Here is a 72,089-nt window from a genome sequence, read left to right as displayed (position 1 = left end):
TTCGATGGCCCATCACAGACAATCAAGAACACATTCAAACCACTGCAGCTTTATTCAAAAGCCCTCACAGACATTGGACACATTTAAACTGCAACTTTATCCAAACCCATCCCAGACAAGTGGACAGTTTGGATCACTTTAGTTTTAGCCCAGAAACATCAATTCTGGGCAGGCCCCAAAAAAAGGGGTATAAAATATAGCTTCCCAGAAGCATCTCTCTCTTCTCTTTTACACTTTGGGCTGCAGGTGAGCAAGGCTTCTGACCCACTAGCAAGACAATCTAGTGAGAAGTAAAGGGGTGGTAATTTAAGGGAAATGTTGCTAAGATTGTAAAATTAACATTGTAGCCATTTATCCCTCATTTTTGCCATCTGCCTTCCCCTGTTAAGCAATTTTACCATGATTACTTTGATCGTGTGCTGTAGTTTCTTCAGTTTTAAATTAAATTTGACTTTCTTGCATCCATTTATCCGTTTTAATATATCATTAATTATAAGTTCCTCCAGTCAGAACTGGAAGGAGGTTTTAGCGATTCAAAACCGCTGATTGGAATTGGTCACAGTGCAGTGGCAAAGCTGCCTGACCAGGTAAATTAGCGTAAACCAGGTAAAGGATGCCCCCCTACAAATTGGCGACCACAAAGGGACTGGAGGCAGTTTTTCATATGATAAGTGATCTGGATCTGGAGAAAGCATCAGCTCTTGCTTTTCTTGCTTTCAGTCTGTGGGTAGCCCTGCAGAAGTTAGCGGCAGCATGTAAGCTGACCTATTATGGTATAGGTGGCTGGGTTAAGAAGGGTGAGATGAGGGTGTGGGAGGAGGTTACAGAGGCCAAGAATCGGGAGTCAGAGTTTGAAAAATGCCAGGCGGAGGTAGAACGCCTCATAAGAGATGTGAATGAGGCCAGAGATAGTGGGATGAGGGTGCGGGAAGAAAATGCCGCCTCACACTAGAGGTCACGAAATGCCAGGCAGATATAGAGCGCTTTGTGCAGGAAGTCACAGAGGCTAGGGACAGTGAGATGAGGCTACAGGAGGAAAATGCACACCTCACCCGAGAAGCTAGCGAGGGCAAAAGCCACGCGAGGCACAAGATAGAGTTCCTAAAGTGCCAAATTACAGAAGCAAAGAGTAACGAGATGAGACTGCGGGAAGAGAATGCCCGCCTCACCTCAGAAGTAACAGAGCAGGAGGAAATGTTTAGGGAGGTAAAGGCAGCTTATAAGCTGGCCTGCGACCAAAGGTTTAGTGGAGCAGATCATACCCCATGTAACAGAAAGATAGAGAATTTGGGTGTGGAGTTATTAAGGACTAAAGGGATGGTATGTCTCATAGGTCCGAAGGGAAGTCCGTTGGACAGTACCAGCAGGCCAAATCAAACCGCCCCACAGGCAGCACCCAGAACAGAGCTGGCTAGGGAACTAGAGATCCCAAGACCGCAGCCCACAGCTCCGAGTTTTGAGGAGCTCTGGCAGCAAGAAGGGGTGGACAATGGGGTGGTAGGAGAATGCCAGCAGGTCCTGCTAGGCAGGCGAGGACCAGGACCAGTGTACCCCCTCTGACAATGGAGGTACGGTCCACCCTTGAACAATAATGACCATGGGGCTGTTCAGCATACCTATCTGGTACCCTATGATACCCAACAGCTCAGAGGCCTGGTGAAACATATTTCCCTGCTCTCCGAAAAGGGAAACCCCTCAATGCACTTCCAAGAGATAGAACAGGCAGCCTGTGTTAACGGCTGTGATGACAAAGAGAAAGCCAAAATGTTGCTTTTCTCTGTAGATAGTAAGCTCTATCAGACCCTTTCAGATGAGGCTAAGAGAGGGCAGAAGTGTTTCGAGGACCTAAAGGAGGAAATACTGGAAGCCATGGGTGAGAACGATGGCAGTCCGTTCGATCGCATAGGGAAAACACTGCAGAAGGAAGGGGAGACCCCACAGGCATTTGGGGACAGGCTGTGGCCAGTCTACAACAGCACATGTACAGGGGGACAAGATAGGGCACACCTGAACCAGCGGCAGCGGACCCAATGGCTTCGTTGCCTGGTGTCCAATTGCCTGCCCCAGATAAAAGCAAAGGCTGATACTTAGTTTGACCACCGAGACCTCCTAGCAACCGAAGAGACTGTAATCCGGCAGCTCACGGTAGCATATAGGAATGGTAGGAATAGTGGGACCCCCCAGCAAAAGGGTAAGGTCCACGAGGTTAAACCTGCGGCTCAATATAAGAAAGAGTGGTGCCAGGAGGGGAGCCGTCCCTCCCAGAACAAGGTCACTTGTTACAGGTGCGGGGAGGATGGCCACTGGCGCAGGGATTGTAAAAAGCCTGGGAGAGACGATAAAGCCAGGACCCCCGCAGCCCCAACTCAGAAGGCAGAGACAGAAACTTCTCCCGATACAGTCGAGTCCATCATGGAGTCGATAAAATCTTTCCTCAGGGCCAATCAGGGAAAGATAGCAGCCATCAGTGGTGCTGCAGCCCCCTTGCCCACCTCTGCCTCCCCACAATGACTGGAGCCCGCGCAGCCTGTCCATCTGTGTAATCTCCGGTACGATGAATGGAAGAGGCCGCTCATACAGATGGAGGTAGAGAAGGTTACAGGGACTTATCTATTGGATATGGGGGCATCATGCACCGTGATCCATACGGATAATACCACCACCTCACCTCTGTCTAACGGGGTTCCATACATACTATCGGGATTCGCCGGTCAGGAGCAGGCGGGGGTATACTCCAGACCTCTCTCAGTCCGTCTGGGCATGCTCCAACCTAGGTGAACGTGCATCCTGGCAAAGTGGAATAAGGAGGAAGGAAAGGGGATCCTAGGGGCCGACTTCATGGTGGGCCACGGGATCCTCGTGGATCTCCGCAACCATTGCCTTTGGGGGGCTAGCACAGACAAGGAAGAAGTTGTAGTGGTCATCCCGACCAAGGAGGGTAAGGGGACCTTGTGTACTGTGAAGCCCAAAGAAGGTTACGACCTCGGGCTCATGGTAAATGGTGTCCCGGAGGCACTGCAGGCAGTCGTGCAGGCAAACCTCACATCGTTTGCCACCCATAAACACGACTGCGGGAGGATCACAGGGTTTGAGGTTAAAATAGAGGGGGACCCCATGGCCCGACCACAGAAGCAATACAATTTCCCCAAGGAGGCAGAACCCGACATGGAGGCAGCCATGTCCTCTTTGGTGCAGCAGGGAGTGTTGAGGCCCATAGCGACCCATGTTAACTCTCCGCTTTGGCCAGTCAGAAAACTGGATAATACGTGGAGAGCCACGATGGACTATCGGGTGCTTAACAGCAATATCCCAGCCTGTGCGCCCACGGTGGCAGCAGTTGCCGACCTGATAGGAAGTATTCCAGCATTTGCAACCATTTTCACAGTGCTGGATATTTCTAACGGGTTTTGGTCCATCCCTTTAAGGAGGGATCGTTCAGCACAAGTTTGCTTTTACCTTTAAGGGGCAACAGTACACGTGGAACTTCTTTCCACAAGGTTTTCATAACAGCCCCAGCAGCTTCCACCAGTGTATTGCAGATAGTTTAAAAGATTTCAGCCAGCCCACACAGTTGGTTCAATGCGTGGATGACCTGCTCCTGTTCTCTGATTCAGGAGAGGAGCATGGCCCACTATTAGCCGAACTGCTGGATATGCTTAGGAGAAAGGGGTTTAAAGTCAACCCCAAGAAGGCGCAGATCGGTCAGCAAGAAGTTAAATTCCTGGGTCTGACTGTCTACACAGGAGAGAGGGCCATAGATGGGCAGGCAGCAGACAGCATGGGGAAGCAGCATCGGAATAATCGGCTGCTGCTCGAGCCTAGCAAGAGCCACCAGTGGGAGATAGGAGACCTAGTGATGGTAAGAAACTATGCCCGGGTGGGAAGTTTAGAGCCACTCTACATGGGACCCTATAGTATAGTTGATAGGGCCAGCCCCATGGTCTATGCAGTAAAACTACCCTGGTGCACAAAGTGGTTCCACACCAACCAATGTAAATTGTATAAACCTGACCATACAAGTTCAAGTTCACAGGCTGTAAAGACAGGCGCTGTGGCTTGTTTCAAGGGAAATGTTGTCCGGCCCACCAATTGGGACACTTCTCCGCCCCAGTGGGACCTAAGTTTTGGCCAAAGTTTAAATTTGAACCAGTTATTTAGTCCAGAAACAGAGAAACCACAGCTTCAGAGTAGAAATCTACAGGCTGCTGCGAGTTCATTCACAGAAAATTGCTTGGGGGGCTCCAGGGAGGAGCCGCCTTTTGAAGAGACTGCCCGCGCAGGTGCAGTCGCCTGTTTGAATACAAAGGTTTCACAGCCTCTGCCATGGGACTCCGGGGAGGAGGTTTGCACAGGCGCGGTCGCCTGTTTAAAGGGACAAGCTTCCCAGCCCGCTTCTAGAATGGTTCCCCCTATGGTGTGGGACTCTGGGGAGGAAGGGATAGCAATTCCTCTTGCAGGGGACATATGGAAGGAGCCGGTGCCAGGTTTTGGACCTGGAGAGGAAGATTTTCAGCCACCAGCAGTGGGTGGAGGGGAGACCTGCCCCCAGTACAGGAGTGGGTAGGGAAAATGAGACAAACCCAGATTACTGGCAGGCTGCCAGGTATATTAAACTGTGCGGGCTGTTTGCATCAGGGGGAGAAGGTTCCCAGCCAGCTAGGGCTGTGACCCAGGCTCAGGGTTCGTCAGCCAAAGTTTTCCCCACAGAAACGCCCCTCAGAAGGTCTCAGCGGGTCCACAAGCCCAAGAGAAGATGGTCACCAGAGTACCCACCACAAAGAGCAATCTCCTGAGCCCGGGAGGAAACAGATCGCAGAGGTCCCCAACTAGCAGCCATAAGCCAGCAGGAACCAGAAGCAGGAGGATTTCCAGCTTCGCTGCAGGCAGCAGAAATCTGCAACAGTGACACCAGAGATTAACCTGGCCGACCGGAGACTTTGCATTTGTATTATAGCTTTGTGGTAAGTTACCAATGTTTATAGCTTGCTTTTAAGGTGTTTAAATTTTAAGTTTAGAATGTAACTAGTAGGTTTGAGATTAAGTTTAAAGTTTAAGTTTATAAGTGTGCTAAATGCTTGTATTTTGTTCCGAGGTCGAGGGACCCGACAATGTCTCCACCTAAGGCAGCAGGTCAGTGAGAGACCTGGCTGCATGTTCTTTCAAGTTCTTTTGCAGGAGAGTGGACAAAGGAGCAGCCCTGTTCACCCAGCCCGAGCTGGGCATCGAATGAAGATATACAAAATGTTGGGGAGCACCTCGCCACTGGACAAATCCAGGAGGAGGCCCCGCAGTGACCTTCGGGAGAAACCGGACAGGGTCCGGAGGAACCTGCCTACTCATCCTACGCGGAAGAGATGGCCCCAGCTGGGTGGGGCACGGCCCCAACCCAGCACTATCCTGATCGAATTTCACTTGCGGGAGACCTCGCTATTGTGGCATCATGGTGGGGAAGCGCGGGCGCCTGGTCAGATAGGGATGCATTCCCCGGGAGTGGGTGGTGATGGCCTGGTAAAGATTGTAAAGGAGAGGGGGAGACTCAAGAGTCACGTGGGTGCGTTCGGGGAAGGGAGGAACTCACCCGGGGCCCACGGGCAAAGTTGGAGTGTAAGTGTGGCTGGGAAGGATGAGTGGGTGGCCGGATCTGGAATCCAAGTTTGAGTGTGGGGCCAGTGAGAGCCGCCACACAGGCACCCATCATTTTCTGCAGCAAGTCGAGGGAAGACGGGAGGGGGAGGGACTGGGAGTCGTGATCCCATTCTCCCCGGTCTCGGTCTGTGAAACATGAGGGGTACCCCACCTCCACAAAGGGACAAGGGAACGGCTCGGGGCTGGTGGATCAGACTGTTCTGTAAAATCCATTCTGTATGTTTTAAAAGTTTAAGACCATTAAAGGGGGGATGGAAGGAACATTTACTTCCCGGGTGGGAGGAGCAATACCCACTCGAATTTCGCGACCCATCATTGGCACGTGATGGTAGGGGTTTATTTCAGCATTTTGTTTCAAATATTTCAGCACTTTGTTTCAAATGTTTAATGAAGATTTTTGTATTTTGTTTTACAGTTCCAAGTGGTGCAGAGGCGTAGGACACTCTCTGTGCTTGGGATCATTTTGATTACACTGTATAACCAAGATTGCAACATTTTGTAATATGTTATAATGTAACAAGTGGTGCAGGGGTATGAGGACCTATTGTAACATTTTGTAGTTGATGTATCTGTAGATGCCTACCGTACCACGGTTTATCACAGATTTGAGGGGAATAGACGGGTCGGAGGATCAGTGGTAGGTAGCTATAGGTAAATACAGGGGATAATTGTTTGTGGGGGGTCAGAACATTTTGCTCACTTCTTCAGGAGGATACTACAAGCAAGTTGGAAGTATCCAAGGGGGGAATGTAGGGGTCGCAAAATCCCCTCAGCCCCCGAAGATCGGGAAATATTAATCCACATCGTGGATGAAGACTTGTGTGATTTAAATTGTCTCTGGGTTGGACAATGTTTTAAAACATACGCAGAACTGCAAAAAGGTTGCGTTAAAAAGCTCGTAAGCTAGGCGGCACTTGGACACGGGAATCAAAGAACTTTGTGAAAATTGCACACTTTAAGATTGTACATTTTATTAAATGATGTACTCTTGAGTTTTGGACTGTTAAAAATGGCTGAACAGACCTCGTGGAAACAGAATTACAAAAGGGCAGACAGGCTGTTAGCATATGAATGGAGCCCGAGCTGTCAGTCACCCTGTGGTATTGGGCGGCTCCAGTAACCTACTAGCTGCTTGTTTGCACTGGGGAGTAGCCCGTTTGAATCTGCCAATCAAAGGCAGTTCGGGAAGGTAGGTAATCGATTTGTTTACAGAAACTGCTACTTTGTGTATACAAGGAAGTAACCACTTGAGACTGCAGTCTCAATTGACCACAGAACAATGACTTTCTGTTTACAATACCTTCAAGGCTATTTACTCAAGCAATCAAGGAAATAGCTTTATTCGATGACCCATCACAGACAATCAAGAACACATTCAAACCACTGCAGCTTTATTCGAAAGCCCTCACAGACAATGGACACATTTAAACTGCAACTTTATCCAAACCCATCCCAGACAAGTGGACAGTTTGGATCACTTCTGTTTTAGCCCAGAAACATCAGATCTGGGCGGACCCCAAATAAAGGGGTATAAAAGATAGCTTCCCAGAAGCATCTCTCTCTTCTCTTTGCTCTTTGGACTGCAGGTGAGCAAGGCTTCTGACCCACTAGCAAGACAATCCAATGAGAAGTAAAGGGGTGGTAATTTAAGGGAAATGTTGCTAAGATTGTAAAATTAACATTGTAGCCATTTATCCCTGGTTTTTGCCATCTGCCTTCCCCTGTTAAGCAATTTTACCGTGATTACTTTGATCGTGTGGTGTAGTTTCTTTAGTTTTAAATAAAATTTGACTTTCTTGCATCCAGACCAGTTGTCCGTTTTAACATATCATTAATTATAAGTTCCTCCAGTCAGAACTGGAAGGAGGGTTTAGCGATTCGAAACCGCTGATTGGAATTGGTCACAGTGCAGTGGCAAGGCTGCCTAACCAGGTAAATTACCATAAACCAGGTAAAGGATGCCCCTCTACACTGGGATAAAATTAGCACAGGGTTGATGCGGCGGCGGAGCGAGGATATAAAGAGGTGGCGAGGCGCAGGTAGGCCCCACAGCGGCGGCGGACCTGGTTGGAGCGACGGCGGCGTGAAGATATAAAGAGGTGGCCAGGCACAGGTAGGCCCCACAGAGGCGGCGGACCTGGTTGGAGCGGTGGTGGAGCGAGGATATAAAGAGGTGGCCAGGCACAGGTAGGCCCCACAGAGGCGGCGGACCTGGTTGGAGCGGTGGCGGAGCGAGGATATAAAGATGCGGCGAGGTGCAGGTAGGCCCCACAGCGGCGGCGCACCTAGTTGGAGCAGCGGCGGAGTGAGGATATAAAGAGGCGGCAGCAGCAGGTAGGCCCCACAGCAGCGGCGGACCTGGTTGGAGCGGCGGTGGAGCGAGGATATAAAGAGGCGGCAGCAGCAGGTAGACTTACCAATCTCTGAGCTCAGGACGGGAGGGAGAGAAGTAAAAAGTAATCGAAGTGTGACATCACCAGAAAGCAGGTAAGTGATTGGTCAGTGAGTACTTCTCTCTTTTTCCTTTTTTACAAATGTAAATTTTGTGGTTTATAGTTTATAGGGTGTCTGTGGTGTAGCGGGTCTGTTGGTAAACAAGGGCGCTTGAGTATATCATTTAATTATAGTGTAATTGGTGTTTTTGATTTGATTTAATTTAAAGTAAATAAAGGGTAAGTCATGGCAGGAAAGCCCGGCCCCATAGTGTGCTCCTCCTGCGCTATGTGGGAAATCAGGGACACTTCCTGTGTCCCTGATGACCATGTGTGCAGGAAGTGTATCCAGCTGCAGCTAATGGCAGGCTGCATTGTGGTGCTGGAGCTGCGAATGGATACATACTGGACCATTCGCGATGCTCAGGACGTGGTGCATATCACGTTTAATCAGTTGGTCACACCGCAGGTAAAGGCTGCACAGGCAGAAAGGGAATGGGTGACTGCCAGGCAGAGTAGTAGGCACAGGCAGGCAGTGCAGGGGTCCCCTGTGGCCATCCCCCTCTCAAACAGATATACCACTTTGGATACTGTTGGGGGGGATGGCTTATCAGGGGAAGGAAGGAGCAGCCAACTTTCTGGTACCAGGAGTGGTTCTGCTGCACAGGACGGGAGGAAAAAGAGGGGTAGAGCTATAGTAATAGGGGATTCTATTGTAAGGGGAATAGATAGGCATTTCTGCAGCAGCAAATGAGACTCCAGGATGGTATGTTGCCTCCCTGGTGCAACGGTCAAGGATGTCTCAGAGCGGCTGCAGAACATTTTGGAAGGGGAGGGTGAACAGCCAGTTGTCATGGTGCATATAGGTACCAACGATATAGGTAAAAAATGGGATGAGGTCCTAAAAGCTGAAAATAGGGAGTTAGGAGGTAAATTAAAAAATAGGACCTCAAAGGTAGTAATCTCAGGATTGCTACCAGTGCCACGTGCTAGTCAGAGTAGAAATAGATGGATATTTCAGATGAATATGTGGCTAGAGGAATGGTGCAAGTGGGAGGGATTCAAATTCCTGGGACATTGGAACCGGTTCTAGGGGAGGTGGGACCAGTACAAACCGAACAGTTTGCACCTGGGCAGGACCGGGATCTGGGGGATGGTTTAAACTAAAATGGCAGGGGGTTGGGAACCTGAGCATGGAGACAGAGGAAAGGGAAACAAGGATAGAAGCAAAAGACAGGAAGGAGAAAAATAAAGGTGGCAGTCAGAGAAATCAAGGGTTTAAATCAAACATGGCCACAGTAAATAATAATTCTAAAAGGTCTAAGAGCATTGAAAAAAACAAGCCTGAAGGCTTTGTGTCTTAATGCAAGGAGAATTCGTAATAAGGTGGATGAATTAGCTGCGCAAATAGAGTTAAACGAATATGATATGATTGGGATTACGGAAACATGGCTCCAGGGTGGCCAAGGCTGGGAACTCAACATCCAGGGTTATTTAATATTCAGGAAAGATAGGCAGAACGGAAAAGGAGGTGGGGTAGTGAAATAAAGAATAGATTTGCCTTCCAAAGTTAGGCTTTATTAACTTTAAAATCGGCAGCATATCTTTCTACATCCAGTCCCAACTAAAGCTAGAAAAGGACTGAATTTAAGGTAGCCACAACACATCATGTGATCATCAACTACCAATGAGATTACAACACATATCCCAAGGCAGTTAACATACAACGAATCACAATACTTTTACTAATCAAGGAATAATCACCACATTCACCCCTCCTTTAAAATATACTCTAACCTAATAACTTTTACAATTTACAATTAATTATTTACAACTAAACTATGCACGAGAATAAAACTATTTACATAACACAATACTAAATGAACAACAACAAATAATAACATTACGCATAAGTATTAAGTATCTCTCAACTAAAACAATATACTATAATATTTCAACAATTTTTAAAACATTACTATCAATTTAAAAGTCCATTTTCAATCGGTCGACCAGATATCTTGTTCGTGTCGACCTTCTTAACCTTGGTGAAATTCCTTGCCCTCCCACGCCAGAAGGCACAGAAGTATCTTCAACAGGAAGGCTATCCATATCCCGATTCTCAACGGTTTCCGGATTAGAAATCCCATCAGAAGATGCACTGGGACGGTCATAAACATCTATCAAAGGCTGACTAATAGAAGTATGATTATCTGCAATCGGATTGGAAATATTCGTAGTACCTGTAACAGCATCCACATTATCCGAATCATGACCATTATTATTATCCTCAGAAGAGGGCTGGCCCCCACAAGGAGCCAAGTCTTTAATTGAAACAGTACTTTCTTTCCCATCTTGGAATCGAATATGAGCATATTGTGAATTTGCCTCCAACAGCTCCACCTCCTCCACCAAGGGGTCATATTTTGACAATCTAACATGGCGTCGAAGGAACACAGGTCCCTGCATAGTAAGCCATGAAGGTACCGAATATCCCGTAGTAGATCTCCGCGGATAGTTAAAGAGCCTTTCATGGGGGGTCACATTAGTAGCCGTTGAAAGCAATGATCTAATGGAATGCAAGGCATCAGGCAGTACCATTTCCCATTGTGTATTCTTAAGGTTCCGGGATGTCAACGCCAACAAAACTGCCTTCCAGATCACCCCATTGTATCGTTCGCACTGTCCATTACCCTGGGGATTATACGGGGTAGTTCGACTAGTAGAAATTCCCCGACTCTGAAGGTATTCCTTCAACTGGGAAGACATAAAAGAACTTCCCTGATCCGAATGGATATACGCAGGCATCCCAAAGATGACAAAAAGTTGAGTCAAACATTTAATAACTGTAGCAGCTGATACATCTGCACAAGGAAAAGCAAAAGGGAACCTTGAAAACTCATCCACAACAGTAAATATATATCGGTTTTGAGTAGTTGAAGGAAGAGGTCCCTTAAAATCAACACTCAAACGTTCAAAAGGAGAAGTAGCCTTTATAAGATGAGCTCGTTGAGGCTTAAAGAAATTCGGTTTACACCGAGCACAGATAGAACATGATGAAGTCATCCGCTTGACGTCTTCAACTGAAAAAGGCAAGTTCTTACTGCGTACAAAGTGTATCATCCTCGTAACCCCAGGATGACATAAGGCATTGTGAAGATTAATAAGCGTATCTCCGTGAATCACCGAACAATAAGCCCTCGACAGTGCATCAGCAGCAACATTATCCTTCCCCGGACGATAAACTATGTCAAAATGGTAACATGCCAACTCAATCCTCCATCTCATTATTTTATCATTTTTAATCTTTCCAAAATGTTTAACATCAAACATAAAGGACACAGATTTTTGGTCAGTTACCAACGTGAAATGTCGCCCCGATAAATAATGTCTCCATTTACGCAATGCTTCTACTATTGCGTATGCCTCTTTTTCTATTGAGGAATGTCTTTTTTCACTATTATTCAAAGTACGTGAGAAGAAGGCCACAGGTCTTCCATTTTGGTTCAAAGTAGGCCCAATTGCAAAATCCGAAGCATCCGTCTTGATCACAAAGGGAACCTGCTCATCAATGGAATGCACAACTGCTCCTAAAATATCCTTTTTAAAATTCTCAAAACATGTCCTGGCCTCCCATGATAGAGGATATGTCATAACCCGAAAAAGAGGCCGGATCTTCCATGAAAAATTTGCAATCCAATTAGAATAATAAGAAAACAGTCCAACAACTCATTGCAAAGCCTTAGAATTAGTAGGACAAGGTAAATCGATCAATGGTCGCAGACGTTCTGGATCTGGTTTAATCTTATTTCCCGAAATAATATACCCCAATAGATTTACCTCAGTAGTCGAAAAGACACATTTCTCTTTGTTAAAAGTTAAACCAACTTTTTCCGCAGCTTGAAGGAATCTTTTTAAATTAGAATCATGCTCCACCCTTGATTTGCCACACACTGTGATGTCATCTAAGTATGAAAAGGTGTCAGAGAGGGAGTTATCACTTATAAAAGCATCCATTGCCCGTTGAAAACAAGCAACACCATTAGTAACACCAAATGGTATTCGGCAAAACTGATACAGCTTTCCACCAGCCTCAAAGGCCGTATATGGTCGATCCTTCTTAACAATAGGAATCTGATGATAAGCACTCTTTAAGTCAATAGTGCTAAAAACTTTATACTGAGATACTTTATTGATAAGCTCATCAATCTTAGGCAAAGGGTACGCATCTAATTGAGTATAACTATTAATAGTTTGGGAATAGTCTATCACCATTCGTTTCTTGTATCTCTCGTTAGTCGTGACAACTACCTGTGCTCGCCAAGGCAAACAACTAGGTTCAATGATTCCTTCCAATAAGAGACGTTGAACTTCAGAATTAATAAATTCTCTATCCTGACTGCTATACCTTCTTGACTTGGTAGCAATTGGCTTACAATCCGACATCAAATTGGAAAAAAGTGATAATGGAGGAATAGATAAAGAGGTTAATCCACAAATAGATAAAGGTGGCTTAGTCCCTCCAAATGAAAGACTAAGAGACTCGTGTAACTGAAGCACATCATGTCCAATCAAAATATCCGCACAGAGATTAGGCAAAACAGATAGGCATATATCAGTATACGTATTACCTAGAAGAACCATTTTCACAAAGCAACAACCAGCTATTTGTGAAGTAAGGGTCGTCTGAGCCATACACACCTGATACGTAACAGGCAAAATTTTCAAATGCTTCTCCTTCGCAAACTGAAGACTTATAAAACTCTCAGTACTGCCCGTATCTATAAGGGCCTTCACTTCCAACCCATTAACTTGAGCCGTCACTATAGCTTTGTTTAGGCCATGAGCAAATGCAGCAGAAATTGATGCAATAAACGCCCTATCTAAAGGCTGAATAGTCACAGAAGAGGTAGTGGAGGAAGACCCTCCCACACCAGGAGAAGGGAAGGTAATTGAACCTGATGATTTGCACACACGTGCATAATGACCTCTCTTGCCGCATTTACTACACACAGCCTCCCGAGCAGGACACTTCAGACGAGGGTGCCGGATATTCCCACAAAAATAACACTTCTGAATCCTAGAGGCAACGGCCGCTGAAGTAGAAACTGTTTCAAAATCTAGTAAACCACTCCCATTAAGTCCACATAATTCCTTTTCATCCGAAACTGCCGAAACCATAGTCGCAGGCCGATTAAAAAGAGCATAAGAATCCGAACTTCTCTGAGCCATATCCAATGTAGAAGTTTGCTCAAAAGCACTTTTAAGATCCAGAGTCTTATTTTCAAACAACCGCTGACGAATTGATCTAGACAGTAATCCATTAATAAAAGCATCCCGTACCGATTCGTCCTTATATTCTTCAGCCGTCACAGCCTTATAATTACAGTCAACACTAAGGCACCGAAGTGCTTGTAAATAAGTATCCAAAGATTCTCCCACCTGCTGCCTATGGGCAGATAGAAAGATATGCTGCCGATTTTAAAGTTAATAAATTGAAATAAAGAATAGATTTGCCTTCCAAAGTTAGGCTCTATTAACTTTAAAATCGGCAGCATATCTTTCTACATCCAGTCCCAACTAAAGCTAGAAAAGGAATGAATTTAAGGTAGCCACAACACATCATGTGATCATCAACTATCAATGAGATTACAACACATATCCCAAGGCAGTTAACAAACAACGAATCACAATACTTTTACTAATCAAGGAATAATCACCACAGGTAGCATTGCTGGTTAAAGAGGGGATTAATACAATTGTAAGGAAGGATATTAGCTCTGATGATGTGGAATCTGTATGGGAAGAACTGAGGAATACCAAGGGGCAGAAAACATTAGTGGGAGTAGTATATAGACCTCCCAACAGTAATGCGGAGGTTGGTGGTGGCATTAAAAGGGAAATTAGAGAAGCGTGCAATAAGGGCACAGCAGTTATAATGGGTGACTTTAATCTACATATAGATTGGGCTAACCACATCAGTAACAATACTGTGGAGGAGGAATTGCTGGAGTGTATACGGGATGGTTTCCTGGACCAATATGTCGAGGAACCAACTAGAGATCAGGCCATCTTAGACTGGGTATTATGTAATGAGAAAGGATTAATTAGCAATCTTGTTGTGCGAGGCCACTTGGGTCGGAGCGATCATAATATGATAGGATTCTTCATTAAGATGGAGAGTGAAGTCGTTGACTCAGAGACTTGGGTCATGAATTTAAATAAAGGAAACTATGATGGTATGAGGCGCGAGTTGGGTAGGATTGATTGGGGAATGTCACTCAAAGGGTTGACGGTGGATAAGCAATGGCAAACATTCAAAGATCGCATGGATGAACTACAGAATTTGTTCATCCCAGTTTGGCATAAAAATAAAAATAAAACAAATAAGGTGACTCAACCTTGGCTAACAAGGGAAATTAGGGATAGCATAAGAACAAGGAGAGGACGTATAAATTGGCCAGAAAAAGCAGTAAACCTGAGGATTGGGAGCTGTTTAGGATTCAACAAAGGAGGATAAAGGGATTAATTAAGAAGTGGAAAATAGAATATGAGAGTAAGCTTGCCGGGAACATAAAAACTGACTGTAAAACCTTTTATAGATATGTAAAGAGAAAAAGATGGTGAAGTCAAGCGTAGGTCCCTTGCAGTCAGAATCAGGGGAACTTATAATGGGGAACAAAGAAATGGCAGACCAAATTAATACATACTTTTGTTCTGTCTTCTCAAAGGAGGACACAAATAACCTCCCAGAGATGTTGGGGAACATAGGGTCTAATGAAAGGGAGGATATGAAAGAAATCAGTATTTGTCAGGAGATGGTGTTAGAGAAATTGACGGGATTGAAGGCCGATAATACCCCAGGGCCTGATAATCAACATCCTAGGGTACTTAAGGAAGAGGTCCTAGAAATAGTAGATGCATTGCTGCTCATCTTCCAAAATTCTAAATACTCTGGAACAGTACCCATGGATTGGAGGGTAGCTAATGTTACCCCACTATTCAAAAAAGGTGGTAGAGAGAAAACAGGGAATTATAGACCGATAAGCCTGACATCGGTAGTGGGGAAAATGCTAGAGTCCATTTTAAAAGATGTAATAGCAGAGCACTTGGAAAACAGTGATGGGATCGGACAAAGTCAACATGGATTTACAAAAGGTAAATCGTGCTTGACTAATCTACTGGAATTTTTTGAGGATGTAACTGGTAAAATAGATAAGGGAGAACCAATGGATGTGGTGTATTTGGACTTTCAGAAGTTTTTCGATAAGGTCCCGCAAAAGAGATTAGCGTGTAAAGTTAAGGCATACGGGATTGGGGGCAAGGTATTGACTTGGATGGAGAACTGGTTGGCAGACAGAAAGCAAAGAGTTGGAATAAATGGGTCTTTTTCCGAGTGGCAGCCAGTGACTATTGGGGTACTGCAGGGATCGGTCCTAGGACCCCAGCTATTCACAATATATATTAATGATCTAGACGAGGGAACTAGATGTAATATCTCCAAGTTTGTAGACGACACAAAGCTGGGTGGGCGTGTCTGCTGTGAGGAGGATACCGAGAAACTCTAGTATGATTTGGACAGGTTGGGTGATTGGGCAGAAGCATGGCAGATGCAATATAACGTGGATAAATGCGAGGTTATTACCTGAATGGCAATAGATTGGGAGAAGGGGAAGTGCAATGAGACCTGGGTGTCCTTGTGCAACAGTCGCTGAAGGTAAGCATGCAGGTGCAGCAGGCGGTTAAGAAGTCAAATGGTATGTTGGCCTTCGTAGCGAAAGGGTTTGAGTACAGGAGCAAGGATGTCTTGCTGCAGTTGTACACGGCCTTGGTGAGATCACATCTTGAATATTGTATGCAGTTTTGGTCGCCTTATCTGAGGATGGATGTTCTTGCCATGGGGGGAGTGCAGCGAAGATACACCAGACAGATACCTGTGATGGCAGGAATGATGTATGAGGAGAGATTGGGTCGATTGGGCTTATACTCGCTGGAGTTTAGAAGAATGAGAGGGGATCTCATTGAAATTTATAAAATTCTTACAGGACTAGACAAACTAAATGCAGGAAGGATGTTCCCGATGGCCAGGGAGTACAGAAACATGGGTCACAGTCTAAGGATAAGAGGTAAGCCATTTAGGACAGAGATGAGGAGGAATTTCTTCACCCAAAGAATGGTGAACCTGTGGAATTCTCTACCACAGAAGGCAGTGTAGGATTCGCAAATTTGGACTTTGTATTATAAAGGTTCAAATGGCACAAGAGGCCATGATTTTAAAGAATGTTTTAAAAGAAGACCAGAAAAAGGGGCATACAAAATGGCAACCATACCATTTGACCAGCTTATTGGGACACTTTAAAAAGGTTCCTGCGAAACCTCAGACAGCTTTGTGGATTCAACCTACAGCAAGTTCTGGAAGCCGTTTCTGAGAGAACGAAACCAGACCCACATGTATGTATATGGATTAGATGCAGAGCCAGTCAAGATCGGCCTGGAGACAGAGGCCTCAAAATATTGACCCAGACAAAAGGGGACAATTTCATATTCATGAGAACAGCACCCAGGACTAGATAACAAGATCAGCAGGACATTAAAAACAATGAAGGTAATTCCAGACCAGAGATGGGCCTTTACCAGCCATTTGAGACATTTAAAAATATAGTAACTACCCCGCTGTGCTCCCAGTCCGCCAAAAATAAAACAAAGACTAACCTGATTTTGGGCGGGAGCTGAAGCCTCTGAAGAAAAGGTATAACTGGAGTTACAGTTGGAGGGGGTTAGAGTTGGAGAGCTAGTTACAGTGTCAAGCTGGAACACAGTTGCAAGCTTGGAGACAGTTGCAGCTTGTGTCGAGCTTGAATCCGGACACTCAGAAGAAGAAGCAGGCACTCGCAGGTGGAAGAAGAAAGCCAACATCGAGAAGGCCGTCTCGAAGCCGGCATCCCGCCCCGGGGAAACACATCGGGAGATCATTGACCATCCCCGGGCCGTTGCCGGAACGAGAGGCCATCGACCCAACTTGGGAGAAGAGACAAAAAATAAAAACCCCAAGAGAAGAAACCTTCCAGCCACCCCGGCTTGGGAGAAGAGAGAATAGGAAACTGAAGAAGCGATGGGAGCCAGCCCAAGGCTCCTCTAACCAGGGTCGAGCCGACGATCCTTGACCCCGCCGACATCCAGGCCCGCCGGTGTCCAGCCGCCCCCGACCCCCACCTCAGGAGAGATGTGTGGCGCAGCTCGCAGGGGCTCCACGATCCACGTGGAGACGGGACGCCTGAAAGGACCAACCACAGACTCGATTTCAAAACTTTGCACTTCCTAGTGGGATTGGTGAGCATGTTTCTGGCCCTCCACAATCAGATCTAGATTGGTTTAATAAGGGGGTGGATTTTAAGGGTACAATTAACATGAGTTGTTGTCCCTCGATGTTCCGTGTGTTTCCTTATTTCATGATGATCTTTGTAGAGTATAAGATGCTTGTATTTGCTTTAGTTAGTACTGTGTCGTTATGATTTGTTTGTGTGTTTTTCCCTCCCATGTACTCCCTTATCTGCTTGCATTTGATTTGATATTTTTCCTCATGCAATAAAATTTCATTTTGTTTCATCAAACTTGGTCTACAAGAGTTTTCTCTACATTGTAGTTCCTGCACCTAAGTCCAGAGTATAGAATCTAAGGGGCGAGTGGGTCGAACCACTCAAGGTTTTACTGTGCAAGAGAGAGAGGCCTCTGGAGAGAGAAACCTCAAGGAAATCTCTCAAGGAAAACCCCTTACAGCAGTAGAGGTCAATTCAAGAAGGAGTTAGATATATTTCTTATGGAGAGAACGCAGGGACAGGGTACTAAATTTGGATGATCCACCATGATCTCATTGAATGGCGGAGCAGGCTCGAGGGGCCAAATGACCTACTCCTGCTCCTATCTTCTATGTTTCTATGTTTCTATGTAGTGTGAACGGTATAGAGTGTGCGGAATTCCTAAAATGCATCCAGGAGAACTTTTTTAGCCAGTATGTAGCAAGCCCAACAAGGGAGGGGGCGGTTCTGGACTTAGTTTTAGGGGATGAAGCAAGGCAAGTAGAAGGCATATCAGTAGGGGAGCATTTTGGTGCTAGTGACTATAATTCTGTTAGATTTAAAGTAGCTGTGGAAAAGGACAAGGATAGACCAGGAATAAAAATTCTAAATTGGGAAAAGCAAATTTTGCTAAGCTCAGAGGGGATTTAGCCATAGTGGACTGGATACAGCTACTTGAAGGTATATCAGTGTCAGAGCAGTGGGAGGCATTCAAGGAGGAGATCCGGAGGGTTCAGACCAAATATGTGCCCTTAAAGAAAAAAGGTGGGACTAACAAACCTAGAGCCTAGAGACATACAGGGTAGGATAAAGAAAAAACGGGTGGCGTATACAGACTCCGAGGGTTAAATACTCCAAAATCTTTAGAGGAGTACAGAAAGTGCAGGAGTGCAATTAAAAAGGTTATTAGGAAAGCAAAGAGAGAGCATGAAAAATTCTTGACAAGTAAAATCAAGGAGAACCCAAAGTTGTTTTATAAACATATTAAGAGTAAGAGGATAAATATAGAAATGGTAGGGCCTATTAGAGATCATGAGGGTAATGTGTGTGTGGAGGCGGGAGACGTCGGTAGGGTTCTTAATGAATACTTTGCGTCTGTTTTCACAAAGAAGAGGGGCGAAGCAGACATTGCTATCAGGGAGGAGGAGTGTAAAATATTAGATGAAATAAACATAGTGAGAAGGAAGTATTAAGGGGTATAGCAGCTTTAAAAGTGGATAAATCCCCAGGCCCGGATGAAATGTATCCCAGGCTGTTAAGCGAAGCAAAAGAGGAAATAGCAGAGGCCCTGACCATCATTTTTTAATCCTTTCAGGCTTCATGTATGGTGCCAGAGGACTGGAGGACTGCTAATATGGTACCCTTTTTTTAAAAAGGGAGAAAATGATAGACCGAGTAATTGCAGGCCAGTCAGCCTAACCTCGGTGGTGGGAAAATTATTGGAAAGAATTCTGAAGGACAGGATAAATCTTCATTTAGAAAGACACGGATTAATCAAGGATAGTCAGTGCGGATTTGTTAAGGCAAGGTCGTGTCTGACAAACTTGATTGCATTTTTTGAGGAGGTAACAAGGATGGTAGATAAGGGTAGTGCGTTTGATGTAGTGTATATGGACTTTAGCAAGGGTTTTGATAAGGTTCCACATGGCAGACTGGTCACGAAGTTAAAAGCCCATGGGATCCAGGGCAAAGTGGAGTGAAAACTGGCTCAGAGGCAGGAAGCAGGGGGTAATGGTTGATGGGTGTTTTTGTGACTGGAAGGCTGTATCCAGTGGGGTTCCACAGGGCTCAGTACTAGGTCCCTTGCTTTTTGTGGTATATATCAATGATCTAGACTTGAATATAGTGGGTATGATTAAGAAGTTTGCAGATAATACGAAAATCAGCTGTGTGGTTCATACTGAAGAAGGAAGCTGTAGACTGCAGGGAGATATCAATAAATTGGTTAGGTGGGCAGAACAGTGGCAAATGGAATTCAATCCGGAGAAGTATGAGGTAATGCATTTGGGGAAGGCTAACAAGGAAAGGGAATACACATTAAATGGTAGGACACTGAGTAGTGTAGAGGAACAAAGGGACCTTGGAGTGCATGTCCACAGATCCCTGAAGGTAGCAGGCCATGTAGATAAGGTGGTTAAGAAGGCATACAGAATGCTTGCCTTTATTAGCTGTGGCATAGAATACAAGAGCAGGGGGGTTATGCTTCAACTGTATAAAACACTAGTTGGGCCTCAGCTAGAGTACTGCATGCAGTTCTAGTCACCACATTACAGGAAATATATGATTGCACTAGAGAGGGTACAGAGGAGATGTACGAGGATGTTGCCAGGAGTAGAGAATCTTAGCTATGAGGAAAGACTGGATCGGCTGGGTCTGTTTTCCTTGGAAAAGAGGAGGCTGAGGGGAGACCTTATTGAGGTGTATAAAATTATGAGGGACATAGATACAGTGGATAGAAAGGACCTATTTCCCTTAGCAGAGGGATCAAAAACCAGGGGGCACAGATTTAATGTAATTGGTGGAAGGTTTAGAGGGGATTTGAGGGGACATTTCTTCACCCAGAGGGTTGTGGGGGCCTGGAACTCACTGCCTGAAAGGGTAGTAGAGGCAGGAACGCTAACCACATTTAAAAGGTATTTGGATGTGCACTTGGGATGCTCTAACTTGCAGGGCTACGGACAAAGCGCTGGGAAGTGGGTTTCGGCTGGATAGCTCTTTGTTGGCTGGCGCGGACACAATGGGCCAAAATGGCTTCCTTCGGTGCTGTAACTTTCTATGATTCTATGATTCTATGACTGTGATGTAGACTCTGGGCTCAAACCTCAAACCTTGGAGAGACAGACATCCAGCTTGGAGAGACAGACATCCACCTTGGAGAGACAGACATCCACCTTGGAGAGACAGTGGTCCCCAGCCCGCATTTCCTGTCATTTTGCACTGTTATTCCACCCAACTTTGGCTAGGATCGCGGAGGAGAAGTGATAAACATGTTCCTTGCCCCACGGAGACAAAGGAATATTGAAGGATTTTGAGGTGAAAGAATAAAAACACTTCTCTGATGCAATATTATCGGTCTCTTTGTTTGACAATAATACACTTTGTTACAAAAAATGTTCAATATGTTATTCCTTACAATGATAACTATGCATCAAGCAATTGACGGTTATTGGCCCGAAACATGTGGTCCTGATGACGGTGAAATGGCAGCATTCGCTGTCATTTCGCCTTTGAAACTGATCGCAACTTCAGGATTTAGCGCAGCCTAATGTGGTCTGTCATTCCCTACTCCTCCACAGGCTGCACTGTGGACCCCCCACCCCACAGAGATAACAATCAGTGAAATCACTAGTCTGATGAAAACTTCTCCTTTTCTGAACAAATATCGCTGTTAGAAACCCCATAAAAAGTTAGACCCATTCAAATGAAATGTAACTGGGTTTTCAACGGCAATCTGAGTAATAACTACTGATAAACAACCATTCTGGCCCTGAAAAACTAATTTTATATTGGTGGAATGTCAAAATTCACCATTAAGTTAAACATTATTAGATTTTAAAATTAATTTAAAAAAGTTATTTCAAATTTGTTTAAAAGTTTGTTCATGATATTTCTGTCTTTACCTTAAACCAGTGTGTAGGTAAAAACCTTTATTTCGCTCTCTGTAATTTTTTTTTAAAGTGATTGATTAATACTGTAGTGCTTTCTCTTTCCTGAAAATTCTGCAATGTGATTGGCTGCTTAGACAGCTTGTTGACGTCACAGCAGCTCACACTAAGGGATTCCCAGTATCTACATTGATTTCAGCTGCACGTTGGAAAAGTCAAACTTCTCGCCACATAGATCATAAGATCTTTGTGGGAAGCTTACTTTGGGGCCAGTGGCGAACGCCTTTGCTTCACTGCTGACTGCAAATTACGGGCCAATTACTTTTTACCAAATAGGATTTTGAGAAGTTCATAATCTAATATTTCATTGCTTGTAATGTTACTTTTCTTAATATAAGTCACCGTAGCAAAAGTTAGAAGGTCTGTGTAATCTGATACCACACAATTTGGGTTTGCCTAAAAAAACATAATTTACTATAGGAAGTAGCAAATTGCAGTAGTCCTGTATTAAAGACCGTACCAACATTTCCCCTGATTTCCCCATCAGGCACTCCTGATGACATGCACAGAGAAGACTGGTTGGAAATTGTGAATTCACAGCGGCTGGTTTTCTATCCACCAAAAATTAAGCCATAATGCCTGGGGCAACACTCCCTGTGGATGCCGGTCCTCACTGGGAATGTTCAGTCAGGGATGAGCCCTATTGTTACTAATAGTCCACATTGGATTTTGATAGCTTGAGGAAAATAAGCATACATTTTTGTCTTTAGCATTCATGGAGCACAGCTTTATATGTCAAGGGGGCTTATTGAAAATAGAGGCATGCACTCCCTTTGGTTTTCCAGCTATTATGCACTCGAGGAGAGTGAAGCTGTGTGTTGGGAGTGCACATTCATAAAATCATCCTTGACTTCAATAGCTGTATTCAATTAAGTTCTAATTACATCTTTGCATCACATGATAGGGTCCAACTGACAACACCTAAGTGATGTTTTCTGGTAGTGTCTTATCAACATGAAAGAAATCTGCTCGGAACAATGCATGGTGGGGAATATATGGAAGAACCCACTGCATTATCAGAAAGAAATGTGCATCACAGTACTGTGCCACAGAATGACAGTGCTGTCACAGTGCCAGTTAATATTGCATTGACATAATGTGGTACATCTTCTGACATGTTACCTCAGTTAGACCTTGCCAAAGCTCGCTTGCTTGATTTGTCAGTCCTTTTTGGTTATTAGAGATTCCAGATGTAGACTAGTTATTGATTTATTTGAGCTACCTTAATATTGTAGTCACAAGTGGTGGTGATTTTTGTTTATATTTTCCTGCTATAATTATTAATAATTACAATAATAATAGTAAAATCCTTGCATTATAATAAAATCTAATTTATTTCTAAAAAGATCTAAGCACAAAGATCAGTTTCAAAATTTTCACATTAGCATGGCGTAGATGAAAGGTCTCTGACTGTTATTGTTTTTATTTATATGCAAATCAACAAAGCTGCCAAGACTTGAGCTCAGCTACATGAACATTAATGTTATTTATTTTTGCTTTTCTTTGTTGCTGTGTGCTCAGACTTTTCTTTTCTATCATTCCCTATGGTAATCTGCATTTTTGAACATATTCTCATCCCCAGTTTCTCAATGCCTCCAATTTAAAATTGTCACCCTTCTGTTTAAAATCCTTCATGCCTTTGCCCCTCCCTATCTCTGCAACCTTCTCCAGCCCTACAACTCTCTGGGAACTCTACATTCCTCCAACTCTTGCTTCTTCTGCATTCACAACTCCTGTCGCCCACCATTAATGGCCATGCCTTCAGCCAGCTAGGCTCTACACTCTGGAAATCCCTCCCTAAAACTTGCCGCCTCTCCACTTCCCTCTCTTCCTTTAAGACCCTCCTTAATCCCACCTCTTTACAAAGCTTTTAGTTAGCCTAATACAGGCTAATATTGGCTCGGCATCAATTTTTGCCTAATTACACTACTGTGCAGCACCTTGAGATATTTTTCTATTACAAAGGTGCTATATAAATGCAGACAGTTATTGTTGTTTTCATAAACAACAGTAATCAGATCGTAGTTGTTTTTGTTCAAATTGAATAAAATGCTGGCTTTAGAGTTTCCATAAAATCAGTTACACCACTGCTGCCCAATTAGAGAGGTCCTGATATGATCTGTGCTGCCTTTATATTCTTTGGAGGTGTTGCGGGGGGGGGGGATAATACCTGGTGGGCTACATACTCCTTGAATGGTGCCTGACTCTCCTTAGTTATCTATAGAAATACATAAAAAGTACAGCACAGAAACAGGCTATTCGGCCCAACTAGCCCATACCGGTGTTTATTCTCCACATGAGACTCCTCCCATCCCTCTTCATCTAACCTTATCAGCATAACCTTCTATTCCCTTATCCCTCATGTATTTATCTAGCTTCTCCATAAATGCATCTATACTATTCGCCTCAACTATTCCTTGTGGTAGTGAGTTCCACATTCTAACTACTCTCTGGGTAGCAAAGTTTCTCCCGAATTTCTTATTGGATTTATGGTGACTATAATATATTTATGCCCCCTAGTTTTGGTCTCCCCACAAGTGGAAAAATGTTCTCTATGTCTACCCTATCAAAACCTTTCAGAATCTTAAAGACCTCTATCAGGTCACCCCTCAAGAGAAAAGAGCCCTAGCCTGTTCAATTTTTCCTGATAGGTATAACCTCACGAGATCTCTATGGGCAGCTTTCTTCGGGGCCAGCAGCGAATAGCTTTGCTTCGCTGCTGACTGCAAATTACGGGCCAATAGCTGTCCGCCAGTCCCCTGGCACTATTAACATTTCTAATGATTTTTTACATACATGCAATAGTGCCTCTCCTATCTCTTCCCTAACTTCTTTTAATGTACGTTGATGCAATCCATCCAGACCAGGGGTGATTAGTTTATCAATTACCTCTCCCCTTTCTATCTTAAGTGTCTTTAGATCTATTTTTGATCTCGTCTTCTAATGTCATTTCCACCTCATTAGTCTCACTGGCAAATACTGCGGCAGATTAACTGTTCAATAGTCCAGCCATTTTGCTGTCAATACATATGAGTTTATGTTGTGCATCCCTTCATGGCCCTGTCCCTATCCTGATGTTTCTTTCATTATTTATGTATCAGAAGATTAATTTACTATTTCTTTATATGTAACATGATAATTTAATTTTGTAGTTTTTTCCTGTGCTGTTCCTTCTCCTCCATGATACTGGTGTAACTACTGCTGAGATGTCCTGGCTAAAGGTGTGGGGTTGCTGGGGGGTAGGGTGGTCAGAATATTTTCCAGTGGGCTGACCCTGTGAGTGGTAGTCAGAATGAAGTTCAGTTCTTTGCAGAGAAAATGGGGGGGGGGGCAGGGGGCAAGGGTTCAAAAACCTTTTTTCCAAACTGCAGATGTCACTGTAGAAAGTCGTCAAACTCAGGTATTCCATGGGCTGCATTTTACCAACCTTGGCAGGTCCGTGGTGGGTGACGTTGGTGATGGGTCCCGGCCTCACTGCCAGTTCCAACCCACTGTCCAAAATGATTTTACCCTGATTGGGCTTGTTAAGCCCACCCAATGTGTTTCCCACCCAATTGAAGGAAGCGGGTCTGATGATGTCATTTGATGAAGCATCATCAACCAGTTTTCTTAAAGGGACCATGCGCAAATTGATTTTGACTGTTGTGCTGTCAGTGTTCTACACCATTGAGGTGCTGCAAACACTGACAATCACTGCACAAAGACACAGTGCTGCACCCAGGCTCTCCCATGACAAGGAGGTTCCTCCCCAGGAGACCAATGCAGCTTGGTAGCACATTGCACAGGAGGGCACAAGCAGGGATGTCATAAGGAGGACCAGGCTGCAGTGGCGCAAACCTTTCAATGATCTCAGTAGATCAGAAAATGTAACTACAAAGTCACACTCAACATCATCCTGCTGCGCCACTCATCACATCCCCATCATTCTGCCTTCCCTACCCTATTCCTGCACATCCTTACTCACACCAACTTACCTTGCACCTCCACCCATCCCTCTCTATCTACATTAGCACTTCCCCATCTCAAAAGCCACCCATCACACTCACCCTAATCCTGCCCAAGCATACCAAATAACAACACACAAGGGTAGGCACTTGGGTGTTTTATGCAATGTTCATGTAAAGTTTCTGTTAATATGTTGTCAAACATTGAAACCTTTATTTTCAAAACTTTGTGTTCTTGGACAAATGTGTGTGCACCTTTGGAAGTGGCTTAGTGAGTTGCAGTGAATGGTGAGACATAATGGTATCCACCACAATGGTCATGAGCATGCATGGAATGGCTTGGGCATTGCAGGGATGCTTTATGATGTTGGTGTGGGGTGGTGCCAACCTGGTGCATCATGTGGCAGCCAGGGTGTACAGCATCAAGTGAAGTAAATCTGGCCATGGTGAGGCCATCCCTGGCATCCTGGGCAGCAATGTGGTCGGGTGCTGATGCCCTTTGTTCTGTGCAGCATGAGGTGATTGCAGAGAAGGTTGGTGTTGTTGTTGGTACTGGTGGTGTGCCTGGTGCAGCTGGTGTTGGGGCTGATCATGGTGGGATTCTGAGGACCAAGGTGAGATAGGTTCAAGGGCACTGATGCTGATGGAATAGATGGCAGGTGAACTTGAGATGACAGAAGCGATCTGTTAATGTTGAGAAAGGTTGTTCCAATGAGGTGACAGTGGATAGAGAGTTTGCTCCAAACACTTGCAACCTGCATAAAGCTCAATCAGTCTTCCAAATGCAGTAAGCTGCAGCTTCCGAGCTTGGAAAGTGAACAGCTGTGAGATGGGAGCTTTTATAGCACATTTGCAGCTTTCAAGTCATGAGATGATTCCATGGCATTTCAACTCTCATCCTGCTTACCTGACTTGATCCCCGAGCAGTGTGGACCCTGTAGGTGACCAGGTAAACTCTGAAGGTGAGCTGAAAATAATTCTTAATGCTCTGTTAACTAGGTCATAATGACCTTAATTGCCTCCCCCACTGCTGCTCAGCGCTGACAGACCCGACATTTGGGAAAGGCACATAGCAGCGGGATCCGCTGCCAAAAAAATCAATTTTCCCACCTGATCCGCCACCAATCCCGCTCATTGACCCCCATGAAAAATCCCCCCCCCCGCAGAAAATTCCCCCCCTCATCTCTGCCTTGATCAGGTGATCCTGGCAGCTGCTGGAGCTCATCAATCTCAGTCAACATTACCCAGAGTACAACATAAAGCCAAGAAACTTGAAGCTGCAACCCCATTAGCTTGCAATCTGGCATGTGCAACTTGGTGGGCTGATCGCAGGACATCTCGTTTGAGAAAACTTGGGGAAAGTGTTTTAAAGGTGCTCAAATGGCAGACGTGGCTTCCATTCGAATTTCCTCGCTAAAAGAATTTCCTGTGCCATTCCTGCACAGTAAGTACACCGAAAACTGTGAGGAAATTCACACCTGCTGTGTTAACATCAGTTATCTTTCTTGTCAGTATGACTTTTTTGTGTCATCTTGTACACTTGGCTTGGAGTTTAAAAATGATCAATAATTGTTACACTTATGTTTATGTAATCACCATAAGTAATAGATAAAATGGGCTTGTTCCACCATAATTATTTGTAAATGAATAGGATTATAATATGTAAGCTACGGTGCTCTTATAGATGCTTTCTAGAGTTCAAAGACATTCTCAATTGTCATTAGGCTGCACTAGGCCCTGATTTAAACAACCCCAAAAAGATTCCTTTTAGTGACAATGTTTAACTGTTGTTTACTTGATGATTATATAAGTGTTGCTGAGTGCGATCCTGTGATACAAATACAATATTTTTCAGCATAAGTAGTGATTTAAGGAACATTAGTTTTGCAGTAACAAATCTTTGGTTTAAATAGGACAATTTTCTTCTTGAAGTAAAGTGAATTGATAATTGTTAATTAATACCAATTAGGTAATGCAGAACAAAAAAATTGCAGCAGAAGTGTTTTAGAATCAAGTCATCATAAAAAAGAATGGTAAAATAATTGCATTGGTTGAACTGTTTAACATCTGACTTTTGATAAACAACATAAATATGGACACATTATAACAAAGTGCTGAAACTAGAGTATTGAAATATTTCATTTTCTCTTTTTATATTGGAATTGAATGTACAGTATCAAATTCATGTGCATCAATATTTCAGTAGTTGAACAGGTAAATAGCATATTCTTATTGTAATAATCATTATTAATTTTATCGCTCAGAATATGCCTCAAGTGAATTTTGACAGTTACACAAAATGGAACACTAAATTCTGCTTGCTCGTTATTGAAAAGACAGAGGAATCAATTTTCTTTTGGGGAAGGGGAATTTTGTCTTCACCAAAGTGAGGGTTATCAGTGCTGGTGAAATAAACATTTTTGCATCTTTCGCTTCAAGAATTCCTAAGGTTCAGTATAGCACTGGTGAGATGCAGAATATAGTTTGCTTTATGCTGATCCAACAATGAACCTTAATTCCAGCCTCAAAAGGCCAGACCCAGCTGTACCAGTATGACATTTCTATTTCCCAGATTAACTACCCTTTGGCTTCTCTAAGTGAGACTGCGATTTTTTGCCAAGTAAGGCAGAATTAGATTTCTGCTGTGGATTTGTGCCAATTACGAACTGGGAATTGTCCACATTTATTTTACACAGGGCTCTTGTAGCAAATATAGAGGAGAGAATTTCATCTCCTCAGTCTGAACTGGATTTGGCATCAGATGTAAAAGGACAGTGTGGTAATCCTCTACATCATCCAGTCTCCACAGAGATAGTTTTAACATATATCAAAATGTAAATCATTTAGCTTATATGTTGTACCTCATGTATGGCTTTACTTTTCATGATAATAGTACCAAATTCAAAGATATTAAACCCATGAATTGTGCACAATTATAACAAAAAAATGCACTCTGGTAGATAGATTAGTACTTATGGAAACAAAATGTTAACGTTTGGACTTTGTCACCCAACACTGAAGGCACTATCCACAATTCTTCTATGAATCGAACTGTGCCTTTGTGTGTGCCATGTATGGATCAGCATTCCCAGGTTTAACAATTAACCCTTAGTTGTAGAATATTATTATTTGGAGATCGAGTGGGATGCCCATCGCATGCTTCTGTCCCTGACAGACAAATGCCTATGGTCTAAAACCACTTGATCAGATTTATTTACAGGTAAATTAGCACATAGCAACCAAATAATACAACAATACACTGAATCAACACAATGCCTGTAAACAATAAAATGGAATCAGTTCATAAGTTGTTAAAGCACCCTTTTTAGATGTGCCCAGGAAATTGCTGTTCCCCAGATGCAGTATTGAGCAAAAAGGGGTGCAGATCCACTCACACTACACTGTCCTGGTACAGTGAGGGAGAACAAGCACTGGGAGATCAATGATTCAATTGAAGCCCCTACCCAGTCAGTCTCCCAGCCTGTGCAAGGTGGAGGAGGTGGTTGAGGCCAGAGTGTCTATTGTTCCAGTATGAGCACCCCTGAGAGATGCTATTACTAGTGAGATTCCTCCAAAATCCTCAGAGCCCTGCTGGAGCTTATGTTACCCAAAGACATCTTCCTGCAAATCCAAGACGTTCCCTCTCTTTTGCTAACAGAAAAAATGCTGTTAAGAACCTGCAACAGCACCCAATTTACTGCCTCCAAAGTGATGCATTTTGGAAGGAAGAATGAGGAGAGGCAATATAGACTAAATGGTACAATTTTAATGGGGGTGCAGGAACAGAGACCTGGGGTTTATGTACACAAATCTTTGAAGGTGGCAGGAGAAGTTGAGAAGGCTGTCAAAAAAGTACATGGGATCCTTGGCTTTATATGTAGAGGCATAGGGCTGGATTTTCCAAGCCCCGAGGTGGCGGGCATGGCGGTGGGACAGCTGGTAAAGTAGCAGAAAGTGGGGTCAGATGGCAAACCCACCCCCATCCCACCTCCGTGCCCTTTTGCCAGGAGGCAGGAAGATGTGTTGCTTCAGCTCCCGCCTCCTGGAGGCGGAAAAGGCATTAAATACTTTTAACTGCCTGTTAACAGGTAGTTAACAGGAAGAAAAAAGGATTAGTGCCATTTTACCTTCACAGGTGAAGGCTTCCGACCTTGGAGAACCCCGCCGGGTTGGAGGAGACATGAAGGAGGTCTGCGGCAGTCGGAAGCACTTGGAAGTAAGATGTAGAGGTGAGTGATGGGTGGAAGTGTGGAGTGGTAAGTATGTAAGGTGAGTGATAAGTGTAAAAAATGTACACTTACCTTGTTTTCTTCCTACAGCCTTCATCCGCTCTGGATTGGGAGACCCAACATCATCGTTGTCGATTTCACAGACTGGCTGTTGGATCCTCCGAACCAACCGCCATCTGAAATCGACAAATTTGAAAAGTTTGATGAGTCCTGAACACAAGGAGCTGGATTTTGCCATTGGGGTCGGGCTGGGGTATGTCAGGTGGTTTTCGTGTCAGGACCCCGAATCCAATGTGAAGTGGGAACAAAGTGCGATTTTCCCCTAATTGGGCACTTGATTTCCAGCGTGTGGGAACCATTGACCCAATTAGTCTTTCCATCCTGAAAGTCACCTCCGATGATGTCATCAGTGCTGCTGGATTTAAGGCCTGCAAGCAGCCTTGCTTCTTCTGGAGACTGGTAACGCTTTGGACATTGTATGAAGGACTTCATTTACCGACCATGTCCACCAGCATGCAAAAGTGTGCACCTCGCTTTGATTAGCCCTCCCTCCAAGCTCTGGTGCAGGGAGCAAGATCTAATAAGGAGGTGCTTTTCCCTTCCTCAGAGAGAGAAAGCCACCCCAGCAGGCTAAAGCTGTGTGGCTGCAAGTGGCCCAGGAGGTCAACTCCATCTCTGTGTGCCGCAGAACCTGGCTGCAGTGCAGGAAGAGGTTTCATGACCTTCTCCGCACAGAAAAAGTGAGTATGACTTTCCCATCACCCTCAATCTGATCCCCATCGCCTCTCCTCACCAGCACTCGGCTTTGCCAACCTCTTCCTCCACATCCCACACGACACTTACATCCTTGCACCCTTACCCATTCCCTCTCTCTCTATGGTCACATTCACTGAACTATTCGACCATGCCACCCTCACACTCTCTATCACAGTGATGCAATGACAACTTACAACACACAGGGAGGGCCCTTTGTCTCCTTCTAAGCATCTATGCTATGGAATCTCTACACTCCCTGCTTTATTCTTGTAAGGGTTTGGGGCTTCTTTAAACTGGTTTAAAGTAATTTTCCTGGTCTTGCAGCCTTTGCCTGCACTCAGACCAATTTTAAAATAAAACCAATTTTAAAACAGCGGTTTCGAATCGCTACCCCACCTTGCAGTTCTGACTGCAGGGCTTATAATTATTGATATTAAAACAGACACGTAGTTTGGATGAGAGAAAAAAATCAAGTTTTATTAACTAAAAGAAACTATAATCAAAATATCAAACTATCCCACACGAACACAGTAATTACATTAAAACTATATAACAGGGGTTGCAGACGGCGAAAACGAGGGATACAATGGCTACAATGTTATTTAAACAATCTTAGCAATTCCCTTAAATCACCATCCCCCAAACTCCTTAACTAGGTTGCTATGCTGAGGAGTCAGAACACTCAGCTCACCTGTGGTCCAGCGAAGTAAGAGAGCGAGCTAGCTTCAGCCGCTATCTTTATACCTGGTGCGGCCCCTGCCGTCCTGCCTTGCAAGGGCTGTGTGCAAAATTCCCCACCCAAAAGGGTCCAATACACAAGAGAAAGCTGTGATTGGCTACCTCAGAGTGGTTGGACTGGATTAATGTGTCTCCCGGAGCTTCCTGGGCTGAAACAAAAGGGAGATACAACTGCTCTATTGTCCAGCGCTGGGTGATTTAAAACCCATTCAAATCTTGAATGATTCCCATTCAAGGTGCAAAAGTCTCTTCTGCAGTTTAGATGTATCCACTCGATATACAAACAAATGCTAATAGCATTCAATTGCTTTGTAAACAAAGCATTGTCCTTTGTCTTCGGCCATGTGGTGACAGACATTTTTATCCCTGGAAATTTAAAAGCACATCGCCAGGGATTCTTTAATCAAAAAAATGAATCTTCAGAACTGTAAATTATTGCGAATTCTTACATTCTCACTCAAACTCCACTTGTGTCCCTCATTGCAGGAAAATAGAGCCCACAATAAGAGGGAAAGAGCGAGGACAGGAGGAGGGCCACCCTCATTAGCCCAGCTCACCACTTCAGAGGAGGCTGCCCTGGAAATTGCTGGGATCGAGGAGGATTCCCAAGTGGGGGATAGACAGGCAGGCGCATCACAGCAAGCTGGTGATAGAATAGTTTGGCATCTCTCTCATTGACATTGCATAAGTCACTGATAATGAACCTGATGCTCTAACAGATTGACTTATGATCATCTGCACTATTCAATGTTCATGTAACCTTGACCTCACATCTCTAACTCTTTCCTTTACACCCCCACAGAACCATCGACAGCCCCCATCCCCACTGTCCAGGAGGAAGAGCCTGAGCTTCCATACTCCTCAGAGGAAGCTGCAACCTCTGATGGTGCTGCATCAGCAGAATTAAGCGCACACATCACCATCGCAGACACTCACATCTCAGTGGGACCTTCGGGACATAGAGTAGCGTTGTCACCTGGTGTATCACAGCTCACAAGTGAGCATCAGCAGATGGTGGAGAGAGGGACAGCAGTGGGGAGTCCTCGTCGGAGTGCACAGGATGCTCCCAGCTTGGCTCTGCTGCATGTCGACCCTGTGCCTCCGGGTCCATCCAGAAGGAGAGCAGTGCTGGAACTCCAGGGACAGGCGCAGGAGTCTCTGGCAGGTTTTGTCTCCAGGGTCACTGCGAGTGTGGAGCGAATGGAGGAGTCCATTGCTAACATGAGCAGAGCCTTTGTGGAGGCGTTGGCGCCTGAACGCATCACCACGGAAAGGATGGCAACCTCCTTGGAAAGGATGGCTACCTCCATCGTAAGGCTGGCTACCGTAGAGGAGAGGATGGCTACGGTAGAGGGGAGGATGGCTACGTCCATGGAGGAGCTTAGTTGCCAAGGTATTGAAAACATGGTAATTGTTCAGAATAGACTGACATCTCTTGAGGCACGATGGTCAGCTATTGAGCAAACAAATCAGACCTTCAGGCAAGTCCTCTGGAGTAGACTTCCAGTGCAGAAATGGGTCCTCATGGTCACCCTGCAGTGCAGCAAGGTGCTGTCCAGCCACTTGCTAGTTCTGAAGTGGGGCTGACCCATGAGAGGGATGTTGATGGAATACAACAAGGAAGTGGGGGCTCCTCTCCAAGCGCTCACATGACCATTCCACTGCAGAGCCCTTGGTCAGAGCCCCACCAGAGTCCCCACCCAACTGAGATCGGCGTCTCAAACCCTGCACAGCCGCAGGAGCAGCAGACTGTTGACGAGCCCTCACAGGTTTGCAACCCCAGAGGATGCCCGCCAAAGGTGTTGAGACAGGAGCAGCAAGAAAGTGAGCAGGGAGCCTGCACATCTGCTGAAGCCACAGGGGAAGCACCATGTAGGAGCACTCGTAAGAGGAAGAGAATGCACAAGTTGTCACAATGGTAGTCACTTGGGTGTAATGTTGTGTTTATTTTTAAAATACCTTCAGTTGCTTATTGTCTTAAAAAATTCTGATGGCAAACTGTTGCAGTTGTGGCATGTGTCATTTCGCTAATGGGACTTCCACATTGATGGCTTAGGATGACTTGCAATTGTCAGTATGGTGGTCAGACGGATAAGAATCCGCAGGTTCTTGGCCGCTGTCGATGTTCTGATAAGAAAGTGCGAGGCCAAAGTGTTTGATTGTGCAGGCTAAGCAAATCTGGCCAAGATGAGTGCGTCCCTTGCATCCCGGGCAGCAATGTGGTTGCGCGCTGGCGCATTCTGGCCTGTGCAGCTTCAGGTGGGTGAGCAGTAGCTTGGTGCTCCTGTTGTTGCTGCTGCTGTTGGTGGTGCTGTTGTTCATGGTTCTGCTGCTGCCACGGCTGGCCATCATCTGAATCTGATGTCCAGGTTGAAAGGAAATAAATGGTTCCCATTCTTCTGGTATATGCCTCAGTTGAGGAAGCGCTCAGTCAAGGTGGCGAGAGGGGTTTCGCAGGAGGTCACACTGGAGATGGGTGTCAGGCTCCAAACTTCCACAACAATGGGTAGGCCTGCTGAAAGTTCCCCTAGACCTGAGACAACAAAGTTCTGCCACCTGCAAATGATGATTGATGAGAACTCCTTTTTAATGGTGGAGCTGCAGCTGTTAGTAAGCAGTCCACTTGTGAGGCCACCAGAATTCACTGGCGTGTTCCAGAGGAGACCTGCAGCAGATGGGAAAAATGGGAAAATCAGAAAGGCCTCTCAAAATGGGATTATAGAGGCAATTAATGGATGTTAAAGGTCTTAGGGGCCTATCCCGCCTCTTGGAGGCGGGATGGAAACGGAGTCAGAAAACACACATTTGGGAAAATTGCTCGGAGGCGGGATGGAGGCAGGATCTGGCCCGCCCGCCATGTTTTTGTGATTTTACCACCTCACACGCCTCCAATCCCGCCTCCTCGGGCCTGGCAAAATCGAGCCCAAGGTCTCATCAAACTACAGAGAATGTCAGTGTTTGACAACTTCACAGAGCTGTCAAATGCTGACATTTCTTCATCCCAGAAGCCTTGACAGATAGCACGTCTGACGTTGACATGCTCTGTCAGTGAATTCCTCCCTAATTGGCCTGCTGAGCCTGCAGGGCGGGCTTCACAAGTTCAATCAGGGGAAAATCCCTCTGGTTGGTCAGAAGAGGATGGAGGCGGGACATTGACACAACAATCAGCAGTCCCGCTTCCAACTCGTCTCCATTGAGAAAATCCAGCCCTTAGAGTACAAAAACAAGGAAGTTATCCTAAACCTTTATAAATCACTGGTTAGGCCTCAGCCTTAGGTATTGTGTCCAATTCTGGGCACCACACTTTAGGAAGGATGTCAAGGCTTTGGAGATGATGCAGAGGAGATATTCTAGCATGGTATCGGGAATAAATGACTTCAGTTATGTGGAGGGACTAGAGAAGCTGAGATTATTCTCCTTAGAGCAGAGAAGTTTAAGGGGCGATTCAATAGAGGTGTTCAAAATCATGAGGGGTTTGATAGATTAAATAGGGAGAGACTGTTTCCATTGACTGGACGGTTGTTAACCAGAGGACACAGATTTAAGGTAATTGGCGAAGTAGCCAGAGGGGAGATGAGGAGATTTGTTTTACACACAGCGGAGGAGAAATTGGGTATGTAGCGCCACCTATTAGCGCCTAAAGAGGGCAGTCAGTGGCTGTAGCGCCACTGGCTGCGCCTCCCGCGATATTCAGCGGGGGCGCTAATGGTGGCGTTAGCCTGTTGTGCTGCGCCGCCACCGATGACATCATCGGTGTGCACAGCGCCCCATTAGCGCCCCGATCGCGATATTTGGTAGTGAATGCCGCTGTAGCACCATTCGCTACCCACGCCTGGTTCACGGGGCCTTGCTGTGCCGGCAGTGGTGCAAGTTAAGGTGGAGGTGCGGGGCGGCTGCCTTTTTCGGTGGCCGCCTGCCAGCACCTCCGTCCCCGGCCTCCTGACCCCACCCCCCCGCGGCATTGCCGGCTGTTTTCCGAGAGCCTGGCACTTCTCCTTGGTGCCGGGCTCTTTTGCCGGCACTCGCGATCGGGGATCACGCTGTTGCAGGCCCCTCCCCCTTAACAATGGGAGGAAGGCCTGCAGTACCGCAGCGTGCCGTGCCGCAGCGTGTGGCGCTGCGGCACGTTGCGCTGCGATATTCAGTTTCAGCGCCCTAAGAGGGATGCGGAGCGCCTCGAGCCTTGCCCCGTCTCCCTCTAGGGGTGCTGAAACTGAATTTCTGACGTTCGTTAATGCTCCGAATGCTGCACAAAAATCAGCGCCTAGGCGAACTTGGTGCCCCTTTGGCGCCTCAACCCAATTTCTCCCCCAGCGAGTTATTATGATCTGGAATGCACTGCCTGGAAGGCTAGTGGAAGGAGATTCAATAGTAACATTCAAAATAATAAATGAATGGCCCAGAAATTCGGGTCTCCACGGGTGAGTACGCACGGGGTACTCACCCGTAAGCCCAATGGAAGTGTCAGTTTCCTGCATGCACTGTGCATGCGTGGGAAACCGGCACTTCCGTTCCCCTGAAAGAAGGGGTTCAGAAGTCGAACGCGTGCAGGAGAGGCTGCGCGTGCGCATCGAACTTACGTTTTTTTTGCAGGTTTTCCCGGGAGGGTATGTCTCCACAAGTTACACATTTAAAAAGCAGGCATAAGGCCTGCTTTTTACAAGGTAAGTGGTGAATTAATTAAAATTAAAACATTTTTTCCACAGGCTTATTATTTTTAAATACTTTAAAGCAAGGTAAGTTTATTTTTAGCCATTAGAAAATAAAATTATTTTTTTCAAAAATGTAAATGCAGTAACCTGGGAGGTTATGAGTAACCTGATCCACCAGGTGGTGCTGTGGCAATTGCTCTCCTGAGTTAAGTCTGATCTGTACTGGTTGTACTCTTTGTTTTTGCTGCCTCATGGCAGAAGCTTTTATGTGCAAGTGTTGATTAAACCATGTTAAGGAGTTAACCTGTGTCTGTCTCCATCTATGGCCACCTCAAGATACCACATATGGCGACGAGAATAAAGGACAGAAGAGTTTTGGAGTATTCGGAAGAGGTGCTCGGGTTGGTTAGCAAACTAGTCGGAAAAGCACGAGGCTAGGCTGTGGGAGTCGAAACGGAGTTTGATTTTTTGGCTGAAGTGACCGGACTCCAAGGATGGCAGGAATGGTAGGCTCCGTGGCACCTTTTGACAGCAAGTCGCAGTCTTGGGAGGAGTATTGTGAAATACTGGGCCATTTCTTTATGGCAAATGAGGTGGACAGTGCTGAAAGGAAAAGGGCCATTTTACTGAGTTGTGTGAGAGCGCAAACCTATACACGGATGAGGAATCTGCTGAGCCCGGAGCGGCCAGGAGAAAAATCTTTTGACGAGTTGGTGAGTCTACTGAAGAATCATTTCAATCCGAAACCTAGTGAAATAGTACAGAGATCGAAATTCAATTCGAGGATTAGGAGGCCGGAAGAAAGCGTTACTGAGTATGTGGAGGAGCTTCGGAAGCTCGCACAGGACTGCAATTTTGGAAATGCGCTCACAGTCATGTTAAGGGACAGACTAGTATGCGGAGTTAACGATGACAGTATACAGCAAAGGTTGCTGTCAGAAGAAGGATTAACGTTTGAGATGGCACTTAAAAAAGCACAAGCCATGGAGACGGCTAACAAGGACATTAAGGACGTAAACAGTATGAGCAATGAGAAATGGAGTAAACCAGTGGGAGGAGCTGTTTTCAAGATAGAAGCTGGCGCGAAAAGTCCACCAGTCGGGGTTGGGGATTGCTACCGATGTGGCGGGATGAGCCATTATGCAAAGGACTGCAGGTTTACAAAGACAAAGTGCCACAATTGTGGAAAAATAGGGCACTTAAAGAAAGTCTGTAAAAGGGCAGTGAGTGAGAGAAGCAGTGCTAAAGGGGCAAAGCATGCTAAAGGGGGAGGGAGAAGTACACAAAGCGGGCAAATTACATACAAGAGGAAGAGTCTAGTGAGTCTAGTGAGGAGGTTTTCACTATATACAGTATAGACACTTCAAGGCCCAACGTACCCCTTCTCACTCAGTATTTGATAGTGAACGGAGGTCAAGTAAAGTTTGAGATTGACACCGGATGTAGTGTAACCATAATGTCGCAGACTGAGTATGCCAAGCTATGGGGGGAAGCAAAAGTACCAGAGCTAGGTACATGCCCCATTAGTCTCAAAACCTACACAGGACAGAAGGTGGACATTTTGGGGGCGGCCGAAGTACAAGTGGAACACAAAGGAGTCACCAAAGAGCTTACGGTGGTAGTGGTAGCAGGGTCAGGGCCAAACCTGTTAGGGCGATGGTGGATCAGTGAGTTGAGTGTGGACTGGCAGGCAATGAATATAATGGAGGACAGTACAGAGGTACTGCAAGAAGTGCTGATGAAGCATGAGTTAGTGTTCAAGGATGAACTGGGCACCTTAAGGGGAGCCACAGCCAAGATTCATGTAGCCAGTGATGCCACGCCTCGTTTCTTTAAACCAAGGTCGGTACCTTTTGCAATGAAAACCAAGGTTGAGGCAGAACTAGATCGCCTGCTAAAGGACAAAGTAATAGAACCAGTGAAATTTTCAGACTGGGCGGCACCAATAGTCCTGGTATTGAAGCCCGACGGTAACATAAGGGTGTGTGGTGACTATAAGTTAACAGTGAACAGAGTATCATCACTGGAACAGTAAGCCATTCCAAGAATGGAGGACATGTTAACATCGCTCGCTGGGGGAGAAAGATTCAGCAAACTGGACATGAGTCATGCGTATCAGCAGATATTGCTCGATGAAGAATCAAAAAAGTTTGTCACGGTGAACACGCACAAGGGGCTGTTCACGTATGCCAGGTTACCATTTGGTGTCAGTTCTAGCCCAGCAATATTCCAATGGACTATGGAGGGCATTCTGCAGGGCATTCCAAAGGTGGCCGTGTACCTAGATGACATTCTGCTAACAGGAAGTGACGATCAGGATCACTTAAAAACACTGGACAAAGTGCTACAGCAGCTGGAAGAGGTGGGGCTATGCCTGAAACGGAGTAAGTGTAGTTTAATGGAGAAGGAAGTTACATTCCTGGGACATCGGGTGGATGCCACAGGCCTCCATCCATTACCAGGGAAAGTGCGGGCAGTGCAGGATGCACCGGCACCCACCTCAGTGACTGAATTGAAAGCCTATCTAGGGCTCCTGAATTATTATAACCGGTTTCTTCCAAACTTATCGATGCTGCTGGCACCCCTGCACAAACTGCTGAGAAAGGAGGAGCCATGGCGTTGGGGGCCAGAGCAAGCGAAAGCGTTTCAGCAGTCAAAGGAGCTACTTCAGTCCAGCAGGGTGTTAGTGCATTACAACAAGAAGGAGGAGCTGATAATGTCCTGCGACGCATCACCCTATGGAGTGGGGGCAGTGTTGGCCCACCGCATGCCAGATGGAGCGGAAAGGCCCATCGGGTTTGTTTCACGCACGCTCACAGCTGCGGAAAAGAACTATTCACAGCTTGATAAAGAGGGGTTGGCCATTATATTTGGAGTAAAGAAATTCCATAAGTACATATATGGGAGGAAGTTTGTAATCAGTACTGACCACAAGCCTCTTATTAGCTTACTGAATGAGATGAAAGCGGTGCCTCAAATGGCATCACAGAGAATAATGAGATGGGCAGTAATACTAAGAGCCTATGAATATGTGATCACGTACAAAGCCGGCAAGGAAAATGGGAATGCAGATGCTCTCAGCCGCCTGCCCCTCTCAAAATCTCCTCGCAGTACTTCCCCTGAGGAGCACGTCCTGATGCTGGATCAGGAGATCAGTCCCCTGATGACTTCAGTACAAATCCAGGGCTGGACAGCCAAGGACCCTGTTTTGTCAAGGGTCCGTGAGTATGTGTTGAAAGGCTGGCCAGATCACCGTGAGGGACCGGAGTTCGCGCCGTACAGACAGAGACAGCACGAGCTCAGTGTCCAAGATGGATGTGTGCTATGGGGAGCACACATCATAGTCTCAGAGCGGGGGCACTCTACTTTGATGGAACAGTTGCATCAATCGCACCCAGGAATGACTAGAATGAAAGGACTGGCTAGGAGCTACCTGTGGTGGCCTAACTTGGATGCTGAAATTGAGTCCAAGGTAAAGACATGCACTATATGTCAGGAACAGAGGAAAGCACCTGCTGGGGCACCGCTCTATCCCTGGGAGTGGCCCAGCAAACCCTGGAGGAGAATTCACATAGACTATGCGGGACCTTTTATGGGCAAAATGTTTTTGGTGCTGGTTGACGCTCACTCAAAGTGGATCGACATTTATCCAGTGAGCTCTGCAACGACTGATGCCACACTGAATTGTCTCAGGAACAGCTTCAGCACACATGGTATTCCAGAATTGATTGTATCCGACAATGCACAGTGTTTTGTTAGTGAAGGGAGCAAAGAATTCATGGTAAGGAATGGAATCACACATGTCACCTCGGCTCCATATCACTCAGCCTCAAATGGGTTAGCCGAGTGAGCCTTGCAGACTTTTAAGGAGCTCATGAGGAAGAGCTCAGGTGGCACCCTGGAGACCAAGCTCAACAGAGCCTTGTTTAGTTATCGTATAACACCCCAAGCTACCACGGGGCTTTCTCCGGCTGAGTTGATGATGGGGAGAAAGTTGCGGTGCACGTTAGACCTGATACACCCAGATCTCAAAAGCAAGGTTGAGACAAAACAAACAAACCAAAAAGCGTACCATGACAAACATACTAAAGCTCGCCATTTCGCCATAGGGGACTCTGTGTACACCCGGAACTTCAGTTATGGACCTAAATGGATACCAGGACTAATCCAGGACATTACAGGACCTGTGTCGTACTCCGTGTTACTAGGGGATGGTTGAGGGGTTTGTCGGCATGTGGATCAGCTTTTCAGCCGGCAGCAGGGGGAACTGCCTCAGATGGAACAAAGGGCAGTAGAGGGGCTGCTCCAGGAACCAGCACGGCTTATAAGGTGCCAGTGGACACTGGTACTGCCAGGCCACAGCGGGACAGAGTAAAACCAACATCAGAGGCTACTCCAATCTCAAGTGCGAATGAATCTGAGAATCCACCACAAGTGGAATTAAGACGTTCACAAAGGATTCGCAAGCAACCAGAAAGACTTATACAAACCTGTTAAATTAGTCAGGGGTTAACCATGGTTAGAGCATACTGGTTAATTAAAACGTAGTACCTAGTAAGGGTTATTGTTTAAGAATTGCATACGGCAATCTTAAGGGGGGAGGAGTGTAGTAACCTGGGAGGTTATGAGTAACCTGATCCACCAGGTGGTGCTGTGGCAATTGCTCTCCTGAGTTAAGTCTGATCTGTACTGGTTGTACTCTTTGTTTTTGCTGCCTCATGGCAGAAGCTTTTATGTGCAAGTGTTGATTAAATCATGTTAAGGAGTTAACCTGTGTCTGTCTCCATCTATGGCCACCTCAAGATACCACAGTAAATTATTGTTTAAAATAGTTATTTCATGTAATTTATAGTTTATTTAAAAAATGTGATGTTTTTTAAAAATTTATTTGCAGATTTAGTGATGTTTTGGGGCCCGTAGTCTTCCTGTCAAACTTATGAATGGGCATTCCCTGCTCCGATTGGCTCCCCATGGCCCACGTGATCCCAGGGGACGCATCGAACTAACTGCGCCCCTAGGATACGCAAGCACTGCGCGCCGGCAGTTGGAGCAGGCCCAGGATCGGAATTCCACGGGGGCCCACAGCTCAACTGCTGGCGCGCAAGGTAAGGGCAGGTCGGGGGCTTACACTCGCGGGAAGCCTCCGACCCATATTTCTGGGCCAATAATTGGTGAGCTGCCTAAGTGGATAGTGTTTTATGCTGGCAGCTCACCATCAAGATTCTAATGCGATGTGACCCGGAACGTAGGGTGGGTGGGTGTCCCATGGACTCCTCTAGGCAGCTGCTGCCCTTGCCTTACCCCAACCCCTGCCAGTTTCTCCCTAGGAAAGCTAAATGACCCATCATGTAAGCAATTTCACGTTGAATTCTCAATGATTTATTTCAGGCAAGTCTCACATTTAACACACCTGAGATTAGCAGCAGCATCTCTGGTTTCTTTCTTGACAAAAAACAAAATAAAGATTGATTATTATTGAGAACATTTTTTTTTCTCATCTGAAGGTTGACGATAAACCCAGCTTGGTTTATACCCAGCTGGATGATGCGTTTGAATTATTGTTCCTTTTGGTTGGCTGCTATCCATCTCAATCATATGTCCCCTTTATTATTTCAGTTGAAAATACAGTTAAAAAAATCTTTCTCTTCTGAACCATTTTTGAGGTTGAAGGGTATATATAAAACTTTGGTGCTTGCATACATGGTTAACTTCTGAGCATTTTATGAGGTTTCTGTATGTTTATTAATGACTGTATATTTCAACACACTCACCAAGCTCACCAATCGGGCATGGCATTTACACTAGGAACATAAAGACAGGGGCCTGGAAATTCTGTGAGGTTTTCTGATTTCCCCTGGAGAAACAGTATAAATAGCTGAAAACAACAACTCACGCTGTTTCCCTGGTGTTCCACCAATCTCTCACCAAATTTACAGTTGCAGATCAGGAGAATGCCCACAGAATTTTAGGGCCACATTTCGGCTGATGATGAGGAGGTGATTTATGGTGCAGAATGGTCTATAAATGAGTCAGGATAAGGGGCTAACAGACAGGTCTGTGGCGGGGAAGATGGTGGCTTATGATCTGAAGAGTAGTTCAGGTCCCATACACCCAAGTCCTCCCGACAAGGCTGATAGATTATGTTTCCCCCCGATCTCCATAAACCCCAAATACTGTCAGCCTCTGGCCTGTCAATGCTCCCAAGCCCACTCTACAGTCCTACTGGGTCCAAGCTCCCCAATCTGCAGGAACTTCTTGGATACAAGGACCATCTCTTAGTTCCCAGTACTCTCTGATCCCAGGACCACCTTCAATACACCCAGACCTTGGAGATCTCCTTCCCATTGCTTCCAGTTCTTTGATCTGTCTCCCAGAGATCCCAAATCTAAGATCTGCTCTAGAATTCGCAGACCTCACTCTCAAGAGCCCTATAATCCCTCTCCTCACCCCTTCCAGTACTCTCAGACCCTAAGGCCCTTCAAAATACTGCAGGACTTGGGCCTCCCTCCCCATGCTCCCAGGTAGCAGAGCTGCCTCTGATCCAAGAAAACTATTTTGCCTAACACCCCTGTACTTAAAAAATTTCCTACTCACTGTAAGCAGTACAACAGGAGATCTGCTCGTATATAATGAAAAAAGCTTGCTGTATGAACTGAAGCAAATCAATGTTTCATTGCTGCTAAGAACTACAAATCCTATACTACAGGCTAGGACATAAACTGCATTTTCAGATCTATTCCAGCATGGATAAGGAGAGAGACTTTAAAGATTAAATACTGTCTCTTGTGATAAAAACAGGAATGATTTATTAAGGGAACAATCTTGTTTAATGGATTTAAAAATGTCTGTAGTTTCACACTGCCATAAACAAAGGACATGATAAATATCTTAGGTCTGAGATAGGAGATAAATGCTGTCAGCATAAAGCTTTGCCATTTCCAATTTTCTGCACCTCAACCATTGTTAGAGTCTGTCTCACCCTAGTTACATGACTGGCTGATAAAGGTAATTTCCAATATATTATTAAAGTGTGTCGTTTAACACTTTAGCTTAGGAGCTTCAATAGAGCCCCCTTAAAACTGTATGATTTCATAATTTCTATGTACAAATGATTAAAATTACCTATTATTCTGAAAAATGTAGTATATTTAGAATGGACTGGAAATTGTAGCCGGAGACGTCCCGCGGGCGAACGCCTCAGATCTGCAAAAAAAGTACGCACCTACCCGGTGCCTCCATATCTTCGGACTCTGGTGGTCCTGGGCCTGCAGGCCTGTGTAAAGGCTCACATATCCCAGGGGTGCGCGCGGTTCGGAAGCATCCCTGGGATCACGTGGGCCGGCCCAACCAATCAAAAAGGGGATTCCCATTAAGCTTATGGGGATTCCATTTACGTACGGAATCCCCATAAGTTTAATAGGAATCACATAAAAAATACACTTTCACCCCACTTAAATAAAAGTAAATCATCCTATGTTAAAAATTAATTAAAATGCAATTTAATTAAACATTTAAAACAAAAGTTTCATTTTTTGAAAAATAAATTTAAACATTTTTTAAAGGGCCAAAAATAACCTAAACTAATTTAAAAGGTTTTGAATGTTTAAAAGATTTAAAAAATGTTATTTTAATATTTATTTAAACCCTTACACTGGCGAAAATAGGCCTTCCGCCTGCTTTTACCAGGCGTAAGAGTTTTGTGGGCATTCTCTAGGCAGTAATTGGGCAAATTGCCCAACTCTCCACCAGTGAATGTCCGTTTCCTGCAGATTCGTATGATCTGTCAAGCTAAAACTTGACAGATCGTAAGTTCTGGGTTTTCGCGCAAGCGCATTGCACACGGAAACCTGAAACTTGCGGGGCATCTATGACCGCGCACGCTTGTCAATGTGAGACCTCCCCAGGAGACCAATGCAGCCTGGTTGCACATTGCACAGGAAGGCACAAGCAGGGATGTCATCAGGAGGACTGGGCTGCAGTGGCGCAAACCTTTCAATGATCTCAGTAGATCACAAAATGTTACTGCAAAGCCACACTCAACCTCATCCTGCTGTGCCACTCATCACATCCTCATCACTCTGCCTTCCCTACCCTACTCCTGCACATCCTTACTCATACCAACTTACCTTGCACCTCCACCCATCCCTCTCTATCTACATCACATCCCCCTCACTCTGCCCCTCATCACATCCCTCTCACTCTGCCTTTCCTGCACATCCTTACTTAGCTTGCACTTCCACCCATCCCTCTCTATCCACATTATTACTTCTCCATCTCACTAGCCACCCCTCACACTCACCCTCATCCTAGTCCAATCAAACCAACTAACAACACACAAGGGTAGGCACTTGGGTGTTTTAGCCAATGTTCATGTGAAGTTTCTGTTTATGTGGTGTCAAACATTAAAACCTTTATTTTCAACACTTTGCATTCTTGGACAGATGTGTGTTCACCTTTGGAAGTGGCTTAGTGAGTTACAGTGAATGGTGAGACATAACGTTACCCCCTGCAATGGTGATGTGTGTAAAAGGAATGGCTTGGCCATTGTAGGGATTCTTTATGGTGTTGATATGACGAGATTTTTTCAAGGGCACTGATGCTGATGGAATAAATGGCAGCTGAAGTTGAGATGATAGAAGTGATCTGTCAATGGAGAGAGAGGTTGCTTCCAGGGAGGTTACACTAGATAGAGAGTTTGCTCCAAACACTTCAAACCTCCATCAAGCTGAAAAGTATATTCCAAATCCTGAAGGCTCCAGCTTCTAAGATTAGAAATTGAACAGCTGCGAAATGGTAGCTTTTATACCACTTTTGCAGCTGTCAACTATTCACAGCAATGCAGAGTCATTGAGAACCCGACACACTTACCTGACGTGATCCCTAAGCATCATAAACCTTGTAAAATACATGGACAAAGCATTAGGACATGGTAAAATGCTGCTTAAATACCTTTAAGCAGCTTCTTAAGTATCTCAATTGCCTGACCCGTCACTTAGTGTCGGGTTTGCAAACCGCAGGCAGAGCCGGTGCTTGGGAAATTAACAAGGAGGCGGGTTCAGAGCGGACTTCCACCCCACTGTCAATCACTGCCATTTTGACAGCAGACCCGCCTCCAAACCCACCCTCTGAGCGCCGGAAAAATTCAGCCCTTAGTCTCTGATTGCAAGCAGTGGATAATCGTAATGTCATTCCTGTAATGGGCCAGTTTGTAATGTCTTGCTGTATGCATAATTGCTGTGAATTTGTCTAAAGTGCATTCATTGCAGTCCAAGATAATCCATTATTTATGACGAGCAAGTCGGTATTTCTGTTTCCACAATAAAGTGAGGTTGTCTGTTTATCAAATTTGGACCATTTATACCATGTGTTGGATTCGGACACTAGTGGCAACATTTAAACAACTGGGTATGCATCAATCATATTGATTTTAATTTGCTGCTTGGTTTAATGATGAACTGCAACTCTAAAGAGGATGGGTATATTTTAACTTTTGCCACTGGATAGAAAACTGGTGACAGGGGATCAGCTGTCCATTCCACGCCATTCCCAAATTTCCTTTCCATTAACTCCAATAGAAAGGAAATTCAGGTAAAGTGTACAACGGGCAGTTGATCTGCTACTGCCAGTTTTCGACCTGCCGGTAAAAGTTCAAATCTACCCCTACAGCTCATGACTATTCAGAATTTACAATGTGCCTGAAATTAATTAGATTCGTGCCTCTCGTAACTGGTGTTCTTAGCTGGCAAATGTAAAAGATTTGCCACGGCATTATACTTATGCTCGAACCTGTGAACCTTTAGCAATAATGCCTAGATTTGCTTTAAAGCCTAGACTGCCATTTATCAGAAGATAGAAAGTTTGTGTAAAGTTATTTATGGTAAGGAAAACACCCATTATATTTTTTAATACATCATCATGGAGATAGATTTTCAATGTTAAGATCCTAATTTTAGCTAACTTGCACAATTACCTTATCTAGAGTTTTTTTTTTTGCTTTACTCCCCTAGCACAATAGTCAGTGTGACTAAAAAGGTCTAATACAGGAATTACATAGTGGCCAGATTTTGCAGGAGCAGGGCATCTCATGGCGTGCCTGGGTAGTTAAACTTTTTCCTGCACCATCCGGCTCAATAATGTTTTGCCCTTTAAGCTGCTGGAAGTGCGAGATGATACTGCAGTGAGAGCAACTGAGCATCTGGGACCATGGTGAACGACAGGACCAACCATGTCTCTCCTTAACCAATGAGATTTAAGGATTGAGAAATAAACAGAGGAAGGACTAAGAAGGAGGGTGAACTAGAGTGGGTGAATTCAATGTCAAATCAGGTACAAAAACAGAAATAAAGAGAGGAAAGGAAAGATTGGATTAGGAGAGAGAGAGAAAAAGCGATAGAAAGGAAAAAAAAATTAAACTCTAAGATTTTCAAAATTTCCAACAACAATTCTCTACCTGAAGGAATGAGACTCCACACTTTTAACTTTTCATTTTCTGGGCCAAAGAGGTTGATTGGCAGTCATTAACAATGATCACATTGTTGAAAGTGTGCCTATGCTATTAATTAATTTTCTGCGGCGAATTTAGTGGGCAATTAACGTGCAATTACAACAACTTCATGAAACTCATGAGGCGGTTAAGAATGAGATGCTATTTTTGCAAAGCTAATGGCGGAGTGGCGTAAATCATCCAGCAACTTGTGGCAATTCGCAATTCATGGGGCATCTCTTCCTTGCCACAACTCGCTGGGTGATTTGCACATTAGTAATGGCATGTGTCGTTCACATACCATTATTTTTTCAGCAAATTCTGGCCCTATGATGATGCAATTAGAGGCAAAATGTGCCATTTATATGCTGAATTCATAATGGGAAGTAGACAAGTATCCATTAAAGTACAATCAATGAAGGAACATCATAATTCTGTATAATGTCTGCTCCCTGTCTAGTTACAGAGATTAATCTCCACCCCCCAATCAATTGGTGCAAATGTACCTATGATTAGATGTAATCTGATATGACTATACTACACTGTGTCTGTGTTCACTTACCAAGGTTCTTCTTAGTACCAGCTTTTCTTTACTTTGTTTTGCATAATGAGCTCTATATATAGACTGTTCTTCCTTCTAATCCAAATGAGTAATAGGCTGATCAAAATATTCAGTGAAAGGAGTTTATTAACGGTGTGGTACTCCATAATTAGGCCAATCTCAGGCTTTACTTCAAACAAATGGGTAAGATGGTAAGTATTATGTGGAATTGGGTAGCGTTTTATGCTAATGCATTAGTATTGGATGTCTGCTGTACTATCATTTGTCAGTATGTTACTATGTTTATTCATGCTTCTAATAGGTATATTCTTTTCAAATCAAACTAGAAGTAGGAACTGGATTGTGTGTAGAGACAAACTTACTTCACTTAGGATCCTAATAACAGTCAGAAAGGAGAGTTTCATTGCCTTATCAGTTTTAATCTAAAAAGTAAAAGACAGTAACAACTGTGCCACCCAGTTCTAAGCCTAAAGCTACAGTAACACTGTTATAATGATTTGTTTAAATAGAGTTGATTTTAACTCTGACATTTTGCTCTTAAATGAATAGAAATGATGTGGTAAATGTAATAATTTGATCTTAACTAGAAGTTGATCTTCTCAGGATTGATTTGAAGTATTTCTTTGTACAAAACTTGATTCACTGCCTTTCATTTGTCCATTGCTCAAATGGTTCCTTTGTATTTAGGGGTAATACTATATTTTGGGTTATCTTTACTATACGTAGGGTAGCACCATTCAGCCACAGCTTTCTCAGCCACTGTGAGCCACTCCACATTACAATGAATTTGATCATCATTAGACTGAACAAACTGTCAACAAACATTTGAAACGGCAAACTCACTATTTGGAGAAAGATGGAATAGAACCACATTTTATCACCCTGTCACATAGTGCATTGAAACACCAATCACCTTTTATTTTCCTCATAGTACATTTTGATTACATGTTTCTATGTGATTTAGCATTTATGGATTTTTGACATGGTGATCGATATTTCCCCAAATTCACAATTTTATTAAAAATTTCACAAAGCCTCTTCTAAATGTTAAGCAGAAGGGGTAGTAGCTCTGACTGGGGGCATGCTGCATCCCTTGTTCCTCTCTGCTTACAGAGTATCACCTTGTATCCCGAGTGATAGAGAGACACCTAGCTCCTCAGTGCATGAGGAATGCTGTGACAAATTACGTGGACTGGGCAGATATGCTAACCTCTCTGGTTATGTGGAAAGCCCAATCTCCGATAAGAGAAATATCAAAAGTATTTTTGCATTACATTTCAACGTTTGCATTGAAAATGCCCAACATTTGAAAATCTGGCCATGGGGATCCCTACTCACAAAGCTTTTACAGAACTTTTCTGTAAATGGCTCACTTCATAGAAAAGTGCGACTATATAGGAAAAAACTGTGAAAAGAAGACTTTTTACACCTCAACAAAGGCTGTTTAAATAGCACGCTAAGTATTTCTAGTCTGCATCACTGCAAATATTTTACAAAAGGTTACATTTTAACTTTCAGAAGAAAATTCTGCACTTTTTTACTTACAGCTCCAAGAGGTGTTAAACAGATTATTGGCTTGCTTTGCATATTAAACATAATTTCTGTCATATTGTTCTATAAATGTTGTAAAATGTGTCCACACTTTGCTGTCTTCAGAAATGTATAAAACATATTCCATTTTTCTTGCCTCAGTTTGACTACGCAACCAACTATACACTAACCCCGTTCTATAAAGTCACTGCTAAACTATGCCCTAATAGACACAGTTTTAAATTGGATAGCCCCCTGAAAATAGGTGTGGGATCGTGATGTGCGATTAACCAACGCCCGTTGATTGTGATGCAGGCAGCATGGCAACTTTATGCTGCCTGCTCATTTGAATGATCTCTGCATCCAGCTGGCACTAACCGCACTGTTCATTGGCTGGACGCTTTGGCGAGGGCCAATATCGAGAGTGGCTAGCAGCACTTAAAGCTAGCCTGCACTGCTTAAAGCGAGCCTGCACCCCTTAAATGTGAGGTGCATTGTGGCTGGAGCAGATGCTGAGAGTCGTGGTTGAAGAAAATAGGATCTGGGAAAATGTAAGGAATGGCACAACAGAGGAGAGAGCTGGGTCAAAGGTTTTCAGACACTGCACTAGCCATCTTGGTGGAAGAGGCGGAAAGGAGGAGAGATGTCCTGTATCTGCAGGGGGCAGGAGGCCCTCCAGACACATGATCAAAAGGCAGTGGGAGCAGATAGCCATGGAGGTAATGCCAGGAGTCAAGCCCCGATGTCCTGGATGCAGTACTGCAAGAAGTTCAATGACCTCACATGAGTGGTCAAGGCCAGTGAATGCATCTTCAAATGACATATCCTATCAACTGCACCACTAGCCTCAGCCACTGCTCAAATCACCACACACCCATCACTCACCTACCAACAATCTCTATCAATCAGAACTTATACCTCACATTCACAGCTTCACCTCACCCCCACAAACTTAGCACTGCTGCAAGCCTCACACCTACACCTCACAGTTTGCACACACTGCCAGCTACTCAATCATAACAGCCACATCAGCTAAACATATTGCATGACACTCACTGATACACTACTGTTGTGTCCGTGTATAATAAGACACAGACTGCAGGAGAAACGGTACAACAGGTGTTTACTCAACGTGGCTCACACGGGAACTGCCTGTACAGATTACTACTCAGTGCTATATACAGGTGTGGTCACTGCCGGTACTACAGTATACATGAACTGTAAAAAGTAGTTCCCCCCTTAAAGGTATATACATTACAATTCCTCCCCTTTTAGATTAACAGTATCATAACACTCATTTAACAATTAAATATCAAACTAATTACAATTAACACTTTTAACATGCAACATTAGCTGAAAATAGTCGATTTATATATTCAGTCTTTGGGGAGGCCTCCTGATCCTTTCTGGATAGCGCCTTTCCCGAGTGTCTTGCTCTTGGTGCGGAGGCGATTCTGGCCCCCTGTCGTCGGTTGGTTCATCAGCTTCCGATGCTACTGTTTCTGGGGTAGATGCGACCTGTACGTCGGGTTCATCACCAGGTACATATGGGCGAGGCATGGGGTTGTCTTGTTCCTGTGACTCTAGGATCTGGTCAGCATGGCATCTCGCGATGCTCTCCCCAACGTCCACTGTGTACATTAGTGGCCCCTGCCGTGTGCATATCGTTCCTGGCTGCCATTTTTCTGTTCGGTAGTCGCGGGCCAAGACTGGTTGCCCTACATTGAAGCTCCTTGTTGGCTTCTCATGGATGTGCTGGAATTGCTTACTCTCAACATCTCTTCGTACGTTTGGTCTGAGCAAATTCAAGCGAGATCTTAACCTTCGGTTAAAGAACATCATGGCTGGGACCTGGTTGGTGACTGCATGTGTCGCATTCCGGTAGGCGAACAGGAAATTGTCCACCTTGTGCTGCAGCAGAATGTTGTCATTGTACATAGCCTTTATTGCCTTCTTAAAGGTTTGTACGAACCTCTCAGCCAATCCATTTGTGGCTGGAAGATACGGGGCGGATGTGTAATGCCTTACCCCATTCTTTTTCAAGAACCTCCGGAGCTCTTCGGACACAAGCTGTGGTCTGTTGTCGGAGCAAATCTGTTCTGGCAAGCCATTCCTGGCAAAAATGGTCCGTAGGACTGCAATAGTTTTCTCTGTGGTGGTGGAGGACATTTTGATGACCTCAGGCCATTTCGAGTGCGCATCCACGGCTATTAAAAAGATTGAGTCCATGAATGGACCAGCAAAATCAATATGCACTCGTTGCCACGGAGATGAGGGCCACTCCCATCGGTGTAGAGGGGCCTGTGGTGGTGCATTTTGGACTTTCTGGCATCCTGAGCAGCTCTTGGTCAGGTCCTCGATTTGTTTATCGATTCCCAGCCACCACACATAAGTCCTGGCTAGGCTTTTCATTTTTACCCCTCCCAGATGACCCTCATGAAGCTCATTGAGCACTCTATCCCTTAACTTGGGTGGAATTACCACTCGGGATCCACACATCAAGGTCCCCCGGCACACTGACAGCTGTTCTCTCCTTGTCAAGAATGCTGGCAGCAGTGAGTCGCCATGTGCTGGCCATCCCTTCACCGTCAAATCATATACCCGAGGCAGTGTCGAGTCATTTTGGGTTTCCTTTTCGATACAAGCGTTAGTTACCGGTAGGTATTCAACTATAGTCGAATGGAATATTTCGACAGGATCCACTGCTGGTGCTTCCACCGCAGTAGGCAGTGGCAGGCGTAATAGCCCATCAGCATTTCCATGCTGTTTCGTGCCCTTATATTCAATCTCATAGTGGTGCCCCCCTAGAAAAAGTGACCATCTTTGTAGTCGTTGCGCAGTCATCACCGGAACGCCCTTCTTCAGATAAAAAATGGAGACAAGAGGCTGGTGATCAGTCAGCAAGGTGAATTTCTGCCCGTGCCGATAATGATTGAACTTTTTCACTCCCCACACTAGGCTGAGGGCCTCCCTGTCAATCTGGGCGTAATTACGCTCGGCTGAGGTTAGTGACCGTGACGCAAAGGCTATTGGCCTCTCTGAGCCGTCCGAGAATTTGTGCGACATCATCGCTCCAATGCTGTAGGGTGATGCATCACATGCCAAACGAATTGGTAATGCTGGGTTGTAATGGGCCAATACCTCTTTCGATGTGATTAGTGTTTTGCTCTTCTGGAAAGCTCGTCAACATTCGTCACTCCACTTCCATGGCACCCCAGTTTGCAGTAGGGTGTTCAGTGGGTGTAGTATTGTAGACAAATTTGGCAAGAACTTATGGTAGTAGTTTACCAGCCCGAGGAACGACCTCAGTTGTGACACATTTTCCGGTGCTGGAGCCTTGACTACAGCCTCAATCTTCTCTGGGGACTTATGTAACCCCTCTTTATAGATAACGTGGCCACAATACGAGATCTGTTTTCTAAAAAACTCGCATTTGGGGCGGTTAGCTCGGAGCCCATATTCCTGCAATCTAGTGAGCACCTGCTCCAGGTTGGCAAGGTGATCACTGTCATTTTCGCCCATGACCAGGATGTCGTCCAAATAACACTGGGTCCCTGGGATCCCTTGCAGGACTTGTTCCATTGCCCTCTGCCAAATAGCCGGAGCTGATGCTACCCCGAATACCAGCCGGTTGTATTGGTAGAGACCGTTATGTGTGTTGATTGTGAGGTTTTTTTTTATGCTTCTTCTACCTTCATTTGCAGATACGCCTGGGCCAGATCAATCTTAGTGAAGCATTTCCCTCCAGATAGCGAGGCATAAATATCTTCAATCCACGGAAGTGGATATTGTACGGTGTGAAGGACCGGTTTCACTGTTACCTTAAAGTCCCCACAGATGCGAACCTTCCTTGGTTCCCCAGGCGTGCTGCTCAACGACTTTTTCATCACAGGGACAATGGGTGTAGCCCACTCGCTCCAGTCTACCTTGGACAGTACACCTGAACGTTCCAGACTCTCCAGCTCTGCTTTGACAGCTGGGCGGATCGCATAAGGTACCGGTCTGGCCCTAAAAAATTTTGGGCTTGCATTTTCTTCAATTTTAATCGTCGCTGTCATGCCTTTTAGTGTTCCGAGTCCTTGCTGGAACATTTCTTTCGCGTCAGTTAGGATCTTTGACAGTCTCCCAGGTGTGACGTCATCATCCTTTTTGTCAGCCACAGTCAGTGCCTGTATGGAATGCCAATCCAGTTGCATTTTCCAGATCCATTCATGTCCCAGTAATGGTGGTCCTCCATCTTGCAATACATACAGGTCTAGTTTTGGTGTTTCCTTACAGTTATATATAACGGTCACCCTTATTTTTCCTTTGGGGTAGACTTTTTGCCCCGTGTACATCTTCAAAATAATTTTTGTATCTCTCAAGTGTATGTGTGAGAATAGCCGCTCATAGTCCCGTTGGTTTATGACTGTTAGGGCTGATCCTGTGTCCAATTCCATCTTTACCTGGACTCCTGCTATCTTGAGAGTGACCCAAATGGTTCGGTGATCCTCCATTGTGATCACATTATGTAGTTTCAGACAACTCAGTTCCCTGCTTTCGGAGTCGTTATCACTCTTTTGTTTGTCTGAACTATTCTCCGTCATCTTATGTACCTTCTTGTGCTTTCCTTTGGTAGGTTTCTTATTGCTGGTTTTCTTTCCCGACCTGCAGACTCGTGCTATGTGTCCTACTTTTCCACACTGTCTGCACACTTTGTCTTTGAACCAGCAATCATTCTGGTCGTGTGTTGTTCTGCCGCAGCGATAGCTCTTCTCTGTTCCATATGACATTTCGTTTGTGCCATATTCTTGCGGTCTCTGTTGTATCTCTGCAGCGCCCCGTGCTGCTGCTTCATATGATACCTCAATGCTGGAAGCCTTTTCCAGCATAAGGTCCTTTTCAGATAAAAGCCATTTCTGGGTTCCTTCACTTTGAAGCCCACACACAAACTTGTCCCTTAAGGTATCTGCCAGTCCTGCTCCAAACTGGCAGTGTTTCGATAGTTTGCGCAGTTCTGTTAATTAATCAGCATTGCTTTCATCCTTATGCTGGTTCCATTTGTGAAACTGGAATCTTTCTGCTATCAGCAGTGGTGTGGGGTTTAAATGTCCCTGTAGTATTGTTACTATGTCTTCAAAACTCTTTTCCATTGGCTTCGTTGGGGTTACTAGATTTCGTAATAAACCATACGTCTTTGCACCCATTAAATTTAACAATACCGATGCTTTCTTGTCATCTGACACCTCATTTGCCTTGCAGTACACCCCTATTCGTTCGACATATGTACTCCAATCTTCGACTTCATTGTCAAATGCGGTGATACTGCCACTCTTCGGCATTTTGGGTGTGGTTTAAAATGGCGTCTCCCAATGGCTTAAAATGGCATCTCCCGTGCTTTCGTTCCTCCCCCGCTGCTGCCAACACTGCTCCCGGTGGTTCTCGTGGCAATGGCGGCACCCTGTAGGTTTCGCACGCTTCTCCTGCGCTGCTGCCAACGCCGCTCTCGGCGGTCCTCGTGGCAATGGCGGCGCCTCGCGGGTTTCTGCGTGTCTCTCTCTCCCTCTCTTCGATGCTGCTCAGCCCCTGAACACCGGCTGCAGCCTGTGCGCTCTGCCCTCTCTCTCTCGCCCCCGTCGACACTGCTCGGCCCTTTGCTGTGCCGCTCGGTCGGGCTCTAGCCCGCCGCTGTCTGGGAAGAGTCTGCGCACTACCTGTTGCCCGTTTCGCTGGACCACCTCGACTGGAAAGCCAAGCCTGGCTCTCGACAGCCTCCCCCGCAATTCTCGATCTCTGCTGGATGACTGGGCGGTTGCCCGTTGTCGACGCCCGAGTCTCTGGCCTTGACCTCCAATCCACTGATCTCCAGGAATGAATCCCTGGGAGTTGCTGCAGAGTTGCAGGTAGGTTTGAACTTGCCTTGTCGCCAATTGTTGCGTCCGTGTATAATAAGATACAGACTGCAGGAGAAACGGCACAACAGGTGTTTACTCAACGTGGCTCACAGTGGAACTGCCTGTACAGATTACTACTCAGTGCTATATACAGGCGTGGTCACTGCCGGTACTACAGTATACATGAGCTGTAAAAAGTAGTTCCTACCTTAAAGGTACATACATTACAACTTCCATCTCTCTTGCAGGACACGGTGGCACACAACTGGAGGCAGCAGGAGCTAACAAGAGGGGGACAGGTGTGTCTGCATGTCCTAACCCCCATGGAGGAGGCGGTGCTGGCCATTATTGGGATGGCCATTGCTGAGACCGTGGCCAGTGGCGGGGCTGAAACCATCAAAGCTGTCGGTAACCTCCTACCTAATCCTGCATCTCATATCCCACTTCCCCATCATCCCACACTCTCTTCTGACTTACAAGTTGCAGATGGTATAAGCATGTGCCTTTTATTGCCCCCTCACCCACCCCACCACACCACAATCTTACCCTTCTGCCTTTTTCTATTCAAATACCCAAGAGGAGCAAGCTGGCTAGGCTGTGGAGGAACACCAAGAAGAGAGTGATGATGAAGACACAGCACCATCACTTGATTTCATACTTGCAACCACCAGCTCAGATACTGACATTGTGCATATCTTAGAGGATGGATTAGAGGAAGGATCTTCATGTGGTGAGACACTGGGCACTGGTCAGCAGCCTTCCACCAAGGATAGAGAGGTCAGAGTGGGAGTGGAGCGGAGCATTAAAATGGCAAGCAACTGGAAGCTCAGGGTCACATTTGTGGACTGAATGGAGATGTTCAGCAAAGCGATTACGCAATCTGTGTTTGGTCCCCCCAATGTAGAGCAGACGGCATTGTGAGCACCGATTTTAAACATTGGCCCTGAAATTCCGATCGAAGGCTTCCTGCGGGCGGATACCTCCGATCAGAAAAAAATCTACAAACCTAACTGTTGGCTCCGTAGATACTGAGGCTTCAGTTCCTGGGCCTCTCCTCTTTGAAATGCACAGAGGCTGTAAGATTCGCAAAATTCCCACATTCCCCCAAGGTTATTAATAAAAGGGACCCTGCATGGACATTTTAAAAAGGGTACCCAAAAGATGGCGTCCGCACCTCGTGACCAAAGGCCTGCAAGATTTTAAAAGCTTGGACTCTGTGGCAGCACAAGCAGCTTTGGGAAAATCGAAACTTAAAATGCAGTTTCTGTGAAAAAGGACTTTGTGTTTTGGAAGCCAGACAGCAAACATTGAATATGCATTACGCCAGATCGTAGACAGATCAAAACCAGTTAGGCCTATACTTCAGGCCATTGGGTTGTCCGTATAAATAATCAGAAACAGCTTATGGGAGCCATCAAGGCTGGACAGGCTGATTAGAATGCATTCATGACAATACAGCCCGGACATCAGGCCATTAGGTGCGATAAACGGCCATCTAAATCCAGTTAACTTAGATTGCTATAATCATTTAAAACAGCCCGCCAAAATTGAAACAATGAACTAACCTGATTTGGCGTGCAGATAAGGGGCTATCGAAAGGAATATAACTGCAGGCCCTGTAGAATTAGCAAAATTGAACATTGTCCGATAAGGGTCTATTGGCAGAAATGGCCTTAATTTTAAAAGACTGTTTTAAAAGAAGCCCAGGAATAGGGGCACACAAAATGGCCGCCAGGCCCCGTGACCAGCTTTTGGGACCTTTTAAAATGGTTCCTGCAGTCCACAGACAGCTTTTGTGGATTCAGCCCACAATAAGTTCTGGAACACAGTTTCGGAGAAAATGAAACCAGACAGTACCCCATGCATATAGATTGGATGCAGATCCGATCAGATCGGCCTGTAGATAAAGGCCATCTAAATGTTTACCCAGACAAAGGGAAACAGCTTCATATTCAAAGGAGAAACATCAAGACCCAGGAAAGACAATACAAGGTCATTCCAGACCAGAGATGGCAGTTACCGGCCATCCCGAAGGTACTTTAAACACAAAGGCCTAGAAATTCAGTGCCCTTAGCACCGATTTTGCGGCGCTAGAGGGCCTAGCGCTGCAATTGGCGCCGGTTCCTAAATTGCCTGGCGCCCTTCCGCGGCGGTAGACCGGTAGCGCTGCGCCGGCACCGATGACGTCATCGGTGTGCGCAGCGTCCCGGTTGCCGTGGTAACCCGGCCCCAAGCCGAAATTCAGTTGCGGCCGCCTCACCAGTGGCAGCCGCAACTAAGACTCCGGCAAACGAGTGTTGCCGGAGTCTGCGCCGGCGCTTTAAGGAGGCGCGGCGGCCAGCCGCTTTCCCGCCGGCCGCCTGCCCGCAGCTCCCTCCCCGGACTTCTCCCCACCCCCCCCGGAACAGATGCAAGCCCGGCACTTGTCCGAGGTGCCGGGCTCATTTTTGATGAGATTTGCGCGGGCCGCGGCCGGGTGCAGGCAGCTCCTCCTTAACGGAAGGAGGAGGCCTGCACTTCCCGAGCCTGCCGCACCGCAGCGGGCGCCGCAGCGCCGGAATAGCGCCGCAATGCGGCGCGTTGCGCCAGTTTTCAGGCGCTAAAACCCTTCAGTAGCGCCGGCAGCCGTTTGGGCGCGGCGCTACTGAATTTTTGGCACGCGCAAAGGGCTTTAGCGCCGGCGCTAACTTCCGGCGCTAAAGCCCTGGCGCAGCGCAAACTCAATTTCTAGGCCAAAGACTACCCCGCTGTGCTACAAGCCCGCCAAAAGTTAAACAAAGACTAACCTTGATATGGTGAGAGATAAGGGCCTCCAAGAAAAGTATAACTGGAGTCCTGGGGTAGCATTGAAAAAGGAAGAATTCGGATCGAGACCATCGGGTTTCGATAGCCATTGAGGAGCATGAACATCGGGAGAGAGCAGTGCAGATCAGTTTCGAGAGATTGCTCAGGGGTCTGAAGAAGGCTTTTTCGGACTCGGAAGAAGAAGACGAGACCCGGGGCAGTTATCGGGAGATCATCGACAAAAACCCCAGGCCGTTGAGGAGACGAGAAGACAGTTGACGAAGAAGAAGAAAATGAAATGCCTTACAGAATGGGTAGCCACCAGTGTTGTGTGCAGGAGCACAGAGAAATCGAGACTGTGACCACCATCGTCGCATGAAGGAGCACCGAGAAGACAGCCGGTGGGCGAAACGATGGACGGCGAGTCCTGCTGAATTAAGGTGGCCGAGATGCCATTAGCCTGGGCAGCCCACTGCGCCTACAGCCCAATGACCACGTGACGACGGCAGGCCCGAGAGAGAGCACCAAGTAAAGAACCCCAACCCAACCGCAGTTTTGGATTGGTGAGCATATTTCTGGCCCCTCATAATCTCATCTAGCTAGGTTTAGGGGGTGGCCATTTTAGGTGATAATTAACAATGAGTTGTTGTCCCTCAATGTTCCGTGTGTTTCCCTATTTCATGATGAACCTTGTAAAGTATAATATGCCTGTGGATATATTGGTTAGTACTGTATTATGATTTGTTTTTCCCTCCCATGTACATTATTGGCTTACATTCAATTTTTCCTATATGCAATAAAATTTCATTTTGTTTCATTAAACTTGGTCTATAGAGTATTCTCTGCATTGTAGTTCCTGCCTCAAAGTCCAGTGTATAGAACCTAAGGGGTGAGTGGGTCGAACCACTTGGTAAATTACTGTGCAAGAGAGAGAGGCCTCTAGAGTGAGAGAGAGAGAGACCTCGGCGTTCGAAAACGCCTTACAGCCCCTGGTAACAATCGCTCTCTTGCTCGCTTGCTTTTGCCCTTACTCCTGCTCTCGTGGCTCTAGCCTCTTGGGCTGCTGCCGCCCGTACTCGTGTCCTGGCCTCGTGGCGGGTTCTCTCCTCGCTCCCCGCAGTAAATTTTCAGCAGTCAAAGACACCATACCAACTGCAGGGGAGGGGAACGAGACCCGAGTCCATAGTCACCTCGGACACCCAGGCCGCAAAAAGGGGCGAGACGAAACTGAGCGGGCAGCCCAGGACTTGTATAGTAGCCGAACGAGACGAGATGAAAAGAGACGAAGAAGAAGGTAACAACTCGATAAGAGCAGAGCAGGGCAGCGAAAAACGTATCGATAAAGGCCAAGTGGCTAGTTATAAGCTGGCGCTTGGGGAGGCAAAGATCTTGTTGAACACTGTGAAAACGCAGGTGTCCATGCCACAACGAATATACTGGCGTTTGACTCTTGGGTAGGAAAATCTAAGCAGTTAAGACTGCCAACTGCCCTATAGGCACAACGTTACCGCCGACGACCACCCGAGGGAGAAGAAGAGGAGAACCCATCGCGACGAGACGACGGCGGTAGCTGAGGAGAAGAAAGGTGTGTCGCAGCGGCAGCTCCAGCACCGCGCCCTGATACCACGTGGTGACGGGTACCTAGAAGGACCAAAGACCAAACCTCAAAACCCACATCCGTTAAAACAGCTGGCTTTGCTTTGGATTGGTGAGCATGAATTCTGGACCCTCATAGCTTAATCTAGTTAGGTGTAGGGGGTGGGATAAGGATAAGGGGATTGTTAATATAGTTTGTTTTCCCTCGATGTGCCGTGTGTTCCCCATTCTCTGTATGAGTATAGTTATTTTGGACTTGGCTGTATTTTTATACGAGTAACTTTTGGTAAGACTGTTTTAATTTCTGTCTTAATAAAATCTTGGTTTTCTTACATCCAAACCACCTGTCTACTCGAGTTTTCTGTATCGCCGCCTGTCCCTAAGTCCGGTGTCTAGAACCCAGGGGCATGGGAGTGATTCGAACTGCTCACAAACAGTCAGGGGCATAACTGACTGGGCGCACGCGCCACACCCGCAACCCCCTTAAAGAATGGCGACCGCGGCAGGATTCCTGCAGCAGGGTTGCGATACAGTAGACAATGGTTCGGATGAGCAAACCATGATGGAGGAAAGGATTTCTGATTATGTATTTAGCAAGGTGAATATCACTAAGAAGTGGATCACCACTCTGTTAAGGGCTGGGCGTCCGGTAGATGCAGCAGCTAAGTAGACAGAGGGAAAGGAACACAAGGAGTCCTTAGAGAAGGCAGTCTGGCTGGTGTGTTTCAAAAAGCAGGTCCAGCTTTTGGACAGGCTCGTTGCAGCACTGGCAGTCGAGTTAAGGAAGTCAGCCCTGGAGATCCAGGATAAGGCTCTGGCAGGGGAGGAGTTATTAGTGGCTTTGCGGGCCCTGAATCAGGAGAGAGTGCATTTAATGGGAGAACACAAGGCCCAGTTGGAATACCTACAGTGCCAAGTCACCGAAGCCAAGGGAAATGAGCTAAGGTTGCGGGAGAAGAACGCCCGCTTGGCAAAGCAGATTAGGGAACAGGAAGAGAAAGTACAGGAGGTAAAGGCAGCTTACAAGCTAACGAGCGAAAAGGGGTTTGAGGAGGCAGACCACGGCCCCTGTAAAGAGCGGATAGAAAACCTGAGCCGGGCCCTCCGGAAGGCAAAAGGCATGGTATGCCTCATAAGCCCAAAGGCAGGTCAGGCAGATTTTATGGGGAACGAGGGGAGGACAGTTCCAACGTCACCGGTAGTGCCCAGGGACGACCCGGTTGAGAGAGAGGAGATCTCACGACCACCACCTGTAGCGCCAAGTTTCAGCGAGGTTAGGCAGCAAGGGGGTTGGAGCCAGGGGTGGAGCCAGAGGTGGAAGCGGAGGTGGAGCAACCCCCGCCAGAGAAGTCGGAGCCGGGACCGATGTGCCCAGCACGGCATCGGAGGTTCGGCCCACGCGTCAATGGCGACGATGAGGGACCCCTCCAAATCCAGTTCGTATTACCCTTTAACACCCAACAGCTTAGGGCTATGGTCAACCATATCCCGAAGCTCTCCAAAAAGGGAGACCCCTCGATCCACTTCAGGGACAAAGAGCAGGCAGCCAGCATCAACGACTGCGATGGCGCTGAGGAGGCCAAGATGCTGCTATTCTCCCTGGAGAGTAGTCTCCTCCAATCCCTCTCTGACAAGTGTAAAAGGGGGAAGAGCGGGTATGAGGAGCTTAGAGATGCGGTTCTGGAGACCATGGTGATGAATGAGGGAAGTCCTTTCTCCCGTGTGGAGAAGACGGTCCAGCTCCCAGGGGAAACCCCGCAGGCTTTCGCAGACCGGCTGTGGCCAGTGTACCGGAGGGCCTGTCCGGGGACGCCGAACCGGGGGTTCCTGAATGGGGATCTCCTGGCCCATTGGCTCTTGTGCCTGGTGGCGAACAGCTTGCCACAGGTCCGGGCCAAGGCAGAAGTCTGGTTCAACCCCAAAAATCCCCAGACCAACGAACCTACGGTGATCAGGCAGCTAACTCTAGCCTATAAAAACGGTAGTGGATCCGATGCACACCCACCCAAGGGGAAGGTACATGAGGTAGGAAAGAGTGGCACCAGGAAGGGAATAACCCCCCCAACACAAAGACGAGTTGTTACGGGTGCGGGAAGGATGGTCACTGGCGGAAGGAGTGCAAAAACCCTTGGAAAGATAACAAGGGAAAGAATTCCACAGCCACAGCCCAAAATGCAGGGGTAGGAATCCCTCCCGCAGAGGTCGAGTCACTTTTGGAAACCATGAAGTCCTTATTGACTGGCCAGGGGAGAGTAGCAGCCGCTACCGGTGCTCTGACCCTGTCAGCCCCATCCAACCCATAGCCTGACTAGAACCAGCGCAGCCTGTCGACGTGTCCCCTTGAAAACGACGAGAGGAGCAGGCCCTGTGTTAAGATGCGGGTGGAGACGGTGCAGGGGAGATGTTCAGTGGACACTGGTCCATCCGGAAGACCCGACCAATCCACCCGAGTCTAACGAGGTCCCAATTAGCCCAATGGGATTCACAGGGAACGAGCAGGCTGGGGAAATGGCCAAACTTTTGGCCAAAGCTTTAGGATCCCTCCCTACCACGTGGGAGGGTAACCAAAAGACCAACGAGGTGGCCGAGCAGAGGGTTAGGGAAGGAGAGTCTTGGGACCCCTATCGGACCGGTTCGGTAGCAGCAGTCCGGGACAAGGGAGGCACACAGGGGGTAGCTTTGGCCCCGGGCCTAAAGCAGATCCAAGCCCGATATCCCATCTGTGAGGCCATCCCGGTAAGGGAAGAGAAAGGGGAGACACTAGAAGGCCCATTCGGGGCAGCGGATGAGGTTTTAAAACAGGCTGCCGGTTATATTAACCAGTGCAAGCTGTTTAGACCTGACTGGGGAAAACAGCCAGTTGGGGTAAGGTCTGTGGATAAAGATCCTCAGCCTGCAGCAGGAGCGAGTTCACAGACTGCACAGGCAGGCGCTGTGGTTTGCTTAAAGGGAGGGGCCATACCGCCCATCGATTGGGACACTCCCCCACTCTTCTGGGATCCAGACGAGGGGGAGGGAATTTTTTTTATTCATTGATGGGATGTGGGTGTCGCTGGCTGGGCCTGCATTTAGTGCCCATCCCTAATTGCCCTTGAGAAGATGGTGGTGTGCTGCCTTCTTGAACCGCTGCAGTCCATATGGTGTAGGTACACCCACAATGCTGTTAGGAAGGGAGTTCCAGGATTTTGGCCCAGCGACAGTGAAGGAACGGCGATACAGTTCCAAGTCTGGATGGTGTGTGGCTTGGAGGGGAACTTGTAGGTGATGATGTTCCCATGCGTCTGCTGCCCTTGTCCTTCTAAGTGGTAGAGGTCGCGGGTTTGGAAGGTGCTGTTGAAGGAGCTTTGGCGAGTTGCTGCAGTGCATCTTGTCGATGGTACACACTGCAGCCACAGTGCGCCGGTGGTGGAGGGAGTGAATGTTGAAGGTGGTGGATGGAGTGCCAATCAAGCGGGCTGCTTTATCCTGAATGGTGTCGAGCTTCTTGAGTGTTGTTGGGGCTGCACTCATCCAGGCAAGTGGAGAGTATTCCATCACACTCCTGACTTCTGCCTTGTAGATGGTGGAAAGGCTTTGGGGAGTCAGGAGGTGAGACACTCGCCGCAGAATTCCCAGCCTCTGGCCTGCTCTTGTAGCCACAGTATTTATATGGCTGGTCCAGTTTAGTTTCTGATCAATGGTAACCCCCAGGATGTTGATAGTGGGGGATTCAGCGATGGTAATGCCATTGAATGTCAAGGGAAGATGGTTAGAGCCTCGCTTGTTGGAGATTGTCATTGCCTGGCACTTGTGTGGTGCGAATGTTACTCGCCACTTGTCAGCCCAAGTCTGAATGTTGTCCAGGTCTTGCTGCATATGGACACGGACTGCGTCAGTATCTGACGAGTCTCGAATGGTGCTGAACAGTGTGCAATCATCAGCGAACATCCCCACTTCTGACCTTATGTTGGAGGGAAGGTCATTGGTGAAACAGTTGAAGATGGTTGGGCCTAGGACACTGCCCTGAGGAACTCTTGCAGTGATGTCATGTGATTGAGAAGAATGACCTCCAACAACCACAGCCAACTTCCTTTGTGCTAGGTATGATTCCAACCAATGGAGAGTTTTCCCCTTGATTCCCATTGACTTCAGTTTTGCTAGGGCTCCTTGATGCCACACTGAATCAAATGCTGCCTTGATGTCAAGGGCAGTCACTCTCACCTCACCTCTTGAGTTCAGCTCTTTTGTCCATATTTGGACCAAGGCTGTAATGAGGTCAGGAGCTGAGTGGCCCTGGTGGAACCCAAACTGGGCGTCAGCTAGCAGGCTATTGCTGAGTAAGTGCCACTTGATAGCACTGTCGACGACACCTTCCATCACTTTGCTGATGATTGAGAGTAGACTGATGGGACGATAATTGCCGGGTCGGATTTGTCCTGCTTTTTGTAGACAGCGAAAACCTGAGGGCGAAAACCCCGCCCCTAACCCAGGTGTAGACGGGGAGGGACATGAGGTCGAAAACCCCGCCCCGGACCCAGCCATGGGACCTGGGGGTGCAGGCTCTCAGCTCGCAGCAACAGGCTGCGAAGAGTTACCTGCCCCAGCCCAGGTTCGGGAGAGGTCAAGCCTGAGGGAGCAGCGGTTCAAGTTAAAGGTCCATCGGCCAAGAAAGCCCCACCCGCCAAGGCCCCTAGAAGGTCCCTACGGACGCCCCAGCCGAGAAAGCCATGGTCACCAGCTCTCCAGTTACCAAGGGCTGCCCTCGAGTCAGGGGGAGATCCAAGGACAGGGGTCCTCAGCCAGCAGCCACGGGCTGCGAGGGACCAATAGTGCAGGACGGTGCAGCCACGTCGGAGGTAGCGGTGTGCCGCAGTCCAACCAGGAATTAGCCTGGCCGCCCGTAGAAGGGTGGCAGATGTATATAGTTTAGGTAATGTAAGTTTATATTGCTAAGTTTAAGTATTTAGCTTAAGGTTGGGTGTTTTAGCTTAAGTTAATAAGGTGATGGGTAGTTTTAATTAAGTAGTAATCTGCTAAGAGTGTGTGTATTTGAGTCGAGGTCGCGGGACCAGACTATGCTTCACCAAGCCAAAGAATCTCTTGGAGACCTGGCTGCATGTTTTTGTATCTCTTTGCAGAGAGGATTTCAGGATGAAGGGGAGAGTAATCCTATTCGCCCTGATAGGGATGAGCGTTGGAAGGCGAGGCGATGTGGAAGACTCCCACAGCAACGGGTGCTCATGAGAAAAGGCTCCAGTGGTGACTGCCGGGAGCAGCAAACAAGGCATGGAGGGACCTGCCCTCTACACCCACGAGGGAAGATGGCCCGGGTGGTTGGGATCCAACTCCACCCGGTACTCCAGCCAGACCGGATTCAGCTATGGGAAGGCCTCTCTCCCCTGCCCCAGCGTACAGGTTGTGGCCTCACGGATCGGGGTCACTGAGGGGAAACGCGTGTGCCTGACTTGCACAGGACAGATTCCCCTGGAAAGCTGGTGGTGGCTCAGGAAGCTGAGCATGGACATGGGGGATCGCACTGCCAACTGGGAACGGATGGGAAACGACACCCACTGAACGGTCACCGGGACCCAAGAAGGGACCAGTGTATGTTGGGACAAGTGGTGGGAATCGGAACAGGGGATCTATGTCTGTATGTGGGGGTCGAAAAGGGCCTGCCCTACGGGCATATCTATCATCTTCTCTGCAGCCTGGCAGGATAAGGCGAAGGGGGTAGAATGGGATTCCCACCTACACACATGCATAGTCCCGTGGTACCCAACCCCAGTTAAAGCCACTGAGCTAGTGGTGCGCGCCCGAAAGCCCTTGCCCATGACGCAGGCAGCAAGGACACGCCGGGAGGGATGACCCACCACCACCAAGGGGCCAGGGAATGGGCTGGTATTGGTGCCTACGGATCAGGTACTGTACCAGGGGGTGCACAATGCGGTAGCCTCCGTGATTTTAAATCTTACCGAGGTACATTTACCGGAGTGGTGTCCCAAAGAAACAGAGCAGCTATACCAGGCCCTATTAAAGGATATGTTCAAGAAGTTCTATGAGTTCGATTTCGTCCATGTGGACAAAACCGAACTGTACACCACACACCGAGAGTTTTGGGTAATGCAGGGAGACAAAGAAGGGGAGTGTGGAATGATGTTTTTACTGCGTTTAATACTGGGTCCTCTGTCATCAACAGTTTGGATGACATAGAGCTACAGACCCAGATAAACAATTTAAAAACACAGTTAAGGAAGATATTAATGGATGAGAACTGTAATGTATGTACCTTTAAGGGGGTAACTACTTTCTGCAGCTCATGTATACTGTAGTACCGGCAGTGACCACACCTGTATATAACGCTGAGTAGTAATCTGTTGTTCAGTTGCAGTTTGAACCACGTTGGGTAAACACCTGTTGTACCGTTCTCTGCAGTCCTTTTCTTATTATTACACTGTAAGATTCGAAATTTTCAGTAATTTAATCACACAAGAAAACAGGGTTAATAAGACAGTTTTATTGACCAAAAGAAGCTTGTACAGAAAAACCTTTGATAAAAGGGGCATACAAAATGGCCGCCGGACCTCGTGATCAGTTTCTGGGACCATTTGATCTGTTACTGCAAGCCAGACAGGCTTGTGGATTGAGGACAGTAAGCCCGCGAAAGCCAATATCGGGAAAACGAAACTCAGGGAACTGAGCATACATATTAATTGGATTCTAAGTACAGGACAGTTTCAGGTAACAGGATGGGGCCCATCAAGAAATGGGCGGACATTTGAATGAACACTTAAACCCATTTACTGAACAAAGGAGAACCGTTTAACAGCCGTCAAGGGCAATCTCCAGACCGATCAATATACGAACCGAGTTACGGTGACAAAGTAAAAGACATTATCGGCCAGGAAGGCCAGTTAAGCTATCACCGGCTCCCGTTGTAAGACAAAGCGCCCCTGCAGAGATTTCTGCCCGCCAAAATTATTACAAAGACAGGACTATGATTTGGCGGGAGATAAGACTGTCCCAAAAAGGTATAACTGTGGATTGAAAAGTCCATCAGTACGCTTCGCTTCAGATTCACGCTTCGGAGCTCAGTGCGCTTCTTCTACGATTCTACGCTTCGCTTCGGGAACTCGCTTCTTCTACTTCGGCAGCTTCGGAAGTCGACCAGGACGTTTGCAGGACGTGGTCGATGTTCAGCCAGGCAAGGCTCGGCCACGACGGGAAGATGACGAGGGTGGCCCGGGTACTGTTGTCGGGAGATCATCGACGACCCAGGCCGAAGGAGAAGACACCCTCAGGAAAACCGACGAGCCAGGCCGGAGGGAGAAATAAAAGGACACTCCGGGCCTAGCACTCCCGTGCCTCAACATCCCATTCTCAGTTTTCCTTACTGGACTCTCCCATGTGCATCCAGTTATTCAACAGGTTTCAACTGATTTCAACCATGACGAGCGCTCATCAAGGCTGTATCTGCTGCTCCATCGCCTGAGAGAAAAACAAACTGCGCCAGAAGTTTCCAAATCCACGTGACGACGGAAAGCTGTGCCAAAAGGCTGCGAACCCCCTTTGCGATTCTGAGAGTGGTGAGCATGATCCCGAGTTCCTCAAGTCGAAACTTAGTTTATGTCTAGGGGAGGGGGTTAAGGGTAATCGTAATGTGTTTCCCCTTTTACGACGTGCCGTGTGTTCCCCATTTCCATAGAGTTAAGTTTATAGATATGTGCATGATTGTAGTTATTTTAATCTGTGCTTATGACATGTATTTTACAATGCTGCAAACTGTTTTATAATAAAAGCCTCCATTTCGTGCTATTCAACCTGGTCTATTGAGTTTTTCTCTGCACTACAGTTCCCTGCACCTAAGTCCAAGGTCTAGAACCATAGGGAAGAGTGGGTCGAACCACTCAAGGGTAATTATTGCACGAAGCCTGGTAGGAGACCACAACGAGCAAGAGAAACCCTCTACAGAGATGGCGACTGCGGCAGGACCTTGGCAGCAGGAATGTAGTGTTTTAGATCAAGGTCTGAATAAACGAAATGTAATGGATGAGAGAATAGCGGATTATGTTTTTGGGAAGTTAAACCTTACAAAACAGTGGATATCTGACCTATTAAGAGATAGGCGCACGCTAGACGCAGCCATCAAGTGGACAGAAAGTAAAGAGCATAAGAAATCGGTAGAAAAGGCGGTCTGGCTGATGTGTTACAAGAAGCAAGTCCAGCTTTTGGACCAGGTCGTGGTGGCACAGACAGCCCAGATCAAAGGGCTGCTTACAGAAGTAGAGGAAAAGGTTGCGGGAGGTCAGAAACTGATTCAATCCCTTAACGCGCTGAATCAGGAACGCCAATCCGCAACTCACCGCCATGAGACCCGGATAGAGTATTTGGAATGTCAGGTCATTGAGGCCAAGGCCAGTGAAGGTAGAATGAAAGAGAGGTGTTTCCGCCTAGCTAAGCAGATAGCGACACAGGAGGAAAGAATTTTGGGGGCTAGGGCAGCATATAAGATGGCCATGGAGAATAGGTCTGAGAACACCGACCATAGCGCTTGCCACAGGGAGCTAGAGGACCTGAGAACGGCCCTAGCGAAGGCAAACGGCTTGGTGTGTCTCATAAACCCACCAGCGAGCCAGCTACTGTTAGCCAAGGAATCCAAAAGACCAATTCCACAGGAGGCAGTTAGGGTACCAACCCCCGAGCCCTCAGCACCTCCCGCCTATACCGAGTCTTGGACTCCGGGGGAGGAAACGGAGAAGTCAGACACAGAGGTTCTTGAGGTAGAGCAACACCAGGTAGTAGGGTCGGGACTGGCACCGATGTGTCCCACGCGAGACCAGAAGCTCGGTCCGGACAAGGACAATGGCGACCCCGGACCCCTTATGAATCAGATCATAATGCCCCATAACGCACGACAGCTAAGGGAAATGATCAGTAACATCCCAAAACTCTCCGAGTCAGGAGATCCCTCCGTGCATTTTAGGGACGTGGAGCAAACCGCAGCAGTTAATGACTGCGACGGGGCCGAACTGTCCAAAATGCTCCTGTTCTCCCTGGACAGCTCGCTCCTCCAGTGTCTCCCTGACGAGAGCAAGAGAGGGCGCAAGACGTATGAGGAGGTACGGGACGAGACCCTGGAGATTATAGGGGAGGGTGACGGAACTCCGTTCCTCCGATTGGAAAGGACGGTACAGCTAGAGGGAGAGCCCCCACGGGTTTTCGCCGGAAGGTTGTGGCCAGTGTATCGGCGCAGCTGCCCCGGAGGACCGGACCGGAACGCGCTAAATAATGACCAAAGGGCTCATTGGCTCTGGTGTCTGGTCGCCAATTGCTTGCCACCGGTGAGGGAGCAGGCCAAAGCATGGTTTGACCCCACTAACCCCCGCTCCACGGAGGAAGTAGTACTTGATCAGCTCACGATAAGTTACAGGAACAACAAGAGTAGGGATGTGCCTTCCTCAAAGGGAAAGGTGCATGAGGCAAGGCCAGCAGCTCCTGCTAAAAAGGAATGGCATCAGGAGGGGAATCGCCCTCCCCAAGCCAAGAGCAGTTGTTACGGGTGTGGGAAGGAGGGTCATTGGCGCCGGGACTGTAAAAATCCCTGGAAGGATTTAAAGGGAAAAACTTCCCCAGCCCCAGCCCAAACGCCCATCCGGGAGAAAGGGGCCGAGGGGTCGATACATCCCGATGCGATCGAGTCAGTGTTAGAGGCAATGCGGTCTCTAATGACCTCGCAGGGGAAGGTAGCAGTCGCCAACAGCCATGTCGCTCCCGAAACCCCAACCGCAGCGCCCAAATGACTGACGCCCGCGCAGCCCATCTACTTGTGTCCGCTCCGCTATGACGCTTGGAGAAGACCTGTTGTGGAAATGGAGGTGGAAAAGGAGAAAGGTAGTTACCTGTTGGATACGGGAGCATCATGTACCGTGATCCACACAGCTAAACCTTTTGCCTCACCTCTGTCTACCCAGGCTCCATTCTCAGTAGCGGGTTTCACAGGCAAAGAACAGGCTGGCGCGTACTCCATCCCGCTCTCCATTCATTTGGGAGCACTCCACACCACATGGACGTGTATCCTATTGAAGTGGAATGAGGGGGGTGGGAAAGGCATCCTCGGGGCTGATTTCTTGGTGAAACACGGGATCCTCGTGGACCTTAGAAATCACTGCCTCTGGGGAGCCGAGAATGGGTTAGGTAAGGTAAGGTAAGGAGAAAAGGGGACCCTATGCACCATGAAGCCATCAGGAGGTTACGATCTCGAGCTTATGGTCGCAGACATCCCAACGGATTTGCTGGCGTGTATGTCGGGCAATCTGACCGCGTTTGCCACCCACAAGCACGACTGTAGGAGAGTCACCGGGTTTGAGGTCAGCGTAGACGGGGACCCCATGATCCGACCCCAAAAACAGTATAACTTCCCCAAGGAGGCAGAACCCGACATGGAGACAGCAATATCTTCATTGGTGCAGCAGGGCGTGTTGAGACCAATAGCCACTCACGTGAACTCCCCATTATGGCCAGTAAAGAAGCCGGACAATTCGTGGAGGGCCACGGTGGACTATAGAGTCCTCAACAGTAACATCCCAGCCTGCGCGCCCAAGGTAGCAGCAGTTGCTGACCTAATAGGGAGTATTCCAGCATCCGCGACCACGTTCATGGTGCTGGATATCTCGAACGGTTTTTGGTCCATTCCGTTGCGGCGGGAGGATCAGTACAAGTTTGCCTTTACTTTTAAAGGGCAACAGTACACTTGGAACTGGTTGCCACAGGGTTTGCACAACAGCCCCAGCATTTTCCACCAATGCATGGCAGGAAGTTTGAAGGAATTTAGCCAGCCCAATCAGATAGTACAGTATGTGGATGACCTACTCCTGTTCACGGATTCAAGGGAGGAGCACGGCCCACTATTAGCCGAGCTATTGGAACTGTTAGAAAGGAAGGGTTTCAAAGTAAACCCAAAGAAAGCACAGATCGGCCAGCAGGAGGTGAAATTCTTGGGTCTGGCCATCCGCGCTGGAGAAAGAGCCATAGATAAGGTTAGACGGGAATCGGTGCAAGATCTACCGATCCCTAACACAGTAACGGGTGTAAGGTCCTTTTTGGGATTGACCAGGTACTGCAGAGATTTCATCGAGGACTATGCAGCCACAGCAGCCCCGCTACTCCGACTCTTACACAAGGGAGTCGAGTGGTCTTGGGATGAGGGTTGTCAGGCAGCATTCGAGAAGTTGAAAAGGGATCTGCAGACCGCGCCAGCCCTAGGGGCCATAGATGGGGGGGAGGAGTTTTTCCTGGAAGTAGCCGCTAGTGGAGACAGCCTGAGCGCCGTGCTGCTCCAGGAGCGACACGGCAAGCTGAGACCAGTAGTCTATTCCTCCAGGGTACTTACGGATGTGGAGAGGAGTTTTTCCAATTGCAAATGGCATCTCCTGGCCACGCATTGGGCTGTGAACAGATCAGTGATCTTCACAGGAACCTCTCCCATCACTCTCCTCACCCATCACACCCCCACAAAGATGCTTCTGGATGGAAGGATTAAGGATGGGACTGTAAGCAGTGCTCGGATTGCGCGCTGGACCCTCCTCCTTTCCCAGATGGATCTCAAAGTTAAAGGTCTCTGCGAGCCAAAGCTCGCAGCCAACATGGTATATCCCGGAACAGCCCATCGGTCTTCCGTTGAAGGGGTATGGGAGGTCGACATAGGTTTACGGGCCGGGATACACCCCACAGGCCGCGAGATCTACGTAGGCGGTTCCAGCACGGTATCTGCTGGCGAACGACTCACAGGGTGTGGAGTTTATGACCCTACGGCAGACATTGCCTTGGCAATTAAGCTCCCCAGCACTATGAGCGCACAGCAGGCTGAACTGTCCGCGGTGGCGTACGTGGTTACTCGCCCCGAGACCTTCCCAACCCCATACACGATTTGCTCAGACAGCATGTTCACGTGCAATTCGTGTACGGAGTACCTGGCCATTTGGTCCCGCCGCGGATATACCTCCGCGGACAGGCGGCCTTTAACAGTTAAGCCCTTGCTGGAAAACATCCTGGCAGCTGTGGGGGAGGAAGGGGAGGTGTTCATCCACAAGGTGAACGCTCATTCCACCACAGAACCCCGCAGCCAGGGCAACCAGCAGGCGGATGCGCTAGCCAGGGAGGGTGCCCGCAACGGCATTTTCTGGGACCCCTATGGACCCGGACCCGTGGCAGCGATCCGAGACAGGGAGGGAACTCCAGGGAACACAGGGGCGACACCACCCCCAGACCTAAAGACCGTCCAAACCCTGGATCCCACCCTAAAAACAGTCCTAAAAGCCATCACTGAGGGCAAGCAGGTAGAGGGTCCGTACAGTACGGCAGCCCTCTCAGTCAAGGAAGGCATGCTGTTCCGAGAGGAACAGTGGGTTGTGCCGCAGCAGCACCGGAGGGAATTCCTTCAACTGGCCCATGAGGGTCCAGGGGCAGGACACCCCGGGCCCGAGGTTACCTGGCAACGGGTAGAGCATGCGGGATGGTGGCCGGGACTTAGAGACGATGTCCGCGAGTTCTGTGCAAGCTGTCTTGTGTACGATGCGAACAACCCAGACCCCCAGAAAAGGAAGGTGCCCATGGGGCACATCAGGAGGGTAGAGGGACCATGGCAATCAATTCAGGTCGACTACATAGGGCCCCTGCCCGCCGCCCAGGGAGGCTATAAGTACTGCCTTGTCCTGGTCGATGTGTTCACCAAATGGGTAGAAGCTTTCCCGTGCAGAACAGCTACGGCGCTGGGTACTGCCAAGATCTTGATCCGGGAAGTGTTCTCACGGTGGGGACTCCCCCGTTTTGTTGAGTCCGACCAAGGGAGTCAGTTCACCGGTCAAGTGATGCAGAACACCCTCATGCTCCTGGGCATTGAAGGGAAGTGGCACGTAGCGTACAATCCCCAGTCATCCGGGATTGTTGAACGCATGAACCGGACCCTCAAGGAAAAGCTGAGGAAAGAGACAATGGGCTCGCCCCAGAAATGGGCGGAGGTCCTGCCTTTAGTCCTCATGGGGATCCGGGCCAGCCAGTCCAAAAGTACGGGGTACTCCCCACACGAATTAATGACTGGAAGGATCATGCGAACACCCACCCATGCACTAGCCCTGGTGCTCACTGAGGGCCAGCTCCAAGAGGTGAAGCGAGATAAGTTCGTCCAAACCCTTTTGGAGCGCCTGAAACAGATTTATGGGCAAGCGGCTGGGAACATGGGGAGACAGCATCAGGGGAATCGACTGTTACTGGAACCTCGTAAGCAACAAGAGTGGGAAGTCGGAGACCAGGTCATGGTTAGGAACTATGCCCGGGTGGGGAGCTTTGAACCACTGTACATGGGGCCATATAACATTGTAGACAAGGCCAGCCCCATGGTTTATGCAGTGAAGGTGCCCCGACGTACTAAATGGTTTCACATTAACCAGTGCAAACTGTTTAAGTCAGGTGCACAAGGGCCAACAACAGGGGCCAGGTCTGAGGACAAAAATCCTCAGCCTGCGACAGAGTCACAGACCACACAGGCTGGAACAGTAGCCTGCGTGAAGGGAGGAGTCATCCCATTGGAGTGGGAGGCCTCCCCTCTGATTTGGGATTCGGACGAGGAAGAGCCCGAACAGCTCGACCCCGCCAT

The 72,089-nt window shown here is 47.0% G+C and overlaps 1 long non-coding RNA gene across 1 annotated transcript; it reads right to left on the bottom strand.

Moving 5' to 3' along the window:
• Nucleotides 1–30,700: 30,700 nt before the first annotated feature.
• Nucleotides 30,701–42,989, bottom strand: LOC147111502 (uncharacterized). The gene is made up of 2 exons (XR_015079701.1): nt 42,857–42,989; nt 30,701–33,647 (listed from the first exon to the last, which is right to left on the bottom strand). It is a non-coding gene; the product is annotated as an uncharacterized LOC147111502 (long non-coding RNA).
• Nucleotides 42,990–72,089: the final 29,100 nt, after the last annotated feature.

This window comes from Somniosus microcephalus, chromosome 10 (genome assembly GCF_052327205.1).
Source record: "Somniosus microcephalus isolate GS21.2 chromosome 10, FLI_Smic_1.0, whole genome shotgun sequence".
Classification (NCBI taxonomy): domain Eukaryota; kingdom Metazoa; phylum Chordata; class Chondrichthyes; order Squaliformes; family Somniosidae; genus Somniosus; species Somniosus microcephalus.
This window is presented reverse-complemented; position numbering and strand designations above follow the sequence as displayed.